General features: G+C 42.8%; 1 long non-coding RNA gene across 1 annotated transcript; it reads left to right on the forward strand.

The window, feature by feature from the left end:
• The first annotated feature begins 17,802 nt into the window (after positions 1-17,802).
• LOC107000639 (uncharacterized) lies at positions 17,803-46,460 on the forward strand. Its single transcript, XR_003719886.2, has 5 exons — positions 17,803-17,945; positions 19,477-19,613; positions 34,438-34,532; positions 35,382-35,464; positions 45,903-46,460. It is a non-coding gene; the product is annotated as an uncharacterized LOC107000639 (long non-coding RNA).
• The last annotated feature ends 25,629 nt before the right edge of the window (positions 46,461-72,089 follow it).

Here is a 72,089-nt window from a genome sequence, read left to right on the forward strand (position 1 = left end):
AAGTAGTAAGTGATATGTCTTCCAAGGCACAGTGTGGTCCAGCCATTGATGTTTCCCCAGTTGCACCTCCTGGCACTAACCATCTCATTGTCAGTATTCCAGGCATACTGGCCTTTTGGTTTCCTGACTGCTCTGTGTCACCCAGACCTCAGCCTTTGCATAGCTGTTTCCATTTCCTGAAATGCTCTAGACATCCCAATGCTTACACTCACCTTGAGCATGAGGCACGTGACATTCCAGTTTCTTCAGATATTCTCTTCCCGGGACTCTGTGACTGATGGAGTGGGCTTGGGTTCTAGTAGTAGGAAATGCTGCTTGTGGGTTAGGATTTTATCTTTTTATATGGTAGATAAAGCACTGTTTATACCTACAGCCCACCTAATGGGTACAATTTATCATAATTTTGATATAGACATTAAAGACCAAAAGTTAGCCAGCTTTGTGTTTTTATTAACCAAAATTTCTAGGAATTATTGCTTTTTCTTCATTTCATGCCATTTCCTTTCAGTGAGAAATCTGCTTAGTACATTTATTTGCTTTGGATAATAATAGGGTTTGTTTATGTGGGGTGTGCGTGTGTGTGTGTGTGTGTGTGTGTGTGTATGTCATTTGAAAAATTGTGCCTGGGCCAGCTTGGTGCTTATAGAAGTCTAAGATAAATAACACTATTTTTTTCCTTTGGCTAAATTCCTCCTATCTACTGGCAAGTTATCATTCTCAGACCACACTCACTGCTGCTGCTATTTTTCTCTGAAGTTGCCCAGTGGTGTTTTTGGCCAGAGCTCTTTTTAGTGGAGGGAGAACAAATTAAACATTTAAGAATATCAAACAAATATTTACTGAACACCCACATTTTCTTATTTAGCTCCCCTTTAAACGCTGTGAGAGAGTATTTCTTCCCCTCCCAGTTTTTCATCTCTGTGCTTTCTTTGCCATCCTCAATCCTTTCTCTTTCTTCTCTGAAACCCAGGTTCCTAGGGTAAAGAAGTGTGACAATCATTTGAACTATGCGTTGTATTTTTTTCTGCATTTTTACCCAGGTCACCGACAATGAAGATGCCGGTTTCCCCGAGACAAGCCTCAAGGGAGACCCTGTGGAGTGTCAGATAAAAGTCACCAGGAAACCCAGCATGGCAGGTGCTGTCTCATTTCCTCAGAGCGCAAGTGAAGCAATCTTGCAGGCAGAGAGGGGATGCTGTTTGAGGGAGGCCATGCTACCCCCTCCTGCTTTGACAGGAAAGGGGTTGGGGGTCTTGTGCTTCCCCATGAACAGTGGACATTCCAAAGCTGGCTGGAGTGTCTGCTTCCTGCCAGGATCCTAAATGCAAGCTGGTGGCTCACACAGACATCCTGAAGGAGCGGGATGCAACAGCCGTGGAGAGGGTGGTGGGGAGAGAGGTCAGTGCTCAGGGATGCCTGAGTTCCCACCAGGTGGACTGGCAGGGTTGCTGCAGTCGGTTGCACAATTGTGTCCAATATTTCATCTCTTCTGTATCCACGCCCTTTGCCGGGGGACTTTGAGGTTATTCCTGCTAGAGGTGAGGTCTCTTCCCATATCCCATTGATGTGGGCAAGGCCATGTGATTTGCTTTAGCCAATGGGATGTGGGTGAGAGTAACGGGCTGAGTCCTGAGCCTGGAGAAGCGTTGTGTGCGTGCATGTGTCCGTGTGCACATGTGCGTGTGCACGTGTGCATTTTCACTCACTCCTTCTGCCTTTGCCTAGAGAAGGGCTGGGTTGGCTGGAGAGCCTGCCTTTCCAGGAAAGTGAAAGACACATGAGCCACAACCACACCAGCCACCCAGCAGACCTGCAACCTGAGGCAAGGCCACCTAGTTGGCCTGCAGAATTGAATAGTAAATGCTTGTTATTGTAAGCCACAGAGTTTGGGGGTAGTTTGTTATGTAGCACCGTTGTGGCAAGAGATAACTGATACGATAATCTGTAAGGGCCTGGATGAGCCATAGAATTTAGTAGGGACAGGGCTGGCTCATCACCCCACCATACTTCCTGGAGGAGTCAAGACTAGCATCTCCAGGAAAGGAAGGGCATTCCCGTGGTTTGATTACCCAGGCCAGCAAGCTGCACAGAAGTCCCTCCTGAGGGCCCAGAGGCCATGGAATATGCCGCCACAGATGCAGCAGCTGATGTGCCCAGGTCAAGTCATACACTCCTTGCTGTGGTGCAGTGGGCAGCATGAAGGCCCCCATTGCTTGAGAACAGAGTGTGTATCCAACGACGGGCCTTGAACCAGACAGTCATCCATTTAAAAAATATTTATTGAGCACCTACTATGAGCCAGGAACCCTTCTAGGTGCTGTGAATACAGTGGTAAATCAAATCAGTTTATCCTTGCCCTCTTGCACCTTATGTTCTAATAACCGATAATAATAATAATAATAATAATAATAATAATACTTGCATTAGATTGAATGCTTATCTGAGATATGACTAAGTCTTAAAACAGAAGTGACTGGAGAAATTACTAGACAGGACTGTGTGAACTGCATTGGGCTAAATATAATTTTCTTACTGTCAGCTGGGAATAGAGGCTTGTTAAAATAAATTATAGGCAGTATAAAACTGAAGTGAGCTTATGTGCTCACAAATATAACTTGTGACTGTCCTGTACTGTTACACCGGAAGCACATCCTGCTTCCCTGACTACTCTCTCTGCTTTTCTGCTCTTTGCTGAGGGCTGCCTTCCTCTAAAGATACCACTTCACCTGCCCTCGCTGTGGGGACCTGCACATTTCACCACGTGCTAGACAACATTCTCCTGGCTGCACGTGCTCCATCTTTACTCCTACATCCTTGTGTAACAGCCTTTCTGAGGCTCATGCCTCTCAGCGGCTCCACCACCCTCTGTCTCTTCTCCTGGCTGAGTTTTCTCAACCTCCTGGGTCCTCCTCCACATTCTTGAAGCTCCTGACTCATGGGCTTCCTTGCCAGATTCAGTCCTACCATTATCTTGAAGGACTTTGATGCCTGTGAGGCAGGCCTGTTCAGTCTGTGAACCCCCCAAATCTGAGACAGGTCTCAGTTAATTTAAAAAGTTTATTTTGCCAAGGTTGAGGACGTGCGCCCATGACATAGCCGCAGGAGGTCCTGACGACATGTACCCAATGTGGTCAGAGCACATTTAGCTTTATACATTTTAGGGAGACAGGAGACATCAATCAACATATTATGTAAGATGAACATTGGTTTGGTCCAGAAAAGGCAGGACAACTGGAAGTGGGGAGGGGGCTTCCAAGTCATAGGTGGATAAGAGACAAGTGGTTGCATTTTCTTGAGTTTCTGATTAGCTTTTCCAAAGGAGGCAATCGGTTATGCATTAATCTCAGTGAGCAGAAGGGTGACTTTGAATAGAATGGGAGGAAGGTTTGCCCCAGCAGGTTCCAGCTTAACTTTTCCCTTTAGCTTAGTGATTTTGGGCCCCAAGATTTATTTTCCTTTCACAAGTACTTTCTTCTCCTATTTCACTGGCTTTCTCAAATCCAGTGACCTGCCTTCTTTGACTGCCCACTCCCATCACCAAACCATGAATGATGACTCCCTCCCTCCCTCCTTCCTTCCTCCTCTCCCTCCCTCCCTCTCCCTCCCTTTCCTCCCTCCTTTCCTCTTTGTTACTTTCTCTTCTTCTTTCCCTTCCTTCCTTCCTTCCTTCCATATCTATTAACTATATGCCAGGTCCTACACTGGGCTTTGTGGATTGAATGGAGGTAAAAATAGACTGTCTTAGTCTATTCAAGCTGTTACAATAGAATGCCCTAGACCAGTTGACTTATAAACAACAATTTTTTTTTCTCACAGTTTCAGAGACTGGCAAGTCCAAGATCATGGCACCAACAGATTCAATGTCTGGTGAAGGCCTGCTTTCTGGTTTGTAGATGGTGCCTTCTAGCTGTGTCCTCACAGGGTAGAAGGGGCAAGGTCTCTTATGAGGACGCTAATCCTGTTCATGAGGGCTCTACTCTCATGACCTAATCACCTCCCCCAAACCCCATCTCCTAATATCATCACCTTGGGGGTTAAGATTTCAACATATGAATTTGGGGAAGGGGGCACAAACCTTAGACCATAGCATAGACACAGTCCTGCCCTCAAGAAGTGTAGAGTCAGTTCCATCTCTGACCTCTGCTGATCCATCTCTGACTACAATTTTTTTTCTTTCAGTCGTCTTGCTCCTTTCCTCCTAGGACATCCATACACTGAACTGAGGTTCTGAGATCTCTCTTGAAGTAAGTACTGCCCTTGGAGTACAAAGAGCATTGTCCCATCTGTTCCCATGTTTGGTTAGCACATTCATCCTTCAGTGCGTGTAATAATAATACCATTATTATGAATAGCAAACCCTTGTATAGTGCTTAAAGCATAAGCACTTGCCCAAGAGCTTTATATATTTACGTATCATTAAGTCCTCATAAAACTCTCTGAAGTAGATATTATTTCTATCCTCATTTTACTGATGAGGAAATTAAGGTAGGAAGAGTTTTAGTAATCTTCCTGAGATCTCACAGCTAGGGAGTGGCAGAGCTGGGATTCAAACTTGGGAAGCTAGACTTTTAGCCACTGGACTATATTACCTCATGGTATGGTTGTTAATATCTCTGTTTTACTGATGAGTAACCTGCAGCTACTAAGGCCAGGAGACTTGCTTAAGTTCACACATAATAAGTGGCAAAGCTGAGACCTCAGCTCAGGCAACACTCCTTTCCAAAAAGAAAACAGCCTTGGGGTATGTCAATAGCTCAAATTAGTTTCCTGGGATTGATTGCTTTCCTGGCCTCTACCAGGAGTAGGTCTCATTGAGAAAACTGGAATTCATGAGTAGGGGAATGGAGAAGAGATGCTTCTGCTGGAGGGTTGAGGAAAGGGAGTTGTCTGCAGTGTGGGGTTTGAGGCATGAGGAGCCGGTCTTGGGAAGATAAGATGTGGAGAGGCCAAGAAAGAAAGTGGGGCGTGCTCAGGGTAGTATTAGCCACAAACAAGTCTTCAGGGTGGGTAGGAGGAGCTACAGGAGTCCTGCAGGCTCTCCCCATTCCCTTGCTAAGCAGTTACCCCACAGTTGAATAATTCTGATGAAGAAGGCGGGCTTTATCTTTCTCAGGAAGCTTGGAAACACTCAAAACCCATCTTGCATTAAGGGCCTCTGAGGCTTATCCTATTCAAATTAGAAAAATGCATGGGGTCTCCAGCCTGTGAAATCCCAAAGATGCCTGACTTCTGCTTCCGGGCTCCTTTCCTTGCCTCTGTAATGTGAACTACAATAATCAAACAATGCTTGGCATTTATCTATCCAGAGAGTTTTCTTCTGTTCCCCCCTCCCTCTTTTCAAGGAGCTCGAAGCTATTATTAGAGCTGATGGCAGTAATCAGAAGGTTGTAGTTTGCTTTTTTATTTTTATTTGAATCATAAAATTATGCCTGTACCAAAGTTAAGGACGATTGGAAATAACGCCGAAGAATTTGTGAATTAGGGAGAATTTCAGTTTAAATCTCCTTGTGATGTCAGTTGAGGATAATGGAGGGCTAGTCAGCAATGGATCCTTCTGTGTTTTACGATCCAGGGTTATGCAGTTTTGGCTAGCATCCACCACAAATGTAATCGCTGTGTATTTCCTTGTGTGACTCCGTTTAAAGTCTGTTCTACCTACTAGATTCCAAGCATGATGAAGACAGAACCTCTCCCTCTTGTTTACTGCTGTTTTCTAGTGTCTGACATGGGGAGCTTGGCCAATAAATATTTTTAAAATATGAATAAATGAATGAAGCCAAATAACATCCACAGCTGGCGATGCTGGTGGAGTTCCTGCTCCCATTAATTCTCTCTCTTCTGGATTTCTGTGGTTGGTGTTGGACATGATTAATAAAGTATTCCAGGAAGAAAGGTGCTTAGATGGGCTTGGAAATTGGCATGCTGGGGTCTTGGCAGCACAGGCTCTACAAGCAGGGGGAGCAAGCTGGGGCCAGGTATGGTAGTAGCTGGGGAAATTGGCCCAGCCACAGAGGCTGGCTCCAGAAAAGACAGCTGGGAAGTCCAGGCATAGGGTCTGTATCTATCTCAGACCCAATTTTGGCAGTAGGGCTTGTTGAAGTAGCCAAACAGATGGGCGGCAATGAGCGGTGGGGATAACAGGCGGAGGCTGACCTTATGAGAACCACGCAGGCTTTGGTGGAAATTAGTGGTGAGTATTCTATTACAGTGGGACAGGCAGGTCTGGTACCAGAAAGGAGGAGACCCACAAACACTGGAAATGACATGAGGCCCCTATAAAAGGTCTGAGGTGAGCCCCAGATTTTAAGAGGCATTGGCATATGATGCAGGAAACCCAGACAAACTTGAGTGTGTGCCCAGGTAGAGCACACCGACTACTAGAAGGGCTGTGGATTGGGAACCACAAGGCTCTCACCTGCCTCATGATTCCAGGGTCCAGTTTGTCACAGCAACCTGGTGGTCTTGACTGGGCCTCAGGATTCCAAGTTTGCATATAACCTAAATCTAAATTATAGAATTATAGAGACGGAGGGGATTAGAACTATGTGACTGTCTTCTTTTGGGAATGGCTAAGGCCTGACCCTGAATATGAGGGCCCTACTTTTATTGAACTACAGAGAGCTAGTTCCCATTCATGAGACTAGGGCGAGCTTCAGAGGAGCTGTGATGTGGAGAAGGGGTATTAGGACCTCGTCCAAGAATGATGGGGGTGAATTAAAGATATCACAGCTTGGGGTGGGCCCAGAAGACCCTAACACATGCTGGAGGGATCTTCAGAATCTTATTAGGATGATAGTGTTGAATATCACATCTGAGGGGCTGATCCAAGTTTGGAAATAGGAGAATGAATAATGAGAACCAACCCTTCAAAGATAAAAAGTTGCCTGGCTATGAAAAATCAAAGAACAAGTGGTCCATGGCTGAGTCCTTGTACAATCACTTTATAAAGTTGCTGCTGCCTGCTACCAAGTGGGTGGAGGCGGAGGAGGGGTGGGAGGGCAAGAGAGCCTTGCCCAGCTGGATAATGGAGAAAGAGTACTCCAGTAGGAAACGATACTCTTACTTTAGAGGTATTCCAGTCCCAGCTGTAAATGAGAGCCATCCCCCTTGTCTATTGCACACAGGCAACGCTTTTACTTGTTAACTTCTATGGACACAGAGGTGTCTGCTACCAGCCAGGGGCACCAGATTTTACCTGGTACTTGGGAAGAACTAATGGGAATGACCCCTGCTTTCTTTCTCCCACTTCTTCTGTCTCCAAGTAGCATCTAATGGCCTCCCTGAGGCCTTTCCTAGCTAATCTAGTTCTCGTTTGGTAATCTCTACTCTTACTACCTGGACTGCTAACCTTTTACATAACACATGCAACCTAGAGGCTGCTCTCACAGGTGCTAACTTCTGTAGGTGATCTGTGTCCATGAAGGAAACCAATTTCTCCAAGTCCCAGCACATTCTAGCCCCACCCTATCCCCTAAGTTTGTCTCCTCTCACCCTTTCATCAAGCCTTGCCTTGAGTCCATCTCAGAAGCCACTTCAAGTGCTCTCAGCCTCCCCTGTCCACCTGTCTTCAGGGCTTTTTGTTCTGGCCCTAGTTGCCCCTGTGGTGATCAACTGTGTGTGGCAGAGCCTGCTTCATGGCTACGTGGCCAGTGCAGTTGGGCAGGGCCCTGGCTTTGAAGGGCTCCACACTTGGTTGAATGCTCTGCCAGAGCCATTTTGAAATTTGTTATCATTTTTGAACAAGGAGCCCTCCTTTTTCACTTTGCAGTTGGCTGTGGCTATTTACACTATATGGATTTTGCCCAGCTGCATGCTGGCTCAACCTGACCATGTCTCTCTACTATGTCCAGTAGTGCGAGCGTCTTGCATCAAGCCCTAGAGTTTCCCTGTTGAAGCTGAAGCGTCAGGCACCTTGAGACTTGGAGGTGGTGTTTTTCTCTACCCACTTCACCCCAGGATGAACTCTTAACCCACTGGGATGTAGGAGTCAAGGCGTAAATTCTTCTTCCCAACTCCTCTCCCGCCTCCTGGTAAAACATTCTGAGATGCGTTTGTAAAGGATGGGCCTGCAAGATGGAGGAATTGGTTGTTCCCGATGGTGGCTAGTTCAGTAGCTAGCATATCTCATGTGGCTCTTCCTTCCCCAACTCATTCCCTTTCATGGTCTCTCCTGCTTTGGGGATGCACTCTCTGGTAGAGAAGGCGTGCTCATCAGTGATAACTACACTATTTTTACTGATGTTTGTTAGAGCGAGTCACTGTTGACAAGTCTCAGGGAGACAGGTCCTGTCCATCTTCTCCATAAACAGCCTTTCCCAGCACCATGTAGGTACATTATGACCATAGGCGGCAGCGTGTGCTGGTTAGGAGCCTGGGTCCCCATCCATGATACTCTGCTGTGGCTCAAGTCCTGTCTCTGCTTAGTAGTCACAATTGTATGACTTGGCAGGTTAATTTCAGATTCCTCTATAGACTAGAGATGATAACAGTTCCCACGTCAAAGAGTTGTCAACATTAAATAATGCTCATTAAAAATTAGCATAGCATTTGGGAGGTTTTCATTTGCAGGTTAGCCATTATTATTATTCCTGCGTGCTAGGTAAGACCTATTTTTCAAGGCTGAGACACAAGTCCTAGGCCCTGAGGCTACTGAATGCACAGGTTGTCTGTGTAAAGAAAAGAAATGAGTGAGGTGTAATAAAACATGAGCTTTGGGGATGGACAGATGTGACCTCAAAAGCCAGCCCTACCACAAACTGGCACATCGTCTGCATCCTCTGTGCCCCATCTCCTTTTGTGGAGAATGAGGAGAATTATGTGTCAGGAGTGTTTTTGGCCAAAAATTCTCCCTGCCAGTCACAAAATTTATTATTTTCAAAGGATACTCAGTAAAAGGTTTGGAATGTCAAGAGACAGACATTTATTATAAAGTGTTTAAAATAAACTCTTTGTTTTTCATTCAATATTCTATTAAGTAAAAATCTAATATTATCAGCCCTCTGCTGGTGAAGTCTTCTTCATCTCAACAGATCTGGGGGCCTCTCCCCACCTTAGCTGGGTGGTGAGAGCGGGGACTAGGATAGGCGGGACTGAGAAAGTCAGGGGAGGACCAAAACTTCTCTGATTTTTAGCAGCTCCACCTCCTCCTTTATACCCAAAATGATTGACAGTCCAGATGACCAGTTCCACCTTGGCTTTATCATTTGAGTGCCCTGAGAGGCAGGGCTTCCTTTATTCTGATTTTTTTCCCCTCCAAATTGCTTGTTATAACTTATATAAATTATCTTCCTGGAACAAAATGGCTTAAGTGCTCATAGAATTCACTTGCCTATTCTATATGGTCAGAAGTAAAGGATGGATCATCCTATGCAAATAGCCAAGACGTTTTCTAGCAGAATGTCAGGAGTATTCAGAATTTTGGCACAAAAATCCACTTACTAGTTGAGATGGTAGCAGTAGTAATAGGAAAAAGAACAAATAATAATAAAAGCAGGAACTACTCTTTATTAAGCATGTACCTTCATTTTTAAAATGTATGATGTGTGTTGGTCATTACCATTCTTAACAAATAAGAAAACCAATTTGGAAAGGTTAAGCAATTTTCCAGGGAGAGCACAGTATTTACTGGTAAATAGCCAAGCTGGAACTCATATTTGGGTTTTATCTGACAGTTCTCATAACTTTCCCTCTTATCTATTATACCATTTTGCCTCTCTCGGTTGTCATGGGGATTCAGGAGATGTGGTATATAGTGTCTGACACGTAGTAGAATGATGCTAAGTATTAGCTCCCTTCCTCCTTTCTTTCCAAGGTCATTATCATTCAGTCCCACCTTTCCTCCTTTGATACAGACCCTAAGTGTCCCAGTTGAAACATCATATTCTGGACCCAGTGTTTTGAAATGAATCATTTATTTTCCATTACTATCTTTCCAGAGAGTCTCAAGTTCTGTCTTCTCTTTCTGGCTCACTTTCCCCATGACCGCCAAACTTGCAGTGATAGCCCCATCGTCTTTTGATTGCTGGAGGCTACTGGTCTCGGCCCCTCCATCATTCTGCTCTGCTGGGCATCAAGGGGAAAGTGATTTCCTTCTCCAGACTTCTGGGCCAGCAAACACACATCTCACGGTGGAGCATTAGGCAGCTTCCAGGGTATCTTGCACACTGTGGTTTTGTGCCCACCAGCATTAGTGTTCACGGCTGACCTACATCCATTGTCTGGATATATGCAGTGACCAGAGTGTAAAGTACAATCTCAGAAATCCCAGAAAAAGGAGAGAGGAAGACTGGCTAATGACAATTACTGTGATGATAATGATAACATTTCTTGAATGCCTGCTATGTGCTATATACCACTAGTATAAGTAGTATTAGTTCTACTAATACTGTAGAACTAAATATTTTATTCACATGAATTGTCTCATCCAATTAATATAACACTATTCAATAGGTGCTTTTATTTCTATTGTGGTTACTGTCAGCACTGAGAACAGTGCCAGACAAGAAACTCAATACTTATTTGTTAAATCATGAATGAGTCTCCCCTTTCATTGAAGCCAGAGGGGTTAGGTAGCTTACTTAAGGTCGTACAGTGAGTGTAGATTTTAACCCAGGGAATCTGAATCCAGAGTGTGTTCTCTGCACCATTATGAACTACTGTCTCCTGTTAATGAGATGCTAAATGAGAGGTAGGAGGTCTTAGTAGAAGGAGCCCTAAACTTCTAGTCAAGAACTGAATTCAAGTCTCAGTTTGCCACTTATTAGTTTGGAGCAAATTTCTTAACCCTTGAAGACAGACACTGTTTATTGGCCAATATATCCTACTGCCTCCCTGCCTCCACTACAGAGGGTTGAATTGTGCTCCCGTCCCCTTCAAATTCATACGTTGATGTTCCTCAGCATGTGAGTTTATTTGGAGAGAGTCTTTACAGAGGTAATCAAGTTAAGATTAGGTTATTAGCATGAAGCCTATTCCAGTATGACTCCCGTCCTTGGAAAAGGGGAAGGGTGGACACAGAGACATGCAGAGAGAGAAGATGAAGTGAAAAGAAACAGAGAGATGGTGATCATCTACAAGCCAAGGAACAAGGCCTGTAACAGAGGTTTCCTTCACAGCTCTCAGATCGAAGCAGCTCTACTGATATCTTGATCTTGGACTTCCCAGGCTCTAGAGTTGTGAGACAACACATGTCTGTTGTGTAGGCAACCGTGTCTGTGATATTTTGCTGTCTATGGCAGCCCTAGCAAACTAACACAGGCAGGTAAAAGAACCATGGCGGATTGCCTTGCAACTAGGGCCAAAGCTGTGATAGTGTGAGCTGATAAAATATGAGCAAAGAGGATGCTGGGAGGTGTTTGAGGAAGTCTTGCTTCCTGGTAAGGGAGGCTGTTGTCACTAGTTCATTCATTCACTGCCTTCTGCCTTGACCATGGTTGTAATGTCTGGGTTGTTTTATGATTAAAAAGAAAGTGCAAGAGAACCAGAGACACCAGCCCTGCCGCCATTGCCTGGCCCATCCCTGCCTAATTCTAGATAAAAATAAACTCTTCTTTTCTTAAACCACATGGATCAGGCCAGCTGTTACTTGCAGCTGAACAAATTTCTGATCTACTCTCAGAATGAGCTTCCTCTTCTACAGAGTGAGGATGATCAGATTCATGGGGCTGTGGAGCAGATGAAATGAGAATCTACAGAAAATGCTGCCGTGAATGGTAAAACACCATGTAACTGTGAGTTACTGTCACAATAAACAAAAACCTCCCCAAAGCTGTCATCTCCATTTAGAGCTTGCTCCCAAGCCCTGACTCATAAAGTCGTGTGTTGGTTCTTCCACCAAGGAGACAGATGGGCTGAAAGACATTTTGTTTCCAGTCGTTTAGCATGATTATTAAGTAAAACTGGAAAGAGGCCTAGAGATCATTTAGTTCAAATGCCTTATTTTATGGATGAGGAAATTGGGGCCCAGAGAGGCTGAGTGACTTGTCCAAGGTCACAGAGCAAGTCTTTGATAGAGTCAGGCCTTGGGTCTAGATGTCTTTGGATTTCAGAGCATGGCTACTCCCTATATAAATTAGGTGGACTCTGAGATTCATGTGAGAGTTTGTATCTAAGGGTTGATTGGTTAAAATGATTGTTTTGGATTTAGGGCCCAGGCAAAACCATCCCATTTCCCCTCTTTCGGAGCAGATGTGATCTCTTCATTTCCAGATCTCTGATCTGACCTCTTCTGAGCACATACATAGTCCCAGCACCAGTGGGGTTTATTTTCTTGTCTTGCTTTCCCTGCCACCATTAATAATACCAGTTACCACTGTTGACCACTTACCGTGTTCCGGGCACTTTATAAACATTGTCTTAAATACAACTGGAGTTAATGCAATGATGTAGGTACTACCGTCCCCATTTATATATACTGAGGAGTTGAGATCAAGCTACTTTCTTTGGATCACCCTATTAATAAGTGGACAATGGCACCTTTCTCCTGGCCATGTGATAAAAGTCTTCTCAGTTCAGTTTGATTTAGGTCAATAAGTTTTCAATTCTGGCTGCCTTGCTGTGTGCTGGGGATAAAGTAGTGAACAAAACAGTGCCTGTGCTCTCAAGGAGCTAACAGTGAGAGGAGAAGCATTAATCAAGAGGCTATGGTGCAAGGATTGTGGGCACATGCTCTGCACCCAGACGGGCTGAGCTTGAGTCCTGGCTCTGCCACTTTTTGGCTGTGTGACTTTGGGTACTTTATCTCCGTGTGCTTTGGTTTTTTCACCTGTAAAATAGGGATAATAATAATACCTCTATATTAGTTCATTCTCATGCTGCTAATAAAGCCATACCCAAGGCTGGGTAATTTATAAAGGAAAGAGGTTTAATGGACTCACAATTCCACATGACTGGGGAGGCCTCACAATCATAACAGAAGTCAAAGAAGAAGCAAAAGCATGTCTTACATGATGGCAGGCAAAGAGAATGAGAGCCAAATGAAAGGGGGAAACCCGTTATAAAACCATCAGATCTCGTGAGATTTATTCACTACTATGAGAACAGTATGTGGGAAATAGCCCCCGTGATTCAATTATTTCCCACCGGGTCCCTCCCACAACACGTGGGAATTATGGGAGCTACAGTTCAAGATGAGATTTGGGTGGGGACACAGCCAAATTATATCAACCTCCTTCATAGGTTATTGTGAGGATTAAAGCAGTTGATACATGCCAACTGCTGAGGACTCAATACATTTTAGCTATTATTATTTTTAGTGTATTCACTCTGCACCTATTACTCTTCTATACAGTCTCTCTTGCCTCTAAGCATTAATTGCTGGGCTTGTTGGTTTCAGAGCTGGTTTGGTCACCTTGAATGTGTATGATCTCTCCACTCTATTCAGCTGCTCTTTATTGGACAACTCTAGGAAGTAAAGCCAATGGAAGTTGCCACCTACTTTTGGAAGAGTACAAGGGGGCTGGTCTTAAAATTCAGGGGTCTGTGCTCCTCCAGTGCTGGAGGTGGTGGGATTTGGGTGGGTCCTGGTCCTTCTTTCTACTCAACTCTTCAGCAGAAAAATGAAGGTGCTCTGCCCAGTGAATTTTTAAGGGCTCCTCTGGCTTGAAGGTCTGATTGTTGGATATTGTCATTGTGAGAAAGATACACAAAAGATCATCAGAGAAAATATAAGACAAATATATAGTGCTCATATGTGTGGTATCAACAACAACAACAATAAAATCCACACAGAGAGAGTGTGGAGGGTTAGAGGTCAGTGTGGGCTGATGTTTTCAGGAAGCCTCATAATTTCTCTGATAAACTAAGAGGGTAGACTAGATCATCTCTAAGTTTCATTGTGCTACCAAAGTTTCTACAAGCCCATGATTTTATGAGATGGACCTTATTGCAGTATTAAAAGGCAAGTTGGATGTGAGTTGTTGAAGAGAAGTTGAGGATGGCAAGAGAACAAGAGGGCAGAGAGCAGTCATAGCCTTCTCCCAGCACGAGACGGATCAGGCACCACACTTGGTGAGATAAAAAGGCCATGACCTTTTATCATGGTTATGGCAGGACCATGACTTTCAGGATTTCTGGCTTAGGCTCAGAGGAGGCTGTGATGAGTCTGGAACTTTGATGGCAGTGAAGGCCTAGGACGGAAGGTAAGTAAGAATTTGTGAACTTCTGTGAGTGAAAAAACCCATAAACTCAAAGTGTGTTTGTCTATTCTCTTACTCAACACAACAATCAATACAGACAAAAGACTTCTGCGACCAAATGTGAAGGGTTTCTCCCCACCAACAAATAAGCAATCAATTCTGCAGCAGACACCAGGTAGGTGTCCTCTAAGGACACCCTGTATCTAAGGGTTGATTGGTTAAAATACTTTTAGGATTTAGAGCCCAGGCAAAACCATCCCATATCCCCTCTTGTCAGAGCAGATGCGATCTCTTCATTTTCAGATCTCTTATCTGACCTCTTCTGTCTACTTGGAGACAGCGTCAGATCTCACAGGGTGAAGACTCAGTCCCACCAGACTGCTCCCCTACCCTCCGCCTGCTTCAGACACCAGTCACAAGTCCAGGTCTCCAAACGTCTGACCAGCAAGCTTCAAGTTGGGGTTCCCACGACTCCCTCTTTGGGTTCAATTAATTTGCTGTAGTTGCTCGCAAAACTCAGGGAAACACTTATTTACTTGTTTATTATAAAGGACATTACAAAGGATACAGATAAGAGATGCATAGGGTGAGGTATGGGGGAAAGGTGCAGAGTTTCTGTGCCCTCTCTGGCGGGCCACCCTCCAGGAACCTCCATGTGTTCAGCTATCTAAAACCTTCCCGAACTTGTCCTCTTGGGCCCTTTATGGAGACTACTTTGCACAGGCATGGTTGAAGCATGGACAACCGTGTCAAAATATGTTGGGCCTCTCTGCAGCATTCTCCCCTCTAGGGTGTGAGGCAGGATCCTCTGTGGAGTGAGGGTCTCAATCAAAAAGGCACGGGAAGATTGGAGTCTTGCTTTGGTCTGGTGAAAGGCGGGTAGGGGAAGATCAGAGAGAGAGAGAGATTGTGTTTTCTGAGGCCTGCTTCTGAGGCCTAAAGCATCCCAACATCATAACAAAAGGCTGTGAGTTATGAGCCAGGAACTGTGGGCAGAAATCAACATATACAGATACCATAATATCGCAGCCTCATTTCTAAATTGGAGGCACTGTTATCCAGTGGAGCCAGACCGATGCGGGTTTCAAAGGCTCTTCTTCCAAATTATATCTAGATAGTGGGGGAAATGATTGCAAATCTCTGAGCCTTAATTTCCTATGGAGAAAATGGGGATTAGGTACACCCCATGGTGCTATTGTGAGAATTCAATAAAATATGTTGACCATAGAGTAGAGATTTAATAAATAACTGTCTTTGTGACTCATAAAGGCAATTTTGGATGTTATCAGATTTTTTTCTGAAGGCTGGGTCACTTGCTTGGTAAGAGTTTTTTATTGGGAAAAATGAATGTCTTTACTTACTGAATAATATTGGTCAGATTATTTCCCCGCTCTGTGTCTCAGTTTCTTATTCTGTAAAATGGAGAACAATATTTATATTATAGGATAATTAAAATCCAGAATCCAGTATCTTAGTACATATAAGGAGCTTATAACAGTGCCTGACATAGAGCAAGGGTTCATTATATGGTGACTCATTATTATTCTATTATTATTATTATCATAATCATCATCTTATTGTTATTATTTTCTTATTTGTCAGCAGAAGAATACAATGAAGTTCCCCAAAACAGTCTCAGATATTAAAAATTCCAGATGTTGGAAAAGCTTTGTTGACTTAACTTAGACAAGAACTATTTAATAACCTGGGAAGATAGACAGGATGAAAATGTGCAGATCGCTCCTTGTGCAAATTGCTGTAGCTTGGAGCCCTGATGAAAGAAAGGCACTTGCCACTAAGAATTAAATTTGTAAGACTTCTCCTTCCCCTACTTCCCTAAAACCAGTCAGCTTTCACATAATCTTAGGACACCTGCTACGTACTGTCAACTCAGGACGTGGCAAGGCTGCCATTTCACCTGTTGTCATGATCTGACTCGTGAATATTTCCGGGGACTCACACTGAGATCCTCAGTCACAGAAAGACCAACGGGAACCTTAGGGAGAGGTAGTGTGGTGAAGAGCAGGGCTTGAGGAAATGTGGCCTGTCAGCTTGTTCTGTTGTCCTGCTCATTGATTTAAGATGGAGGAAGCTTGCTTTATAGGAGATCTGCATGTCAGCATCTCTTGAAAGATACGATCTAGCAACAATCAGCTGGAGTTGAAGGCATGGTCTCACAGTTCCACATGCCCTACCTCTCCTTATTGCCTTTTGTCTTGGCCCACTTCACCATTGCATGTTACCTGCCTGTACTGCAGGCATTTATGTTCTCTCTCTATCTCCCACCACTCCCACGAGAACACCCTGGGTTGAGTCATCCTCCCTGAATGTGGCATACTCCCCGACCCCATTACTGAGGGGCTTGCCCTTGTGATTTGCTTTGGGCAATGGGAAGTTAGTAGATGATGTAAGAAAAGGCTTGAAATGTGCTTTGGCAGTAGAGCTGTCTGGGGGCTGCTCTTGCCCTGAGAAGAGAATCTTGGCCATCATGGCCCAGCTAATTCACAGGTAGGTGCCTGGGAATCCATAATGGAGGTTTTACATTGCTGAGATTGATGGATGTTTGTTATGCAGCAGTAGCTGATTAATACACTGGGTTCTAATACAAGATCCACCTGTAACTCTCTGTGTGACTTTGTTCAAAAAATTTTATTTTTCTGGGCATCAGTTCTACATCCTCCGATCTTCAAAATGGGTAGAATTAGACACTATTTTCTCAAAGTACCCATTGGTTTGTAATAATCTATTTTTAAAATAAGGACTGAAGTTCTAAGGAATGGATACTGTGAATTTTTCCTCTACCCTACATTCCTTTTGAATTCTATTGTTTGGATGTTGCCGTTAATGTAAATATATTTAATTTGATAGTTTATTCTACATGCAAGAACTAAGAAGAAAGAGGGGAAGAAAGAGCTAACATATATTAAGCACCAGCTTTGGATTAGATGTTTTACAAGTGGCATGTACTTTAATCCTCGGCACAATCCTATGGTGGGTTTGATTATTCTTGTTTTATAGATAAGAGGATCAGAGAGGTCACGGGTCCCACCTAAGTCCATCCAGCTAGTAAATTGCATGCTGAGATTTGGACCTAGGTCTATTTGTTTGCGATAATCTTCTGTAATAACCTAAAATTGAACTTCTTGCTTATCCTCCTGTTTGTTTTCTTTTGTCACAGAAAGTGCTCCAGGTGCCTGTGGTCCATAGAGTGGAGTGAGTCTCTAAGCAAATCTGGAGGGACTCTGGGAGCTGAAGATTCAGAATATCTCTACTTATTCTTGCCGCAGCCTTTGCTGCTCAACTGTTGGGTGCCATGATCGTATGAGCTGCTCCCTTCCTCAGCCTTTCCTGGCTCCTTCCATGAGCCCACTGATCTGTGGCAGCATTTTAACAGCCTTGGTCCATCTATTTGTAGAGATGTTAGCATGAGACACACAAGGATCTGGAAACTTTGAAGGAGACTGATACCACAATGCAGGAACCCTGTAAGGATTCCAGGGAGGTAACACACACCAAGGGATTGGCATTTAAATTATCACTCTTCCTCTTCTTTTTCTCAATCAATGAGATTTGTAGACATTTTCTCATTTTAAATATTTATATATATTGATAGGGCACAATGGCCCCATGAGTTTGATATTATAATCCCCTGCCCTCTTTTTTCTAGTAATGCATCGGAGCATCAGACTTTAAGTCAATGATTTGAACCCAGTTCTTCTTGGCTTCAAAGCCTTGGGGCACAATCACTCCATTGGACCACTAGGTACCTGCAACTCTCTGCTTTGGACTTCTCCTGAGCTGCAAACCCAGGTATTATTAGAGCACCATCAGTGATAGATTTTCATGTATATGCATGTGTTTCTACCCAGCAGTGCAATTAATGAGCCCTTAAGGGTATGTGTGTAGATGACATGTTCTTTACTCCCTAGGAACAATGTAGAAAGCCACCAGGACACCAAATTTCAATGTCTTTGCAAAGGACTAGGCCACAACCTCATTGGAGATTTTTTTTCCATCTTTTTTCTTATGGTCACATTCATGCTATGGTTTATTTATTTGTTTGTTTGTTTGTTTGTTTGAAACGGAGTCTTGCTCTGTCACCCAGGCTGGACTGCAGTGACGTGATCTCAGCTTACTGCAACCTCCGCCTCCCAGGTTCAAGTGATTCTTCTGCCTCAGCCTCCCGAGTAGCTGGGACTACAGGCGTGTGCCACCTCACCTGGCTAATTTTTGTATTTTAGTAGAGATGGGATTTCACCATATTGGCCAGGCTGGTCTCAAACTCCTGACCTCATGATCTGCCCGCCTCGGCCTCTCAAAGTGCTGGGATTACAGGCATGAGCCACCGTGCCCGGCCCATGCTATGTTTTAAGTTTGAACAGCTCCTTTGCATCCATCATTTCATCTGATTTTCCTTCTCACTGATAAGACAGACAGAGAGACATCATTTTCAATTTTCAAGGGAGGAAACTGACACCCGAAGAGGCAGAATGACTTGCCTGGGTTTGCACAGCTACTTTTGAGAAATACTGCAAAGGAGATCCAAATCTCCCAGCCCATCTAGAGCAAAGAGCAACTTTTCTCCTCCAGAGCAAAGAGCAACTCCAAGTCAGGGTTGAGAAGGAAACTCTGGTAAAAGGATGTTATTTTCTTTTTCTTTACTCATTTCTCTCAAATTTCCCAAGGATTTCTCTTCATCTTCTCTTCCAAACCCCTCATTTTATTTAAAGGAGCAGCATGGCTCACTGGCTGGGTAAGAGCCTGGAGACCGAGAACCTGAAGACCAGGGTTATGATGGTGATAATGATGATGATGATGATGGTTATGATGATGCTTACTTTGTTACCTTGTATAAAGCCCAGATATCCTCCAGAGTTCAGCTTTCCGTGAGGAAAATGAAGTCAGTAACCAAGAATACTCATTGGTGTGCTTTGAGATTATACACCCATGTTGAGTGCTAGAGGCTGAAACTGGCCTAAAGAGGTTTAGATTGAGACAAATGAAAGGAAGAACAGAAGAGGAAGCACCCTGCTCTCTGAGCCTATAACCTCTTTATGTAATAATAGCTCACATTTACTAAGTGCTATGTGTGTTTCAGTTTTAGATTCTAATTGTTCATTGCTACTTTATAGGAAAGCAGTTGACTTTTATATATTAACTTTGTATTCTGCAATTATTCTATAATTACCTACTAGTTCCAGGAATGTTCCTGTTGATTCTTTGGAATTTTCTACGTAAGAAATCATGTTACCTGTACATATAACATATATAAACAAAGTGCTTTATATTTAATCTTCATAAACAATGCTAAGAGGTTGACTTAATTATTCTTATTTTATAGATGAGGTCACCGAAATACAGAGAAGTTCATAATTCAACTAAGTCTATGCAGCTAAAAGGTGGCAGAACTACAAGTTGAACTTGGAACCTGACACAGGACATTGCTTTGCAGGATTCACATTTGCCACCACCTCACAGGTATAAGGGGACATGATATCTAAGTTTAATTACTAGGCCCAATTCTTCACCCTTCCCTGCATCCGTGCCTCTGCAATGTAACTTAGCAGGGCTCTCCCGCTATAGGTAGGTGTGGTTCTCAACCCTTTGATTTGGGGCTCTGTCATGTGACTCACTTTGGCTAATAGAAAAAGACAAAGTGATGGTGTGCCAGCCCTGAGTTCAAGCCTCAAGAGCCTTTGTGTGTCTTTCTTCTCCTTTGTGCTGCTGCCATTGGTAGGAGAAAAGCATGCCTGGGCTAGCCTGCTGGCCCCCAAAGGTAGAAGGATGAGTGAGATCCTCCTCTGTGGATGTACAGCTGAGCTATATCCCAGCTAGGTTGCTTCTACCAGGACATTCTAGAGTCAGGTCTAGAGGTGATCCACTGCTCCTCCTACCTCCACTGGCCACAGGTGGATGAGGGACCCCAGCTGAGATCAGCCAAACTCCAGCTGATCCCCCAGACCAGTGACAAATAGATGTTGAGGTTTTGTGGTGGACTTTTTCTCAGCAATAGCTAACTGATACTCGTGGCAACTGTGAAAAGAGCAGTTTTTGAATCAAACATGCTTTTAAATCACACTTGTACCAGTTATTAACTGTGCAATCCTGAACAAGTTACTCAAACTCTTTGAACTTCAACATTCTCATCACAACGGGGATAATAACATCTACTACTAGAGACATTGTACTAATGAGATAAGCAGAAGCATTGACTATGGTGTCTGGCACAGAATGTGTGCTTAATAACCATGGGTGTCCTCATTGTCCCAATTGCTCTTATCACTCTGCATGTAGTGCTTATCACTAAGCATTTCATGTATATCCATGTTCATAGACTGTGGGATGGGCTCTATGCACAGTGAATGAGGTTAATGGTCACTATCAAGGTCACATGGAGCTTGGTGGCAGTGGCCCAAAGAGGAACTATGTCTGGAAAGTCTTGATAAGAGGGGCTAGGAAAGGATCTGGCCAGGCAGACCCTGGGGCCAAAGCAGAAAGCACTCTAGGGCCATGGCAAGACTGAAGTTTCTCTGGATACTGGGGCATGGACCTGCATTTTGGGCAGAGATTTAGATGATTTGGGAGAAAAGACAATCATTGGAACTGGAGTATCAACTCTGTATCACAATCTATTGACACAATAATGCCATGTGACAAATCACCTTACAACTGTGGTTGAAAACAAGAAACATTGATTATGGACCATGAATCTGCTGGTCACCTGGGAGGTTCTTCTGCTTTCAGATGGGCTCATGTAGTTTCTGCAGTCATCTATGTGCTTGGTAGGAAATCTGTGGATTGTGGAAGGGCTCTCTCTTTCAGCTTAGTGGGCTGTAGGCTGTCTTCTCATCTGCAGCAGGCTAGTTTGGGTGTGGTCCCACGCTACTTGGGCATGTTCTCATGGTGTGACAGAGGTGTGAGAGGGAGGGAAGTGGGGGACAGAGAAAGAGAGAGGAGACAGAGAGAGAGAGAGAGTGAGAGCGCACAGAAGTGGATAAATCCTCTTTAGGCCTAGGCTTCTATCACATTCTGTTTGCCAAAGCAATTCACACAGCCAGCCCAGATTCAAGGAGGTAAGAAAAATGGACACCATCTTTAGATCTGTGTGTGTGTGTGTGTGTGTGTGTGTGTGTGTGTGTGTGTGGTCGGGTGGTGGGGATTTCAGTATCCCGTTGCAAAGGGCATAGATACAGGAAGGCCTTTATTTGGGGGCATCACTACAATCAACCTACCATAGCTCATACCTGGAATGGCCCAGTTACTAGGTGTAGGGATTGAGGTCACAATAGGAACAGCGGCCAGAATCATTGATTTTGGGTTACCAACTGCTGGCCTAGGCTCATAAATTTCCCGTGATCAGGTCTAGGATTGGTAAAGAGCTGGGAGAAGATAGACATTCTGAGTTGAAGGCATTGGGCAATGTGGGGGGTAGAGTGAGGCGTATTGATATTCAAGTAGAGCAGGAACCACAAGGAAATAAAGTGTTAGCAATGGCGTGTAGGCAGCTGGGGGACAGTTTTTGTGTGATGAGAATTGTCTGCCAGCAAAACTGTGTGGTGGGATATGGAATAGCATTATAAACCCCCTTGCCCCACTCTACCAATTAACTTGCAACAGAATCTATGTGAGAAGTAGGTTTCCTTTTGAGAATATGAAAGGAATACATGAGAATCAAGAAAAATTGGTCTAAATCAGAAACACTGAAAAACAAAATAAAACAAATCATTCAGTTTAATCAGCCAAAGACAATCACTGTTAACACCCAAATACTTTTCTCTAACCACCTTTTTTCTCCTGCATACATATATGTTTATACATGTTACACCCATTATAAATAAGCATTTAAAAAGCTACAGTCTTCAAGGGGATTTGCTTTTATGTTCTGTTTGTTTTTGCAGCTTTAGAGAACATAATCTTGACTAAAATAATTTCAAGTATCCACATATATCTATTTAGAATAAGAAAGGTTTTGCTTTCTTTCTTTCTTTTTTTTTTTTTTTTTTTTTGACACAGAGTCTCGCCCTGTCACCAGCTGGAGTGCAGTGGTGCAATCTCGGCTCACTGCAAACTCCGCCTCCCGGGTTCAAGTGATTCTCCTGCCTCAGCCTTCCGAATAGCTGGGATTACAGGTGCAAACCACCATACCCAGCTAATTTTTGTATTTTTAGTAGAGACGGGGTTTCACCGTGTTGGCCTTAATCTCCTGACCTTGTGATCCACCCACCTTGGCCTCCCAAAGTGCAGGGATTACAGGCATGAGCCACTGCACCTGGCCTTGCTTTCTATTTTTAAAGGTAAAAATAACAGAATGACTTAAACCAAAAATCTTCCAGAATAGGAGATATACAAAATTCAGTCATAACATCCACAGCATAAACAAACACCAAACAGTGGATTCCATTATTGATCTCCAGCTCCCCACACTAAGGAACTGGTGTGAGCTCTTGGCCAGTGAGGTTGGCAGACCTATCCAAGTTCAGGTCTGGTTGGCATCTGTGTCTTTGAGGATATGCTATGCGGACTCTCCTGAGAGTTCCACATTGCTCAGTGTGGAAGACTGGAGTGTTGGAAGATCTGGCTCTTGTTTTCAGACCTTTTAACTGGCACGAGTTCCCTGACAGTCATCATGTAGGCACTTGCTCCAAGTTTGTTTTGGGAGTTAAATCTTTATCAGCCGGTTTCCATGGACAATATTGCTTCTTCAGTGTGTCTCTAATGTGCCGTCCCTCTGAGTTCCCTGTTGTTGAGAGTGTTTGTGTGTCTGCGTTGCTAGGTTTATGTTTCTCTCTCCTTCTCAGTCTCTGTCTCTTTTCATGCCCTGGGCAAGCTTGTATTCTCTGTGTGGGGTCCTGGTGGCAGAAGGGGAAGACAAGCTGTATCAGTAGCATGGGCACTTAAAATCCAAGTGCAAGAGCCGCTTTCAGTTTGGATTTCAACAGCACATTAACCCAATCCTTTGAAACAGTTCCAGTGCTTCCAATAAACACATCACCAATAAACACCTCCCAAGATGCAGTAATGGAGCATGTAACATTCCTCCTATTCATTTCCCAGCCTTTGTCATAGGCATACTTTTCTTGTATAGTTGTGCCCATATTGCCCATAAGTCTTGAAATCCTACTTCACATAACATTATTTTAGCAGTATTTCTCTGAGCTCTTACATATTCTAAGAAAGTGCCCTTTATGATGGTCAAATAATATTCTACTACATGAACCATTTAAACATGTTAATTCCCTTGTAATTGAACATTTAGCTTGCTCCTAATATAACTAGTACATATAGTGAACACTTATACATACAGCTTTTATCTTCCTTTCTGAATTTAGGATCATTTCCTTGGGATAGATTTCCAGAAACAGGATTATTCAGAACAATAAATGTATGGTCATTTAAAAAAGACTTCGGAAACAGTCTCCTAAATTACTCTTCCAAAGGTGTACCAATTGAACCTCCCACTGGCGATGGATCAGAGTGACCGTTCACTGCCAAGAGGTAGCGTTTCCAGTAGTTCCTTTGAACAATGGAAGAGAGCAAGCCCAGGGAGCTTCAAAGCTGTTTCAGATAAAAGGCATGATTTGAAAAGGCAGATAGTTGGCAGACCTTGTAGCCGGGGGTGTTTAGCTGGGGAATCGTAATGCCAACAAGCCAGGGAACGAATTTTGTGGATTTCACAGGATTTCAGGTGTTCTACTCTCCCAGGTTCAACGTGGTTCCCGGGAACTCCTTGGCCATCGATGCCCAGCTCAATTGCCCCCTCCTCTGCAAAGCCGTCCTTGGCCCCAGAGTGAACTTGAGGAAGGAATTCTTCTTTTGTGTTCCCTTAGACTCTGAATGTTGTAGTACTTACCACACAGTACTACATTTGTACTTGAGTTCTCAGTAGCCCAGGGGCCTACTTTAGGCAGGGACCGAAGTGCACTAATTTCTTTGTCTTTTACAAATTTCACTTTACTGCCTTGCTCATGGTAGAAGTTCCTAGAGATTTGTTGGTAGGATGGATGGACCACATGGGCTCTCTGTCAGCTTGACATGCTCCATCCAAGTAGCTTCCCTGATCTTCCCTCACACACGGATTTTCCATCTCCAAGGCAGTGGCTTGAATGACAAAAAGGAACCATCTGGGGGGAAAAGACTGGAAATCAGAAAGTTCTAAGCAGATGGATCAGCCAGTACAAAGGACTACAGAATGCTACCAGCCTAGAATGTTTGGGAAATGCAAAAAAGAATGATGCAGTTAAATTATGGTACAAGAGAGGAAATGTGTTGAAGGATGAGGTCAGCAGAGCCCAGATGATTGAGGCCCTCATGAGTTAAAGGAAGAAGCATCAATTTTATCCCGACGGTGACAGAAAGCCAGTGTAGAGTTTTAAGTAGAAGAGGGGTGTGATTAGATTTACCCTAAAAAAAATACATCCGTCTGCTTGCTGTTCAGAAAGTGGGTTATGGAGAGAAGGGGGAAGCTATGGGGAGACCAGTAAGCAGGGTCTGACCAGTTACCCAGGCAAGAGGTGATGGTGGCCTGGCCAAGGTAGCAGTAGCAGAGATGGAGAGAAGTAGCTGGGTGTAGGTCAGGCTTTGGCAGTGGAAATTCTGGGGATGAGGGCAAGAGATGACTCTAGGGAGGTTCTAAGTTATTTGCCTACATGACTAGTTGAATGGTGGTTCCTTGGAAAACGCCAGGGAAGGATCAAGGATTTTTTTTCCCCAGCAGAATATTGGGAAGGAGCCAAGAACCAATAATTCTTCCTTGTGTGCCAGACCCTCCAGGTCTGGTCGTCTGACTTGGTATTTCCAGTCTGGTCTGCAGACTTGGGTCTCACGTTTGAATCCCAGCCAATGAAGACTCAGGGGTGTACTTTCCCAGATGCATGTTCTGCTGGTGCACTCTGTCCTTCCTGACCCCATCCTCACTGATACCCTCTTCTGTTGACCTCTTTCCTTTCTCTATAGCTCTGTTCCCATGCCCTGTACTACCCTGGCTCCCAGTGTCTGCTCCACTATAAAGAATAAAGTCTATAGTATCACCATGCAGGTATGAGCCATAGCTGACCAGGTCTTTAGCTAGAAATAGTGGCTAACACCTATATAGTATTTATTATATACCAGGCACATATCTTGGCTCAATCAGTCAGTGCAACCGTACTATTCGGTTGCTACTGTTATTATCCCCATTGTACAGATGGGGAAATTGAGGCACAGAGTGTTCATATAACTTGCCTGTGGTCCTACAGATGCCAGGTATCAGACTTGGGAGGTGAACCCAAGATATCTGGATCTAGAGCCTATGTGCTAAACTGTTAAGCTCTGCAGAATCATAAGTAATGTGGCATCAGTCTTTCCCCTGGTACATCAGCTAGCCCAACATGCTGAGGGCTCACTAATATTGCAACTGTTGATTCTAGGTCACTGTATTTATTTTGCCTTCTCTAACATTGTTGCATCAGAGAATGAAAAGAAGGCTGAATTCAAGGTATAGAGGTGTCAAGAGAGAATTAGATCATGAATGAACCATCCCTACTGAGGCATTTGTTCATTGAAAATATATTAGTTGAATGCAATCCCATGCCTGGCATGTGTGACAGTAATGGGCAAGATAATGTGTCTCCTGCTTTCATGGAATATATGTTCTCCTTCCCAGTGTTGCATCTTCCACAGCATATGTAAGTACTCCCATCATTTTCTGTCCCTCTACCTCAACCCAGGTTCTGGGAAGTCCTTGTTCATGACTTCTGCTCAATTCTGTAATGCGTATTACCCTTCCTGGCTGCACACACTCTGTTCTACTCTCAGCCTTTGTTCTAGGGATTTTTCCTAGTCTCTTCTCTTCTACCCAAAATCAAGAACATTCCTTATCTCACCTATCCCTTACCTGTTTCCAGGCATGACCTGCTTCCAAGTTTCTATAATGACAAACATCTTCTGAAATTGAGCAGAGAAGCAGAGAAAGGGAGCTGGGGCCACTTTCTAAAATTATGAACCTGTGAAAGCCAGGGACTCTGTAACCCAGTGAGCAGGCCACCATAAATGGATGAACAAATTGGGATGAAGGTACCATTAGGATTGGAGAACCGAGGAAAACTAAGATTAGTATGTAAAATGCCTGCTACAAGTTCCTATACAATTGTTAAACGTGGGTCAAATATTGGTTTTGAGCTCCCTGGCAGCCAAAATAAAGAAGAAAAACATAATTAACTTGTATGATATTCATGGCTCATGGTTTGCAAACAAAATAGTAAAAGACTAGATTTACCAGGTTTTTCTTGTACAGAGAACAAAAATAAATGCCTCCCTTGTGTACTCATCAAGAGACCCCTGTCTGATATAGTTGGAAATATCCCAAACAAAACTTGCTGTTTTAAAATGTGCTTGCTTTACTAAGTCATTTTGTATTCATGGAAGTAGCACTGGGAATGGCTATTGCTTCAAGGTCAGACACTACTTTTCTGTTCCCCACTGGCCTCCCATGGCAGGTAGAGCAATCTTCTGTGCACAGTAGGTTCCCCGTCTGTGCTTTTACCTGATTTACTCTTAATTAGGTGTCTGTTGGATCCCAGAGCCCTGTATCTCATACTCCATTGTATCTAAGAAACATCCTATGACTTTAAAAATTGCTGATATATAACTGAGAGGCAAAATAATTAGTGAGGAAAATCGAAACAATTCCTCCTAAATTTATGGGCATTCTTACAGAGATATCTTTTAGGGAGTAAGAATTACCATAAATCCCCAGGGTGAACAATAGCACTAAAAGCAAAGAAGCCAAGAGTCAGCAAAAATCTTTGGCAGTGCACACACTTTGTTTTTTTGGAAGACAAAAGGAACTGCCATCAAGTCGATTTTAATGGGTCAGCTACTTGCCCCCTCCCCTTCAGCCTCTTCCCATGCCCCATCCTGCTACTTGTGGAATTGGAGGTGGGATCTTCCTGGGGGTGTCCAAAGAGTGATAACATCCCTATCGATTACTTCCAACTGCTTGCAAAGAGAACATGATTGGAAAGGAAGTGCTTTCTTTGTCAGGATTACAGCACCAGTGATGCACAAACAAGCCAAACCCAGGTTGATTGTTGGGGGGACTCTTATCTCCCACTGCATGCAGAAGAGCATGCATTCGTGCAATAAACGGGCGTCTCTCCCTCACACCTCCATCACTTCTTCTCTAGGGGAGCAGAGACTTACTTGATTGGTTAGTTTGGGAGAAGGAACCAGGCATCCCTGGCATGGCCGCTTTCTGTTTTTCTCTTTCTTCGTTCCTGCCTGCAAAAAGCACAACTCTACAACTCAGTGCTGTAGGAGTAGAGTTGTTTTCATGTTTTCAATTTTTTTTTCTGGGGCAGGCTCCATGGGGAAGCCGGCAGGCTTTCAGCACTCTGTGTGACCAGGTAGAGAAGTCTGCCCAGTTCTAATGTGCAATACTAGGAAACTCATTGCTGCTCTTCATTTAAGTCTTGTTCTCCAACACCTGTTATCTGTAGGGAAGGGAACCTTTAAAATCTCACCTCCTGAATCCTTTGCTTATTTCTAAGTTGGTCTTGCACCAGGGCGGGAAAGAGGTATCTAGTATTGAGACCTCTAAAACCCCAACACTGAGTATGATCAGGAAGCTGCACAGATATGACTTAAGAAAGCAGGCCGTGGGCCGTGGCTCACAACAGAATAGCCCACAGGAGGACTGAGGGTGGCTAGTGGGTCTTCTCAAAGTGTCACAGGTTATACGAGAGAGGCCACTACAAACTGAGAAGAAGAAAGCAGGTGGTTAGTGTTGGTGGAAGCCCAAGTCTCTAGGTGAAAATTAAGGAGCAAGCAGGACTAGAGACAGGGAGGGAACCTGTAATAGACAAGTATATTTTTGCCTGTTGAGCCTATGTTTTTTCTTCTTCTGGTAACCACACCCAATTTCCTTTGGGAAGCAACTAGTCTTTTAGAGAATATGGAGTTCCTCCTACCTTTCTCCAGGGGAGGGTATCTAGTCAGTGAATTTCAATCTGGAACGTTTATGGAATTATTGGGAAAGATAAGTTATTTGCCTTGGCACAAGTAGTCTGGGAAGATGCAAGTCTGAGGTCACCAATGACCATCTGGCCACCAAGAGGGAGCACGACTGAGGATGCATCAATATGAAACCAACATGGAGGAAAACAGAGTTAGAAGTGGGTACATCCAGATATGCCAGGAGCTTTCTACTGGACTTCTTAATTGAGAGATACATTCCCTTTTGCTTAAACCATTTGCTATGGTCTGAATGTTTGCCTTCCCCCAAAATTCATTTGTTGAAATTCAAATCCCCAAGAGAATTGTATTAGTCCCTTTCCATACTGCTATAAAGAACTGCCTGAGACTGGGTAATTTAAGGGAAAGAGGTTTAATTGACTCACAGTTCAGCAGGCTGGGGAGACCTCAGGAAACTTACAATCATGGCAGAAGGTGAAAGGGAAACAAGGCACCTTTTTTACAAGGTGGCAGGAAGGAGAAGTGCTGAGTGAAGGGGGAAGAGCTCCTTATAAAACCATCAGACCTTGTGAGATAATTCACTCACTATCATGAGAACAGCGTGTGGAAAACCACCCCATGATTCAGTTATCTCCATCTGGTTTCTCCCTTGACACGTGGGGATTATGGGGATTATGATGATTACAATTGAAGATGAAATTTGGGTGGGGACACGAAGCCTAACCATATCATTCCACCCCTGACCCCTCTAAAATCTCATGGCCCTTTCACATTTCAAAACCAATCATGCCTTCCCAACAATTCCTCAAATCTTAATTCATTTCAGCATTAAGCCAAAATTCCAAGTCCAAAATCTCGTCTGAGAAAAGGCAAGTACCTTCTGCCCATGAGCCTGTTAAATCAAAAGCAAGTTAATCACTTCCTAGATACAATGCAGGTACAGGCTTTGGGTAAATACATCCGTTCCAAATAGGAGAAATTGACCAAAACAATGGGACTACAAGCCCCATGCAAATCTGAAATCCAGTGGGGCAGTCAAATCTTAAAGCTCTGAAATGATCTCCTTTGACATCATGTCTCACATCCAGGTCACACTGATGCAAGAGGGGGGTTCCCATGGTCTTGGGAAACTCTGCTCCTGTGACTTTGCAGAGTACAGCCCCACTCCTGGCTGCTTTCATGGGCTGGCATTGAGTGCCTGTGGCTTTTCCAGGTGCATGCTGCAAGCTGTCAGTGGATCTACTATTCTGGGGTCTGGAGAACAGTGGCCCTCATCTCACAGCTCTACAAGGCAGGGTCCCAGTGGGGATGCTGTGTGGGGGTTCTGAGCCCACATTTCCCTTCCACACTACCTTGGCAGCAGTTCTCCATGAGGGCTCCACCCCTGCAGCAAACATCTGCCTGGACAACTAGGTGTTTTCATACATCCTCTGAAATCTAGGTGGAAGTTCCCAAACTTCAATTATTGACTTCTTTGCACCCGCAGGACCAACACTATTTGGAAGCTGTCAAGGCTTGGGGCTTGCACCCTCTGAAGCAATGATTTGAGCTGTATGTTTGCCCCTTTCAGCCATGGCTGGGACACAGGACACCAAGTCCTGAGACTGCACAAAGCAGCAAGGTCTTGAGCCACGGCCAGAAAACAACGTTTATCCCCTAGGGTTTCAGGCCTGTGATGAGACGGGCTGCCATAAAGACCTCTGACATGCCCTGGAAACATACTTCCCATTGTTTTGGTGATTAAAATTTGGTTCCTCATTACTTATGCAAATTTATGAAGCTGGCTTGAATTTCTCCTCAGAAAAGTTTTTTTTTTTTTTTTCTATTGTATTGTCAGTCTGCAAATTTTCCAAACTTTTGTGCTCTGCTTCCCTTTTAAACATAAATTCCAATTCCAAACCATCTCTTTTGGAATGCATAAAACTGAATGCTTTTAAGAGCACCCAATTCACCTCTTGAACACTTTGCTGCTTATAAATTTCTTCTGCCAGATACCCTAAATTATCTGTCTCAAGTTTAAATTTCCAGAGATCTCTAAGGCAGGGTCAAAATGCTGCTAGTCTCTTTGCTAAAGCATAGCAATAATCACATTTATTCCAGTTCCCAAGAAGTTCCTAATCTTTATCTGACACCCCTCAGCCTGGATTTCATTGTCCATTTCACTATCAGCATTTGATCCAAGGAATTCTATAGGTTGCTAGGAAGTTACACACTTTCTCACTGTTCCAACCTCTGCCTGTTACCCAGTTTCCAAGTTGCTTCAACATTTTTGGGTATCTTTATAGCAGCACCTGACTCTCTATGGTACTAATTTACTGTATTAGTCTGTTTCCATACTGCTATAAAGAACTGCCTGAGACTGGGTAATTTATAAAGGAAAGAGGTTTAATTGACTCACAGTTCAGCATGGCTGGGGAGGTCTCAGGAAACTTACAATCATGGTGGAAGGTGAAAGGGAAGCAAGGCCCCTTCTTTACAAGGTGGCAGGAAAAAGAAGTGCCAAGTGAAGGGAAAAGAGTCTCATAAAACTATCAGATATTGTGAGAACTCACTTTCATGAGAGCAGCATGGGGGAAATTTTCTCCATGATTCAATTACCTCCACAGGGTCTCTCCCTTGACATGTGGAGATTGTGGGGCTTACAATTCAAGATGAGATTTGGGTGGGGACAAAAAGCCTAACCATATCAGTGATGGTATCAAAATGTGAAGCCTTTGGTAAGTGATTAGGTCATGAGATTAGAGCCCTCATAAATGGAATTAGTGCTCTTAAAAGAGACACCAGAGAGCTGGCTAGTCTCTTCTACCATGTGGGGACACAGTGAGGAGGCACCATCTATGAGCCAGGAAGAAAGTCCTCACCAGACACCAACTATTCTTCTGCTTTTATCTTGGACTTCCCAGAACTGTAAAAAATAAATTTCTGTGGTCTATAAACCACTCAGTCTATGGTATTTTGGTATAACAGCCTGAATGGATGGATTAAGACACCAGTTTAAATCATTTTTTTCCACTAAAAACTAAAACAGTTAAAATAAATGAAGAAATTAAATGAGAACTATGCTTGTTTGGAAGGAGATAGAATCCATACATTTATTCTTAATTGCACCATTATTCACTGAGGAGTTGCCATAAGCCAGGTTCTGTGCTGGGCCCTGGCAGTACAGAGATGAATAAAGCACAATTCTTGCCCTTAAAAGCTCACAGACTAGCTAGAGAGACGACAGATGAGCAGGGGACCATAGAGTGATATGGTATGTGAGATAGGAGAGGCACGTGGGTCAGGGGGCATGGTGACTCAGGAGAGGCAACCCATTCCTGGGAGGGATCAATGAATTGAGACTTACAAATGAGCAGGATTTAGGAAAGCTGAGAAAAATAAAGTGTCGTCTGTGATGATACAGAGAAAGGAGACGTCAGGGTGAGGTATGTAATAATGATGAAGATGAGGATAATAAGTGTTATATCTAGTTAACATTTATCGAGTGCTTATCATACACTCTGCCCTGGTCCAAGTTCTTTGTATATACAATGTCATTTGATCCTCATGGTGATTCCATGAGGTAGGTACCTATTTTACTGGTAAGAAGGGGTTAGGGAAGTTGACAGAAACCACATAGCAGGCCAAGGCTGCTGGGATATAAGACAAAAACATATGGAGTGTTGATAGATGAAACTCTTGAGAATTTGTTTTGGGTTTGGATTGTGAGAGGTTTTAAATATAACACAAAGAGCTCAATTAGAGGACAGAAAGTACACTGTTATTGCTGAGTGCCTACTATATTCCAGTTACATATCTGATCTGATCAAATTTTTACAACTCCCCTATTTGATAAGCATTATTAGCCACATTCTTACTAAAAAAACTCAGACATATTTTATTTTCCTAAATCACTCTACTAGTAGGTGGCAAAAAGTAAAAAAGGCTGGCCCCTGAACACATTTTTTAACTGCTATATTATTGTCCATTTCCTCTTTCTGGTAAATATTTTTAATCCTTTCTCCCCCTTCTGATCAACTGATGAAAGCTATCATTTCTCTCTGCAGAAACATACATGGAACTATATACAAACAAACTTTTGCTTGTAATTTATTTTATTGCATGGGAATTTCATTTTTTTTCATATGGACAGACCATACAAACAAGTCTTACAAAAAATTATTTGTCTCATTTCCTGCCCCCCTCCACAAAATATTACTGCTTTTTTCCTTGAAAAAGCAATAAATCCAAATTTTGCAAATGAATGAAAAATGTAAATTGAAATTCTGCTGAAATGTAACATTTCAGTGAGGAGCCTGCTGTTGTTTGACTTAAAAAAAGAAATAAAAATGTTGGAGCTGTCTTTGCATGACAGCATCATTTTAGCAATCTAATCATTTCAACATTGTTTTTTTGGCAACAAGTCCCTAAAATGTGACTCAGAAAGGTAAGTAACAAATACCGTTATTGTTCCCAGAACTCACTTTGCCACACAAGGTCAGATGTGTGTCAAGGAGGCCCAGAATCCTCTAAGACTCTTTGAGTTTAATTTATTTTGTATAATCCCCTTTGTCCTAGAGTTAATGAGGTTGGCTCTGCATTCTTGATGCCATCTGTGTCAGCAAGTCGAGGATTATGAATCCAGTTCAATCGTAAGGCTGTCTACACACTAGTAAACCTCAGAAGAACTCTGCTACATTTCCTGGTATCTACAGATTTCTGCTTATGGAGAAACAGACAAGGTTTTGTCACTATGTACAACAGTCTACAAAAACATTTTTTCTTGACTGGGAAATAGGATAATTTTCCACCTCCTAGTTCTTCCAGAAGAGTGAAAATGGCTGAAATGCTAGGAACTTTTTGGCAGTGTCCGTAACGGTGAATGCTGGGCATAAATTCAAACCGCTACTTTATCCAACTTGCCAAAAATGTCCACCAAGAATTTCTCCCTGTCAGATTATTCTGAGAAAGAGCATTTTTAATCTGCAAAGTGATAATAACAATAATGATAATAATGACTGTCTGTCAGAAGTTCCATTAAGTGCTTTGAGACTTATCCTCTAGAATCTGGTAAGACTCCCCAGATAAGGGCTTCTGAGTTCTCTTCCTGTTTCTTGGTAAGTACTAAAAATGTGGTTCAAGGAGAGGATAACAGGAAGTTCTCTGAGTTTGATCGGCTGGATCTGACACTCGAGCACACCAATATAGAAAGCAACCAAGGGGCAATGTCATCTGATGCTTTTTTCTTCACTGCATCCTTTATCTTACAATTTAGTGCTTCAGCAACAGCCATTAATTTGGCTCATGATTTTATGCATTGGCGGTTTGGGCTGGGCTCAGCTGGTGGTTCTTCTGGTCTGAGCTGGGCTCAGTTGATCTCCACTGGGCTCATGCATGCATTTGCATTCCTGCTGGTGGATTGGCAAGGGCATGCAGATTTGTGGTAGCTAGCCTGGTCTTGATTGTTGACATGTCTGAGCTCACTCTCCATGTTGGTTTCTTATCCTCCACGTGGTTAGCCTGGGCTTGTTCACATGGTGACTGGCTTCCGTGAATTGCCAGAGAGCAAGCCTGTGAGAAGAAGACCAAGCACTTTTCAAGTATTTGTTTTTGTTCCTTTGCTCCTGTCCTACTAGTCAAAGCAAGGTACTAGTCAGCCCATATTCAAGGCATGGACCCAAGCTCTAGTCAGCCCACATTCAAGGCATGGACCCAAGCTCCAATTATTGGTGAGAAACGCTATCTTGTGAGGCTGTGGGTATGGGACGGAGATGAATCTGTGGCTATTTTTCTAATCTACCATATTTGCAAAAGACAAAAACCTTTTAAGAGTTAAGGGGCCAATATATTATACCTTTCTCCCACTTTTGAGTTTAGAACCAGTTGAGAGAAGTACATAGGGGTCAAATGGGGCAGATCAAATACCAGCTTAATTATTGGTGAAGTTAGAATGGGAACCCATTTTGTATCTGTAGTCTGAACAGACTTTCTATAATCCTCTCTCTCCTAGAATGAAAGTAGCCATCTGGAATTTAAGCTGTCCCCCTGCAGGAGCTTAAAAATGTGTGTGTGTTTTGAGTAGGTGGATGCCAGAGAGAGAGAGAAAAAAAAAAACACAAGGAAGAGGGCCAGGTAGAGATTCTTTTCCTCTGCTCTGTAGGGAAAAATTATATCACTGAATGCTAGATACTTCCTTTTCCATCATGGGAATAAAGAAAAAAGTGGAAAGAGAGGGAAAATGTTACTATTTATAAGCCTAGGTGGGAATGCTATGAGAGGGAGAAAAATGGTCCCCTTTATCCCAGATGTGTTCCCAAGCAATGAAGGTATTTATGTTTGTGTGTGTGCCCTGAGTGTCGTTTTTTCCCTCTAGGTCATGGCAATGAAACCATTTATCACTGTGAACATGTGGATGGTAACAGAAGATTCCAAATGGGATTTGCAAAATAGGACTTCTTCATTGACAGTGTAAGTGAAAATAGATTTAAAAAAACACAGGAATTAGCTTCATTGAAATACATCAGTAGTTACATACTGTTGCAAGATGAAGGGAAATGGCTGCCAATTCCATGACCTATTTCAAAATACTGGAAAAAATTTGATGTTTTGGGAGTGAATGCTGTGTAACAGAGGTGATGCTTCTATTTTTTTTTTTTTTCTAGTGTTCCAAGACCCAAAGTGGCTTGACCATGCACTAAAATGAAGTTGTTTATGTGGTTTTTATTTTTCCTTGGCAATTCCATGAGCACTTGTTGGGGGCTGAATTTTCATGATCACAACAGTCCTCAAAACTAAGGTTTGGGCAGGGTGCAGTGGCTCACATCTGTAATCCCAGCACTTTGGGAGGCTGAAGCAGGCAGATCACCTCAGGTCAAGAGCTTGAGAGCAGCCTGGCCAACATGGTGAAACCCTAAAAATACAAAAATTGGTTGGGCGTGGTGGCAGGTGCCTGTAATTCCAGCTACTTGGGGAGCTGAGGTGAGAGAATCACTTGAGCTTGGGAGGTAGAGGTTGCAGTGAGCCGAGATAATGCCATTTGCACTCCAGCCTGGGCAACAGAGTGGGATCCTGCCTCAACAAACAAACAACAAAACAAAACAAAAACAACTCAGGTTTGTAAAGATGTTAATTTGCTTTATTTCTATATAAAAGAGTGTCTTAGCTCTCATGCCTCCAATTCCATAAGGGCAAAAAACTTAATCTTGTAAAACCAAGTAGGGGCTCAGCCAAGTCTAGTTTAATACTTAGTCTCTTTGAGACAAAAACACAATTCACTCAAGATGCTTAGTTTCTCCTTTTTTCTTTTTTCTCCTCCAGGGATGGGAATCAGATGGGCATAGGGCATCTGGTCCATGATCATCCTTTGTTCGTGCTGATCTCCGGTGAAATATCTGAAGAAGGTAGGTCCCTGTCACCATGTGTTGACAATTGCCTCTGGGGTGTCTGTGGTCCTATGTGGTCTCCCACTGACAGGCCATGCTCTCTGTTTCTTCCTCATCCTGACTCAGGCCCCTTTGGGCCAGTTACAATCTCTCATCCCTTCTGCTCTCCCCTCAATGGCTTTGCAACTCCTAGTGTCTTTTCTTCCCATTTCCCCACTGGGGTGCATGGGACACCACTCTATGAGGCCTCTCTCAGGCCCATCTACCAAGATTCCTTCCTCTGCCATTGTTAACTCTACCACTCTTGTGCCTTGCTGGGAACAACCTCTCTGCAAGGCTTGCAGACTCCCCAAGGGATCCTGGAGGGGAAGATACAGATATTTTATGCTCTGAGATCTACCCAAGCCATTTAGTGTTTCTGTGAATCCTCTCTCCTTTCCAGATTTAACTGGAAAGGGCAAGAGTGTGAATGTGGTGCTTTCCTCTGGAACTTACTTCAATAACCAACTCTCTTACTTCCCTCTTCCAAATGTATGGTAACCTATATCCTTTTCTTAGCCCATGTAATACATGTTATCTCTCCTCTTAGGCTTCTTTATCATTTATTTAATGCCTATGCCTTCTTTTGTTCAAAGATCAGCTCTCTTGATTATTCTCTCAAGGCTTTTAAGACTGCTGTCACTGTTATGCCTGTAAAACTGGCATTCTAAAACCCAGTTGAGTTTTGTTTTAGGCTGTATCATCATTTTCCACTGAGGGTAGGACAAAGACAAAGTTTTTACTGCTGGTTGACATGGTGCAGGGGGTGAAGGGCAGGATTGGGAAGTACAGGGGAAGAGCATTTTAGTTAATGTCACAGAGTTTAATTCTCCCATAGAACCTCCTACATCTTCCAGATAAGCCTTCTGTGGTGGGTCAAATACAAGTTTTAGTATTATTGCAGATTTTTCAAGTTAAGAATCATTCCCACCAAACATCCAGCTAGAGGCAGTAGTAGGTTGATGTAGTTACTTCTGGGGCAGGAGAGGGGGCTGGTTGTGCTGTGGTCTGGGAAGTAGATCACCATAGGAGATAGAGGAGCTGATGCCAGCACCAGAAAATGGGATTGGTGCCTCCAGCATCGAGTTGAAGAGAACAGACAACTGTTCGTAGCTCCGCAGCAGCCTAGGGCAACCACATTAGCTTCATCAGCCATTCCATGTCACCTATAGCACCAAGATATCATCCATTTGTTCAACAGTAAATTTCTCTCCCAATAATGGAACACAGGAATCCACTCCTCCAAGATTCAGGAGAGTAGTGGGCAAGATGCTATAGCTTTGAGGTGCAGTGCTGTGCTCTCAGGTAGGTGAAAAAAGACTTGCATGTTGGTTTCCCCTTTCCCAGCTGTGTGGCCTTGGGAAAGTTACTTAATCTTTCTAGGCCTCAGTCTTTTAAAAATCTGAAACATGTGAAGAATGACAGAATATCTAGTGTGTGTGTTTGTGTGTGTGTGTGAAAAGAATTAAGTGAACTGTGATATGTATAGTCCTTGGCAGAAGGCCTGGTACTTAATAAGCACTCAATGAAGGAAAACCATTATTCTTGCTGTGTTGTTTTTTAATTGTTATTGTTGTTGCCATTGTTATTCAGGAGAGCACTGTAGACTTTGCTTTGAGCATTCTTTTTCCAATGACGCATACTGTCCAATGTTAGATTAAGAATGGACAAAGGTCAGGTGACAATTCAGTTAAGTTGGCTCTAAGCTTTCTGTGGCAAGATCACAGTCTTTCAAAAGGACAGCCACGTTGGAGCTCTGCCATGTTTGGTGATGAAAGTATGGGAAAGGTGAGCTTTGCTGACATTTTCAAGGTCAAACTAGGACTGATGTAGACTGGCCATGTTGGAGTCATAATTGCAGGTAGGTTTTTTTCTTTCCTATCACTTTGAGATTATATTCTAAATACCATAAAATGATGACCATGATTATAGCACTTAAGAGGAAAACAGTACCTTAACAATATAATTTGACATAAAAATGTTTTCCCAGATAGGCAATTTACAATGTAGCATGAGGGAAATTTATGAAATAAAAATTTATGTCTTGTTTTTAGAGAACTTGGAACCATCCATGTAATAACCCCAGGGCTCCATAGGTTACATATTAAGAATTTCTTTTGCTGGTTTCTCTGAGCACCAACATTCTGTGCCATCATCTGTCCCATAGGGTATCCAGCCCAGTGCTATAGACATACATAGTAGATGTATAATAAATGTATAATAGGTGTATAGTATATGCCCACTAAACTGAATTGAAAAGTCTTCAGGACTCAAAATTATCCAATTGTAATGGGTAATGAGAAGCAATGAAACAGATGCATCCAGGGTTTCCCTCTCCAATTAGATTACATGGTAACTGTCTTGGACATGCCAGACTGAAGGTTTATTACTGAATTACCAGTCTGTGCTGAGCTCTGCCAGAGGTAAGATGCGAGAGCTCAGGAAATAAAGCCAAAGATGGGAAACTGGGAAGATGGCCAGTTGGTGCATCAAGGTAGAGGGGTGAGGCTGGAGCCAGGGCCTTAGAGAAAGCGCGAGAAAGGCAGGGGCAAGTGGGGCAGCACTGAGGGACATAGAGCTGATCGGGCTGGATCTGAGAAATGTATTACTTGCCCTCCGAATGAGGGCAACTGGGAGAAACAGTTGTGATGGGGAGGAAAGTAGAGTCCCTTCTTCTTATTTCTCGATGAGCAGAGCATTTTGACAATCTAGTGATAATAAAATACCTCCATGGGGGAGATGCTGGCTTCCCCAACTAGAAAGACATTCTCTACTGACCAAGAGCAGCTACTCAGGATATCCCTGGGCTGAGTTTTGTGCAAAGGCTCATAAGAAGGGCTGGGGCTGGCCCACAGTTGGCTGCTGACGTTGGTTGAATGGAGGCAGAGGGTGCAGCTGTATGATCTGCTGTCCTGTGCACTTAGGGCCCAGGAACTGGCAGGCAAGGTCAGAAGAACATGTGTTGCTAAGAAAATCCACCCAGCATGCACTTTTTATTACACCCAAATATAGGTCATGTTGGGAGGATGCTTGGGGAAGCAAAAGGTCATTGTGCGGCTGAAATCCATAGGCAGGAGCTGTCAGCCTTGGGTGCCTCCTCACCCTGTCTGGCAGCAGCCCCTACAAAGCAAGACATGAGTCCTTCCCATTAGCCTCTCCTTGTCCCACCAGTCTCATTACCCTCTGCTCATCCCCTGGATTCTGAATCAAGTTCAGGCTCCCTGCACAGCAGGGTTGCCAGCTGGTTTGACTTTATTCTGTGATTCACTGTCTAGCAGAGGGAGTTTCTCTGATAAGCCTGTTGAGGCTGGAAACTTAACCCTCCAAAATCTCCTTTATAAAAAGCAAACGCACGAGGGAGTTCCCCCTGGTCTTGCCTGGCAGATGCAAAATGTTCCCAGCAGCCAGATCAGATGTCCTTGTGTGCAACAGTGCCATAAGTGACCCCAGCTCCTCAAACACAGCTCCAGGGCTGTGGGTATTAGGAGACAGTCTACAAATTCAACCTCAAAGAGTTTCCACTGGTGTTGGCTAACATGGGCCCATCTCTGTGGCTGCTTAGGAGCCAGATGGGGCTATTTGGAAAGGTCTGGCCAGCTGTGTGATATCAGCCAACTTACCTGCCCTCTCTGACCCTGGATTTGTCATCTGTGAAATGGAGACTCTACGGCACACGTTCAGTAGTGCTGGGATTCCAAATGGGATGCAGGTTAAGCATTCGAAGGCATCCTTGCTCATGGCAGTACCTAGTGCATGCTTTGCTATCGTTTTCCTTTATTTTTAAATTGTCACCCACCTGCCTGTCTCCTGTCATGAACTCCTTAGCTATGTTTAATGGAGAGAGAGAGTTGGCCAAGATCCCCAGCCCCTGAAAAGTTCCTTAAGATCCATGATCACCCCAATAGGAAAGAGAATAGTTGAGGCAGTGGCTGCCCTTGATTTCTCACTGGGTGTTTGTTGGCCTCAGGTTTCTGTGAGATTTCCTACTGGGGTGAGCTGGACTGGGCCAGTAGTGAATGTTGAGACTGCAAGAGCTACTTTTGTCTGGGCTACAGGGGAAGGCAACTATTCTGGGGGCTTGACTTTGCCCCTTTCCTCTGGACTCCTAAGTCTTTCTAGTTTTTCCTTCAAGGATGGGAGTTTGTGGGATGGTGATGGTGGTGATTCTACTTTTTGGCACCTTCAGCTGCTTTGGGAGAGCACTTCCAAGATGCAAAATAATCCCCAAAGCAGGAATTCCAAGGAGCACCTTCCAGCAAGAAAAGAGCTCCAACCTCTTTTGAGTTTCCTCTTAGGAGCTCCACTCCCCGGTCCCTGAGGCCAATCCTGTCACCTCCATGTCTCCTATGAGTAATGCCCTGCACAGGTCTCCAGGCATATGCCCCCCACCCTGGCTGCACTTTGGAACCACTTAGGGAGCCTTAAGAAGACACTACATGAGACTCACCCGAGACCATCCAGTTGGAGTCTCTGGGAGTGGGCTAGGAGAACCGTGTTTTAAAAATCTTTGCCTGGGTGCGGTGGCTCACACCTGTAATCCCAGCACTTTGTGAGGCCAAGGTGGGTGGATCACGAGGTCAAGAGTTTGAGACCAGCTTGACCAACATGGTGAAATCCCATCTCTATTAAAAATGTAAAATTTAGCTGGGTGTGATGGTGCATGCTTGTAGTCCCAGCTTCTCAGGAGGCTGAGGTAGGAGAATTGCTTGAATCCGGGAGGCGGAGGTTGCAGTGAGCCGAGATTGTGCCGCTGCACTCCAGCCTGGGTGACAGAGCAAGACTCCGTCTCGGGGCAGGGTGGTGTGTGGGGGGTGTGGTGGGGAAATCTTTCCAGATGATTCCAATCTGCAGCCATGGTCAAGCACTTCAGGGCTGGAGGATGTAAAGACTTTCTCTGAGTCAGTTCTGCCTGACTACAACTCATTCCCGCTTGGGTCTGAAGGAGGTCTGGCTTTGCCTGCCTGTCTGGCACATGCTTTGCACCTGGCCTGTCTGAATTGCACGTGTTTTCAGGAGACCCCTCAGGGGCCTGGAGGTGGTTGAGTCCCTGGGTATAGACAAAGAGGCACTAACGCTAGCCTTCACTGATTACAGTTTCAAGCATCTTCGCATCATTTGCACGCTTGCCTATTGTCAAAGGGTTCTAGATAAAATGGCCACATCCCTCAATATTTCCACTTCCACTGCTTGATTCTTGTTTCATTTGTTTTCCTCCTGGGCACTTACTGCCGCCTGAACATTCTGTCTTCTCCCCCTGTCTCTGAAATAAACATTAAAACATGTTTTTATTGTCTTCCTTCATTAGACTGTAAGCTCCATGAGGTCAAAAATTTTATTTTTTGTTCATGCTGTATCTTGAGGATCTAGATACATCACACAGTAGATCCTTCATAAATATCAGAAAATCCCACAATTTTTTGAGCGAACAAATGAAGATTTGCTCTTCATAGTCTGGCCTGGTTGCCGTAAAGGAAAGATATAGGAAGTTGATAGCCAAATATGGTTCGAAACATTAACATAATTAAAAGGCTAGATGAGCATCTTATAATCTCTGAACACCCCAATCATGAAGGTGGTGGGGGGTCTTCATGCCCCAGCCCTTTTCTCAGTGCATCCAGAGACAAGCACGAGGGTCTTTTTAAATTTTAAAGTTGACGATTATAGGCAAATAGATCCTGTAAGGGAAGAACCCTCATGGTTCCTTTCCTCTGTGTAAAGCTAGCAGAGTCATTTGCCCAAGGTCACGTGGTTAGTTAGCTGTAAAACTAGGATTCAAAGTGTGTGCCCAGGATGAGGCTCAGCTCATAACCTGCACTGCACCAAGTACCATAAAGCTTGGTCACCCACCTGGGTATTACCAAAAGGCTCTCTCTCTACATGTTTTTTTTTGCTCCCCTAAATTTCTCTTTTTGTCTCTCTCCTGAAATCCGTACCTCAATGCACAAGATGTTGGGAATTTCAACCAATGGCAGACCTCTTATAGGGGCAGTGTGACTTGCAGGATTAGGCCCCCTATAAAAACTGAAGCACCAGGGAGCGGGGGAAGCATGAATTTCCTTTAGGTAGCTCACATGTTAGAAAGAAGAGTAGAAGAGTCTATCTACCTTTACCATCTCTCTCTCTCTCTCTCATCTCTATATAATCTATTTATCTTTTTTTTTTTTTGAGACGGAGTCTCACTCTGTCGCCCAGGCTGGAGTGCAGTGGCCAGATCTCAGCTCACTGCAAGCTCCGCCTCCCGGGTTCACGCCATTCTCCTGCCTCAGCCTCCCGAGTGGCTGGGACTACAGGCGCCCACCACCTCGCCCTGCTAGTTTTTTTTTGTAATTTGTAGTAGAGAGGGGGTTTCACCATGTTAGCCAGGATGGTCTCGATCTCCTGACCTCGTGATCCGCCCGTCTCGGCCTCCCAAAGTGCTGGGATTACAGGCTTGAGCCACCACGCCCGGCATCTATTTATCTTTCTATCCATCTCTATCATCTACACACACACACACACACACACACACACACACACACACACACTTATATTTTAATGCACCTTCAGATAAAACACTTTCTTCTTCCCTAGGAAAGACAAACAAGGGGAGGAGAGAGGTCAGGAAGTTTTTTCTACTTGAAGGAAACATCGGGCATGGGAAAGAAGCACCTTATGTACCCCCAACCACATGCACTATTTCTAAAACCCAAAATGCCTCTGAAAGTCAAATGCAAGCCTGAGAGGTGAAACATTTGATTAAGGACCCACAGCTAGCAAGGGATTTTCACCAGGGATGTCTTGCCGAAAGTCTGCATTTTCTCTGACTGCCAAGCTGCCTCTCGGATGATCTATTTGATGCATACATACTAAGATGTCAGTCAAGGTCTGGGTTAAGAAAGAAGGTGATCTTCATGGATGGGCTTCCACTGGATGGATCTCAGCCTTCTTAAGCTTCTTGGTCAAGATCTGCATAGAAATGCAGAAACCACTTTGATGGGGGTTGGTGGGCGTGGCTAGTAAAACTGTGGAATCCCTATTAACCTCAATAGGGAAGCCAGCAGGTTCAAGAAGAGACCCAGAGTCATCATATGAGACATGGGGTTTCTTTTCTTTTCTTTTCTTTTTCTTTTTTTTTTTTTTTTTTTGAGATGGAGTCTCACTCTGTTACCCAGGCTGGAGTGCAGGGGCGCATCTTGGCTCATTGCAAGCTCACCTCCTGGGTTCACACCATTCTCCTGCCTCAGCCTCCCGAGTAGCTGAGATTACAGGCATGTGCCACCATGCCTGGCTATTTTTTTTTTCTTTTTTGTATTTTTAGCAGAGACGGGGTTTCACCATATTGGTCAGGCTGGCCTCGAACTCCTGACCTAGTGATCCGCTTGCCTTGACCTCCCAAAGTGCTGGGATTACAGACATGAGCCACCCTGCCTGGCCGAGACTTGGGGTTTCATCAGGGGATTACACACAAGGGATAGTCCAACGGCAGCAGGCTGGACAGGACAGGCTGGACAGGAGAATCGCCTTACATATAGAAACGGTCCAGTGGAGGTGGGCTGGACAAGATAACTGCATTGCCCGGTGGTGGTGGGCTGGGCAGGAAAACTGCAGCCACTTGCAAACAGCATGCAGTTGATATAGCATTTTCACTTAATATCCTCCCTTTAACGACCTCCACCTGGCAACCTTCATTTAACCCAAAACTCAGGATGTCAATTCCCTGTACGGCCTGTGATCCAAAGGACAGGCTGGGAGCCAGATGCTCCTCATAGACCAGGAATGAATCTCTGGGTTGGCTATGCCTGGATTCCCTAGCTTGGAACATACATTCAGGTGTGTCCTGCCGTACAGGGTCATCCTAAGGGTGTGCTTGTTATTACCCTCAGGCATGTTCAGCAAACAGGGTGTTACTAGCAAAAATTATCTCCAGTGCAGGACACTGTTTTTTGTACCTATTTGTGGAAATCAATCAAGCCCCTCCTATTTCTTCTTCAGTAGGGGAGATGGATTTGGTTCAGTAAATAAAAGCTCGGGGTTGGTGGCTTGTCCAACCCTTTGGTGATATTGATCAATGATACCTACCATTTATTCAACACTATACAACGGGCACTGTGTCAAGAACTTTGATTTCATTGACTAATGTATTTCTTCTAATAACCCTGTGTGGTAGGGTCAATTGTTATTTTTATTTTAGAGCTAAAGAAACAGAGGTTACCAGCTGGTACATGGCAGAGCCAGGAGCCCCATCTAGTTCTGTGGACTCTGAACCAGTGTTCTCATGACTTTTGTGAGATTTCTGAGTGGAAGGCAGACACTTCCTGTTCTTGAAAATGTAGTTTCCCTGACCTGGATGTCCATGAGGGTTTTTCTTGTGGCCCAAGGCTGTGCACATTGATTGAAGCAGTCCTCAAGTCTCCTTGCCCATCTGCTGAAGTGGGGTAACATCCCAAGATGAATGGAGAAAAAGAGACTAAGCCCCTCTGCCCTCCATCCTCATCAGACAAGGGGAGTACCCTCACTCTGGCTGGGACCCTGCCCCAGCAAACTGCCAGGATAGAGTCCTTTTATTTCCACATAGACACCTGTCTCTTCCGCTGTCAGAATTTTCCTAAGGAGGTGTCATCATTTGAGCAATTTCGATATTTCCCTGAGAAGCAGGAGAATCCACTTCGGGTGGCTCCATTTTTCCAGGCATTACTGGGACCCAGCGCCTCTGCCTGTAAGGAGCTGTTTTATCTGAGATCAGCTCACATCCAGAACCTGCTGACAGTATTGAAGTTCAAACTTATTCAGCGCCAGGGCATGTTATTTTTTTCCCAGTCTTCCCCAGGCCTCTAATATGAATTACTTCTTGGGGAAGAAAGACCATTCACACACCTGCCTTTTAAATGCCAATGTGTTTGCTTATCAGATTGTCTGCCTGGAAGGAGGTATGTCAGCACCTTGGCATAAGCCTTCATGGAGAAAAATGGACTGTATGACTACTGGACATCTAAACATTTTTAAATAAATAGGCAAAAAGTCATGGCATTAATTAATAAGCCCAGAAACTTCCACAGAGCTTCATGGGCTCTTTTACCTAGACCAGAGACCTAGTCTGGTGAAATACATGTGCTGATAATTGTGGAGGACAACTGTGGCTTTTGCCAGCCTGATAAACACCATTCTTTGTTTTGGCCATCCAGAAGAAGCATCCAGATTTTGCTGTGGGACACGTTCTCTTGCCCATTCGATACAGTCTTGGTATATAAGCAGGGTGCCCCGCCGACAGCCAGGCGGCAGGTATGAGACTCAAGCTTGGCCATTCAAATACTTTCTCCCTGTAATTTAAATTTTACTACAAGGAAAACATGGTGGCATCTATTCATTCCAACAACAATTGCCCAAATAGACTGTTCACTTGTTCCTGCCTCCCAGATCCCCAGTTGTATTGGTTCCCATTCTTTTTAAGAGCTGTTTCCCCAGCTTTCCATTTGATTCCTTGAACTATCCCATACCACGCCAATAAATTCATTTTTGCTGAACTCAGAATTGCTGTCTGTTGCTCACAAGCACAGCCTCCAATGACTGTAATGATTCTCACAGGGGACACATTTCTTTTTGTGCTGTCTGTGCGTTGTACAGTGGGCCAAATTCCTGAATGTGCCCTTGTCTGTCTTGCCTCACTCCCTGGCCTGAAGGCACTGGACTAGTACAGAGAAGGCCATTGGGTGGACCAGGTGTAGCCCTTCCTAGAACCCCCCTGGACCCCCAGAGGTGGCCTGGCAGGTTCAGCCAAGTAGATACAGTTCTAATCAGCTAAGCCAATCTGACCAGCTCCCTGTAAATTTGGAAGAGAGACTATGGAAAAGAGTGACCATTTGGTAACAAGAGGAAACTGCAATGGATGAACTGGGGGGAGCAACCTTCTGACACTGGTCTTCTCTCTGCCCCTATAGTATCCCACAGCCACTCCCGAAAGTAGAGACTCACCCTCTGCCTGACTCCTGCTGCTCATTCAGAGCTCGCCTTAAATGTCACTCCCCAGGGTAGTCTTCCCTGACTGCCCAATCTAAAGTAGCCACTCCTTATCACCTCACTCAGTGTTCGTCCTTTGCACTATCTCACGTTTTCTTGTTAATTTTCAGTCCCCCTGCAGCTAGAACATAAGCTCCATGAAGGCAGTTCCTTGTCTGTTTTCTTCATGCTCCCTGAATCTAGAACAGTGCTCATCTCGTAACAGGCACTAAGTATATATCAAGTGACTATATCTTCTCTTTTATTCAATATATTATTGTGGTTGAACTGTGTCAGTCCTGATGCCTGGTAGCCGTGAATGTGCCTTATTTGAAAATAGGGCCTTTACAGATGTAATCAGATTAAGATGGTGCCATACTGGAGTATTAGGCCTAATTTAGTGACTGGTGTCCTTATAAGAAGAAGGAAATTTGTACACACACAGAAGGAGAACACCATGTGAAGCTGCAGGCAGATTGGAGTGACACGCCTACAAGCTGAGGGACCCCAAAGACTGCTAGCAACCACCAGAAGCTGGGAGAGGCATGGAACAGATGACCACAAGAGCCTCCAGAAGGAACCAACCATGCCGACGCCTTGATTTTGGACTTCCAGCCTCTCATATTGTGAGCAAGTAATTTTTTGTTGTTTTAAGCTACCCAGTTGTGGTACACAGTTATGGTAGCCTGATATGGTTTGGCTCTGTCCCCATGCAAATCTCATCTTGAATTGTAGCTCCCATAATTTCCACATGTTATGGGAGGGACCCGGTGGGAGGTAATTGAATCAAGGAGGAGGGTCTTTCCCATGCTGTTCTCATGATAGCGAATACATCTCATGAGATCTGATAGTTTTATAAAGGGGAGTTTCCCTGTACATGCTGTCTTTGCCTGCCACCATGTAAGATGTGACTTTGCTCCTCCTTCACCTTCCGCTATGATTGTGAGCCCTCCTCAGCCATGTAGAACCGTGATTCCATTAAACCTCTTTCCTTTATAAATTACCCAGTCTCGGGTATGTTTTTATTAGCAGCATGAGAACAGACTAATACACAGCTCTAGCACTTAATGTATGTCCTAAATGAATTCCTTTCCTAGCATCACAAAGAATGTGCAAGCTATTCCTCTCTTCTCTAAGTTGAGAACAATTCCTTATAATCCAAAGCTTGGTAAAGTATCATTTCATTTATTCATTCAAACATTTGTTGAGGGGTCTACTACAGGACAAGCATTGGAGATATAAGAATAAATAAGACATTTTTGATGAAATTACTCTCAACCAATTAGCAACATTCTCCTCTGCGCTCATATAGTACTTTGCAGGGATCCTTAGCGTAACCCTTATTACACTGCATTTTAGTTAGAGGTTTCCAGCTTCTTGATCTCAAGGGCCTTATGTTCTTTAATGCTTGGTGCTCCATGCCTGGTACAAAGAAAATATTCAATAAATCCAATGAATAAATGAATGAATGAATGGTGGATTAAATATTATATTCATAATAAAAATAGGGAAATACTAATGTGCCGCTGAAGATATTGTTGGAAATCCTTTACCTTTCCTTGTCATGTGTGTGTTGTAGGGTGAGGGAAGTTATACAGTTTGGTGGGATGAATAGGAAATGCAAGTCAGGAGATCTGGTTTTAATTCTAGCGCTACTATTGGAGATGACCAGTCCTGTATGACCTCAACATGGAGGACCAGAGTAAATAAGTAAAACTGGGGGAGAGGGAGGGATGGGATGAAAGGAGAGACAAAAGGAGGGAAAGAGAGAGAGAGGGAGGAAGAGAAAAAGATGGAGAGAGAGAGAGACAGAGAGAGATTGCAGCTCTCACAGCTTAATATAATAACTTCCCAGGAGTCAGAGATAAATAAACATAAAATGGGTTGCTTTGGGAGGTGCTAAGTTCTTCATTTCTTCGCTGCTGGAGGTGTTCAAGGAGAGGGTGGATGGATGAGTGATGTTTGTCAGGAATCCTGTAGACTCAGGACATTCATGGAGAGGGTGCTGATGGGATTAGATGGTCTTTCACCTCACACAGGTGGTGTGATTCTATGCGTGTGACTTTGGCCAAGCCACCCTGTCTCTGGAAACCAGCTTCCTAGTCACCTGAAGGAGCTGCCTCTTCAAGTTCCTGAGAGTCAGAGTTCTCTGAGTCTAGCTGAACTGAATATGTCTGCAGTCTAGCGAGCTGGGCAATGGGGATGGCCAGCACTGGGCTTTCTGGAGAAGAAAGGTCATTGGTGCTTCTACAGGGCAATGTGAGGCATTGGAGGAAAATCTTGATGTCTTCAGAAAACATAAATTAAATTTCTCTGCTATCTCTAAACAAATAGCTGTGCAAGGTCTTTTGCCCCTGAAGTAAGCATTTCTGGGAGGCAGGAGGATTCAGTGGCATAGGCTAGAAGTGGATGTCTTATCCTAAACCCAAGAACAGGTCTAGTCTTCGAACAGAGTCCAGTGACCAGGCCATGGTGTGGTCTGAGGTATGCAGTTATCAGGTCTTTTGTAATTATCTGTTTGTAGTACACACGAGTTGCTTTCTCATTCATGTAGCTTATTTTGTAATATTTGCTTTTTCTAATTAATTTTCAGTAAAAATTAAGTTTGAAGTAATACTAAGAAAGTTGCAAGGAACACATTCGGTTGCAAGTAAAGCAAAATAGTGGATAAAAGGGTGTCAGAAAAAAATCACCCCAAACCAGATACACAAATACATTCAAAAGTCCCCTGTCTTATGAAAGGGGGTGGGGTTGAGAAGTAGGAATATAAAAAGAGGAAAAGAGGTTGTCTTTTGCTTCTATAGAGATCCATTAAAATTTATTTTTAATGAGATTAAAGGTAAGTAACTAAGCTAAGTTATGGGCTGCCCAGGGTTTGATTGCCTCCTAACTCTGTATTTATTAGCATCTGCATGCTCTTTACAGGTTTGCAAAGTCCTATTATAGCTGATATTTATTTAGATCTTCATAACAACCTTGCACATTAACGTCTTATTATCTTCAGTTTGCAAATTAGGAAAACAGAGTTAAGTGAAGGCTTAAGTTCAAGATTGCATGATCGGCCCAGGTCTTTCAGCTCCAAGCTCAGCATTGCCCGCCTCTCCTCACCCAATGTCCTATTCCATTCCAATCCTGCCGTACTCAGCTAACTCTCACTTGGCTTCAGATACTTTTGTCCAAAGGAAAGATGGTAGCTGATAGGGCTGGGTGCTTCCATAGTTTTGCAACCAGATGTTCAAACTGCAGATTTACCACTTACTTGTTTGTGACTCTGGGAAATTCATTTTCCTTTTTGACTTTTTGTTTCAATGGAGACAAGAATTCTCATTTTACAAATGTCATAGTGTCAGTTCATTCATTCATTTCAATTATTCACTCAGGAGATGTTTCCTGAACACTGAGTCTTTGTCATTTGCTGGTCCTGGGTATGCTGAGCTCAAGACTACGTTCAACTTCAAAGACATAATGAAAGTGAAAACACTTTGTAAACTGCAAGTTTCTAACTAAATGTAAACTGCAGTATTATTTCCACTTCTGGAAAATTTGCATCTTATATGGTGATAACTGGAAGAAAAACAAGCCTGGCATAAAAGGCTGAATTCCTAATGATGAAATTTTAGGCATTCTGGAGTGTATGTGCGTGTACTTATGGTAGGGAGTGGTTAATAGTGAATGGGGGGAGGACACCGGAAGGAGGAAGAGTATTTCTCTATTATTATTATTTTATTGTGGGCCTGTAACAAGAAGTAGGGCTTTTACTTAGGAAACATTTTACTTAGGAAAAATCCCCCCATGGAAGGACAATAATGCCAGGCTTTCTCTAGAAATGGGAATAGAGAAGTGGAGTTCAACTTTCTTTGTGGAGCCCTAAAGATAAGCTCATACCATTGTTTGCTACTCAATCATTAGGAAAAGCAGGGTTTCTAGTCTCTGATAAACTTCCCTTGCTTATAAATACTATCTTTGCTGACTCTGTCTGAACTTCAAAGCTGATAATGAATATATTTTAACTTCCCACAAAAGGAAAGAGCTTGCCCCTTTATTAAAAACATCCATTCTGCCTGGAAGCCACCACATCACTGATTCTACTTCCTAGGGCCGGAGGGCTTGATGAAAACCTGGGCTGGATTTTCAGTGACTTCACTCTGAGAACGACCTTTTTGGAAGTCCTGGCGAAAAGGTCCTTTTTGTTTTTGGCCATTCACTTTCCAAAGAAGAATGAAAGACGACATATCTATCTAAACTTATACCTATGTCTATATCTATGTGTCTATAAATGTATATTGATAGGAATCTGGTGTCTGAGTTTGTCTTCCAAACGCCAATAGATTCATTCCCATGTGTTAGATATTATCTGTTTCTGGCTGTATAGTAGGTCCTTGGATCTTCAATGTATTATATTTAGCCTCATTCTGGGCCCTCTTACTTCTGCACGCAGGGGCTGAGTGCTTGGAACTGATACCAAATCTTTTAAGCCCTGTCTCCATCTTGGGTCCTGTCTGGGTCTCACTGCTGTGTCTGCAACTTGCCATTCCCTTTACTAGGTTTGTGCTGTGGAGGATGCTCCATCCTGGTGATTCCATCAACCTGACATGCGGTCTCCACCATCACCTCCTCGTTGAGTTCCTCTTAATCATGGCTGCCATGATACTGGGCACTGTGCTTCGTGCTCAGAAAGCATCATCTCCAGGTTGGGCGTGGTGGCTCGCACCTGTAATCCGAGCACTTTGGGAGGCCAAAGTGGGCAGATCACTTGAGGTCAGGAGTTCCAGACCAGTCTGACCAACATGGCAAAACCCATATCTACTAAAAATACAAAAATTAGCTGGGTGTGGTGGTGGGCGCCTGTAATGCCAGCTACTCCAGAGGCTGAGGCATGACAATCGCTTGAACACAGGAGGCAGAGGTTGCAGTGAGCTGAGCTTTCACCACTGCACTCCAGTCTGAATGACAAAGCAAGGTTTTGTCTCAAAAAACAAAACAAAAAACAAAAAAGAAAGCGTCATCTCCAATCTTCATAACAACTCCAAAATGTGCACATATTATACCTGCTTTATGGATGAGGAAACTGCGACTCAGTGGCTCACTTGAGGCAACAGAACTGGCAAGTACAAGAGTTGGAATTTAAACTGCCACCCAGTTCCAGCCTCTGAGACCCTTTGACTCTGCCTTTGATTTTCTGAGCTTCTTTGGTATTTTTATGCAAGCCGTGATGAATGAAGGCCAGTGAAAGAACACCTCAATAAATGGCAGGTGTTATTATGAGGCTGGTACATGCTGGGTTACTTGAATACCTATAACCCAGCTCTGGTGTCTGTGAGTCCCTAGAGGCAGAAAGAAATATCCTGTCATCGCAAAACAATTCATTCATTTATTTAACATGTATTTGTAAAATGCTCTCATATGCTAGCACTATTTTAGGCACCAGGAATATAGCTGTGAAAAACAGACAGATATCTGCTCTCCAAGAGCATCAATTTACCAATCAATACTTTGCAGGTAGAGATAAATACTGTGGAGAAAAACACAATCGGTCAGAGGATAGAGTGAACCCCCAAGAAACTGGGCAGATGAATTCCCAGTTTATATAGAATGGCCAGGGGAGGTCACAGTAATAAGGTAATGTTTGGACAAAAACCTGAAAGAAATGAAGTTGCAAATCATGTGGATATCCAGGAGAAAAGAATTCCAGGCACAGGGGCATCAAGTGCAAATGTCCTGAGGCAGAATCCTTGCCTAATCTACTTGATACTCAGCAAGAAGTCCAGCACAGCTGAAGCAGAGGGAGTGAGGGGGAGAGAGGTTGTGGAAGGGAGCTAGGGATCAGATTGGGCCTCGACAGGCATTATGATAAGGTTCTCTCTCTTTGAGTGAGAAAGGGAGCCATTGGGGGGTTGTGGGAAGAGATGCAACATGATCTGACTTATGCTTTAAAAGGATAATTCTGGGTGATATTTGTAGAAAACTCTGAAAGCTGGGAAGATAGAAGCAGGGTGAGCATTTAGAAAGCTCCTGTGATAATCCAGGAGAGAAAGATGGTGGCTTAGACCAGGGCCATTGCAGTGAAGCTGGTGAGCAGTGATTAAATTCCAGATATATTTTGAAGGTTAAATTGACAAGGCATACTGATGGGGTCTGAGAGAAAGAGACCCATCAGGTATGAGTCCAGTGTTTGCCATTTCCTGAGAATGTATGTTTCCTCTATTAGAATGTAAACTCACAGGGGCTGAGTTCTTCATCTGTTTTATTCAATCCCAAGTGCCTAGAACAATGCGTAATACATAGAAGAACATATATATTTAATGAATGTGAGAGAAACTGACTTGACAGTGGGACTCAAGAGTTTATCTGTCCTTTTTTTTGGAAAAAAAAAAAATAGAACCTTGTAAGGTAAGGAGATTAGATTTTGTTTGAGTGCTACAGGTAACCACTGATAAGTTTAAACAGCTTAAAAATTGAGATATAATTCATATAACATAAACTTTACTATTTAAAAATGTACTGTTCATCAGTTTTAGCATTTCACAATTTGTGCAATCATCACCACAAATTCCAGAACATTTTCATCATCCCCCACCAAAAAACTCCATGTTTGCTAAAAGTTACTCCCCATTCTCCCTTCCCCTCAACCTCTGGCAGCCACTAATTCACTTTTGTTCTCCGTGGATTTGCCCATCATGGTGATATGTCATTTTAAAATATATTCCCCCAGTCTGTAGTTTGTCTTTTCATTCTCCTAAGAGTGTCTTTTGAAAATAAATATTATTAATTTTGATAAACTTTAATTGATCAATTTTTAAAATGGATCATGCTTTCGGTGTCGTAGCTAAGAAACCTTTCCTTAACCCAAGGTCACAAAGATGTTTTGTCTATATTTTCTTCTAGAATTTATGTATTTCACATTTAGGTTTGTGATTCATTCTGATTTCATCTTTTCATATGGTATGAGGTATGAATCAAAGTTCTCCTTTTGCATATGGATGATCAGTTGTTCCAGAACCATTTGTTGATCTGAGTTGTTTTTGAAGAATAACTAGAATGTCATCAGCTGGACAAATGAGGGCAGTAGCAGCAGCAGGGACACAATCATGGTGGTGGGAAGGAGCAGAGATTATGATCAAGGCACCGTATAAGTTTTGTGGGCAGCTGGCGAGTTACATGTGAAATGGGAATGGTGGGATTTAAGACTTCTGAGGGATACAAAGTCCAGACCATGGAGAACCTAGTACACCCTGGAACTTTTCTGAAGTGTTAGACTTGGAAATGTTCTTGGAGATTACCAATTTACTTTCCTTCCCATTTAAGCCACGGTCTTAAAGGGAAGGTGACACATGTTCTATTTGTGTACAGGACTAAGCCCTACCGAGAGGGTGCTGATTAATAGATCAATGCCATCTTGGAGAGAGGACTCTAATGGCATGGTGCCCTGTCTGACCCAATATTTTAATCAGTGCCTGGGATGAGGTTAAGGGAGGCACTTTCATCAAACGTGTGAAAGACCTGGATCTGGGAGTGAAGAAAATGTGTTGAATGAGAGAGTCAGGATCCCAGAAGATGTCAGCAGCTTAGAAATTTCATCAAATTTAACAAGAAGGCATTTTAAAATGCTAATTGTTAAGTTTTATACTTGGATTTACAAAGCAGCTGAATAAACAAAGGATTGGAGAGTCAAAGCTGAGCAACCCATCACAGTGAAAACATCCCAGAGGGAGGAGCATCTAAATGGATGAAAGCCCACACGAGGAAAACTAGGATTATATTGCTCACCACTGGGAGAAGGCCAGGATCCTGATTGCTATTGAGTTTATGTATTAGTTCGTTCTCCCCCGCTAATAAAAGCATACCTGAGACTGGGTAATTTATAAAGGAAAGAGGTTTAATTGACTCAGAGTTCCGCAGGGCTGGGGAGGCCTCAGAAAACTTACAATCATGGTGGAAGAGGGAGAAAACACATCCTTCTTCACATAGTGGTAGCAAGGAGAAATCCTGAGCAAAAGCGGGGGCAGGGGTGGGAAAGCCCCTTATAAAGCTATCAGATCTTGTGAGAACTCACTATCACGAGAACAGCAGCGTGTAAGTAACCGCCCCCATGATTCAATTGCCTCCACTGGGTCCCTCTTACAACACATGAGGATTATGGAAACTACAATTCGAGATGAGATTTGTGTGGGGACACAGCCAAACCATATCGGCTTAGATCAGACAACACCTGAAAAGCATTCTATTTTAGGGACCACAGTTTAAGATACATGGCTGCCAAATATAGACTCTGGAGCTAGACTGTCTAGGTTCAAGTCCTAGTTCTGTTTCCTAGTGACTGTAACCTTGGGCAAGTTCCTTAATTTCTCTGTACATCAGTTGCCTCATCTATAAAATAGGAATAACAACAATGTCATGGTTTCTTGTGAAGTGGCAATGAATTGATGTATAAAGTGCTTAATATGAGCTATGTAGAAATTAGCTAAAATTATTATTTGGTTACCGTTTACCGAAAACTCAATTGTGCTGGACTCTATAATAAATGTTCTTTATCTATTAGGTCCATCAATCATCACAATAATCTTACAAAGTGGAGATTTTATCCATATTCTATAGATGAGGATGTTGAAGTTCAAAGGCATAAGCATGTAGCCCATTCACAGACAGCCTTGAAATTATACTCCCAGAACTCAACTCCAGGTTTGCCTGTCTATCAAACTGATACTTCCTACTACTACACTGCATTGTCCCTTGAAGTTGATTACAAGGAGAATGATCAGAATATTGAAGGATTCAGAGCCATATCGTAAGGAGAAGTTGATGTGAAGAAGGTGGCTAAACATGGAGAGTAGATGCCATGTGTAGGATGAATCAGACTTGTTTGGGGTTTAAAAAGTCATTATCTACTGAAGATAAATTCCAGATCAATTTAACAATCACATTCTCTAGAGATGGAATGGGTAGCTTCATACGTTAATGAGTTCCCCATTGCTGGAAGTATTCAAGAAAAGGCAAGTAGAATTCAAGCACAGGATAGATGGTTGGAGTTAATGTCTTTTGAAACTCTTAGAATGCTGTGATTGTCCATCTCTGTCTTGGAACCCTAGTATCTTTGTTTTGAAAGTAATTTTAACGATATTTATATCTTCCCAATTCTAAAGGGCATTGTGAGGGTTAAGAAAAAAGTACTCATTAAGCACACCAAGATCTGAAGAAGAAGTGCACTATTTTAAGATAAACTGTTATTATAACACTGTATGTAATTGCCAAGTAGATAATGGAACCAAGAATCTGCTACACTCATGTACATAGCAATCTGTGATAATTTCTTAGGCCAAAGTGTTTATTGCAAGTGCCCAAGTATTGCAGTTGATAATTGCTATTAGATTCTATGCCTTAATGCATAGCAAATTCTCATAAATTGTTTGGAAGTTTCAGAAACAGAACAAAAACAAAAGCAATCTTGCTATGCATTTGGAACCTCCCTCAAGAATTTCCCAACATATAAACACTGAAATTCCTAGTGATGAAGCAGAAATTTAATTATGAGATCTGGAAAAGGGACCAAGTTGTGGCCTCATGGGGATTGGTGATGCTCCTATTGGAAGTTCTGGTTTGGGAGAATGGACTGTGGTTCTTGTCCATTTCTAGTTTGCTTCTGTAGCCAGTGACGTATTGGCATATTTTTGTCCAGTTGGGCCAATGAGGCTTAATTGCTTGCTAATTTTGTACTGAATTGAATTAATTTCAAGACCAAATTAATTAAAACAGATGAAGCTCCCTTCATCTATTATTCATGAACTTGTTAGAATAGGAGGAAGCACATTAGTTGCATTAAGGATATTACATTGTTTTAATGAACTTCTTTTTGGTGCACATTAATGGGAATTTTGAGGAGCCCACTATAATTTCTTTAATTTGTGGCTGTGAAGTGCTCTGGTTTGTTTTGGTAAATACCAGATGCATGTGGAAATGGGTACTTTGAAAGCCTTGTGAACTTTAGAAGGTAAGAGGTAGGTGTGTATGGAGGGCAGGCAGCAGAACTAAATACCAAAGGAAAGCATCTCTGCTGCAAATGAAACTTTTTAGCTGGTCAGTTTCTATGTGCTGTTGGCAAATTACTAAACAGTGTACGGAGGCTGGCAAGATAGTGGCAGAGGCAGGGAGCAAGGAATGGATTATGTTAGTGAGAAGGAGAAGGTCTGGTTTATTAAATTCACCATTTTAATGTTTGCTGGAAGTGTGATTCTTGGTTAAGTCTAACATGTAGTAAATGCTGAACTTGATTAAGGTAGTTCTGATGACTGATGTGGCCCATTCTTGCTACCAAAATCTTACCTCTAGGTGGTTTGTTCCACACTGTTAAGACACCTATTTAGAAATTCACCCAGAGGTGGCCTTTTAAAAGTCAGATTTTAATACAACAAAATAAAAGGGCATATTGGGAATTACTGAATGCCTATTCCTGTAATGAGGAGGCTATGGTGTGGGTTATGTAGTTAATATTAGTAGGCTTCTATACCACAGACTGTAAATGTTCTGTCAGACGCTCCTTGTTATTCCTCACCAAGGATGTAGCAAAGACCCAAGGAATTCGTCTCTGTCCTGGGAGACAGCCACACAGCCTAGTTGCAAAGTCTGAAATGAGGGTCATGATCCATTCTAGCAAACTGTGGAGGTACCAGTCAACCTTGGGCTGGTCTTGCAAAAATATTCTTTGGAGTGCTGGGTACCTGTCAGGCACTGGGCCAGGTACAAAGTTGAGCATGACAAGGTTCCTGTCCTTGGGAAGACTGTAATCTCATCACAGGATTTTCCTAAAGCTGGGTGAAAGGGGAGGAGGTAGGGAGCGTGGCTCAGCACTGTGTCATGGGATGGATGCCACTCTACATCCTCTTTCCTGCTAGAACCATAGGTGGTTGACATCTGGACAGATTCTGCAGATGAGCCCTGACTTCAAATATTCTGTTCCTTTGTCAGGCTTAATTAGTAAATTACGATTTAGAAAATATGCACAAAGTAAAAGCAATGGGAGTCAACGTTTTCTGAACATCTACTATGTGCCAAACACTATCTTATTTCTTTCTCATGAATACGGTGTGAAGAGCCAGATCAGTTTTTCTATCAGCCTGTGTTGCAGATAAGCAAACTGAGGTCCCTTGAGAAGTCACTTGTTACCCACATGCCTTTTCCACATTGATGTAGAATTCTGAAGTTCAAAGCAGCAGAAGGGAATGAATGATGTCAAGGTGAAATGGTGCAGGCTGGTGGAAAGGAAGGAGGGAAAATGAAGAGGAGTGTAGCTGTGTGTCTTTGGTGGAGGTGGAAATGCTGCTCCAGATTTTGAAGCAAGGGGGCTATTTCTGTCCTACTCCTGGGGAGTTGAGAGCCTTCAGGAAAGGATGTGCCTAATTGGTAGTGGCGTGGGCAGTGAGGAAGAAGGAGAATGGGGAAGATGAGACTCTGTGGAATGATTCTGAAGGCTCGTCTCCAACCCCCATTAGCTAGACAGATTCAGTTGCTAAGCAAGTACCTGAGAGGTGGGGAACCTGGCTAGAAGAGGGGGAATGTGGCCAGGAGAGGGGCAGAGACAAGGGCGAGAAGAGTCAGACCACAAGGAAGGTGGAATCCTGAATAAGCATGGAGTCAGGATTCCAAGGTGACATAAGTGCATGATTGTCATTTACTCTGAACTTTAGGAGGATTTTACCAGTATTTAGAGAAAAGGTTTCCATAGGGCTCTCTGCTTATTAAGAAAAATGATTCTTTGCTACAGCTATCTTGATACATTCTCATAGTAACCACAATGGCTAGCACTTTGGAGCACTTGCTATTTGCCAGGCACACAATCATGTAGTTCTCCTAAGGTCTTACTGAATGAATATTATTATGACTATTATTAATATGGTTGCTATTATTATCCCTCTTTCACAGATATTGAAACTGAAGCTCAGTAATAACACAGAGAGTAAGCAACCCTGGACCCTTGATGTGACCACTGAGAGTTACTGTTTTTCTCCTGGGACCTGACCTATCCATTTTTCTCACTCTGATTGGCCTATGAATCTGTCATTCATGCCGAACAACAGATTACAGTGATTGGAAAACCCCAAACAAGAGTGCCATTTATTTATTCATTCAGTAAATACTGATTAAACTTCTCATGTGCACCAGGTAGAGTGTCAGGCTCTAGAAGAAGAGTGAGAAGCAAACAGTCCATGGCCACTTCCTTCACACTGCTTACAACCTGAAGGAGGAGACAGACGAAATGCCAGTAATCATCATCACATAAATACATCACCACAGGAGAGGCTGTGTGTATCACATAATGTACAGGTGTACTAGGGAGACTGACCCAGTCAGAGATTCAGGGGAGATGTCCTTGAGTCGGTGATACATGCTGGGAGCAGCAGGTGGATAGGAGATTTTTAGGTGATGGGAGCCAGGGGAAGGTTCGGTGGTCAAGATGGTGATTCCACATAGAAGCTACAGCAAGGGTAGAGGCCTGTGTTGGGGGGAGGCAGCAGATGTGAAGATTGAAGACAGGTTCCAGTGGTCTGAGAGCAGAGAGTGAAGGGGAAGGTGGTGAGAAGTGTGGCTGCAATGTAGAGAGAGGAACCAGCCCACCGAGGGTTTCAGGGCTACACCGAGACATTTTACTTTTATTCTCAGAGTAGAAAGCCACTGAAAGGCTGCGAACAGAGGCAAGATAGAAATGCTCTGCCTGCTTGTGGGGAGTGGGAGCCACAAGGGGAGCCAAGTGGGTGAGGAGTGACCATTGAGTCCAGATTTAAGACTGGTGGCATCATGATAAGGATGGTGATAGTGGGGTAGAGAGAAAGGGATGGATCCAAGAGATGTGGGCACCATGGATACCTGGCAAGGAATCACAGGGCCACACTGTGATTTAGGGTCCATAAGAGATGGTTGTGTTGAATGCATTTAACATGCAATGGTGGTATTCTCTTTTGGATGGAAAGTTAACTTGGACCCATTAGCTTTAAAATACTTTGGTGACATAGAGTTGTCTGCTATTAGTCATCAGAAGGAATTTCAAGGAAACGGATAATTTCTGCTGGGTGGAGGGAGAGGATTAAAGCAGACTGCTTAGGGTACCTCAGTATTGGCCATTGGTCCTCTGGTTGCCTCTGCTTGCTTGGAAAGTAAAATGAAAGAATGGCAAGACTCACCATCCACAAAAGATCTGGCTTTTGGTGTAATCTGCTGGTAAGTGGCAGAAGTCACTGGCTAGCTTTGGGTACATTATTGCCCATTTCTTGCCTTCTTCTTCTCCATTTGTAGTGTGAAGGAGACTGATGATATGATCTCCAGTGAGTCTTACCTCTCTAAGAGTCAGAGGTTTTCTAAGATCCACCTCATCCCACCAGTACATGTCATATGACAAAGTGTCACAGACAGCCTCAACCTAGAGACTGGAGGTGGTGGAAGATATTGAGTCAATAGTATATAGACAATATTGCTACTTACATGAGACTAACTTCTTATAGTAATAGGCATGTGAACACCCCAAAGAAATAGTATAGTGCACCAAATGTTAGGTTTAACTCAATTTTGTGTACTAAGGTACAAAATGGAACAGAACAAATAAATGACACAGAAAAAGACACCACAAGAAGTGTAAAGCAACAGAGAAGAATGAACAGTCACTGCTAATAATGACTTATGGTTTAAAAAGAACATCAACTTCTCTGAGTTTTGATTTCTCCAACGGTAAATTGGGATGAAAATGTTTACCTTTCATGGTTCCTGCATAGATTACATGAGATAATAAGAATAAAGTGCTTAACTCAGAGCCTGACATACGGTATGACTCAGTAAATTCACCCTTTATACAAATCTTTATTGAGAACTTACTATGAATTGGGAAGCATTTTAGACCCTGAGACAATGAACAAGACAGAGGAGGTCCTTATTCTCATGGCACTTCCATTTTAAGTGGGGAAAGAGAAACAATGAACAGATATACAAGAACATATAAGATAATATAATAATGCTATAAAGAAAATGATGTAAGGTGATGGGGCTCCTTTTAGTTGGGTGGTCATCTCTGACTTGAGTTTAAGTCAAAACCCAAAGGACAAGAAGGAGGCAGTCAGGCAGGTGTGAAGGAAGTCACCACCATCTCCCCAACCAAGGCCTTAGACCCAAAGCCTGAGCAAAGTGGACCTATTGGAGGAGCAGAGGAAGCTGCGGGGAGGATGAACAGAGTGAACAAGCAAAATGAATGGAGAGAAGACAGAGCATGCACCTTGTAATGTCACAATAGGGAATCTGTGTCTTATTCTGAAAGCAATGGGAAGCCATGGAGGGTTTTAGGCAGAGGGGTAATCTAATCTATTTACATTTTTAAAAGGTCACTCTGGTTTTTGTGCAGACCCTGGAGTGAAGCAACAGTAAAGGTACAACTGGGAGACCAGTGAGGAGGCTGTGGTCAATAATTTGCACAAAAGGGCATGATTATTCTTCTTCCAGTCTCTGTGTGGCTTACAGAGTGACTTTTCAGTCATTCTTGGCAAAAGATAGAGTCTGTTTCTCCATGGCTTGAATTTTTACTTGCCTTGTTACTTTCTTTCTTCAATGGAATGGGGCAGAAGTCACAGTATACTCAAGTGTAGAACTCAAGAGACCTTGCATGCCTTCTTGGAACTGACTCAATCACCATGTGTACAAGCCTGGGCTGACCTGCTACAGCAAGGGAAACCAGGTGGAGCAGAGAGGAGATATCTCAGCAGAGGCCATCTGAGACCACCCAGCCCCAGCCTTACCCAGAAGCCACATGAGTGAGCCCAGCAGAGACCAGAAGAACCATCCAGCTGAGCCCAGCCCTAATTACTGACCCACAAAATTGTGAGCTACATAATTGGTTTTGTTCTAAAACAGTAAGTTTTGTTACACAGCAAAAGCTTGCTGACATAGGCTGCTAAGATTGTCCAGGCCTAAGATGATGATAACTTGGATTACAGAAATAGTGACTATGGAGGGATGTAACATGATGTGGCATATGTTTTGGAGGTAGTGTTGAAAGGATTTGATAATTGATTGCCTTTGAAAGTGAGAGAAAAAGATAAAAAGAATAGTTTAGATGAAGAGAGTGGCAATCGATGATAACATGGTCTTCAGGTTGAGAGTTGGAGTGTGACCCTAGATGGTTTTCTAATTTGCTGATTTTACAGAGGCATAAATCAAGATAGAATTGTTCAATATCAAACATATCCATTAAGTACCTACTATCTGCTAGGGCCTAGTGATATTAATATTAATGGTTAATAGTTATATAGTACATTCTGAGTATTAGGCACGGTAATAAGAAATTTACATCTAACTAACACTCATAATCAGCATATAAAGTGGGTATCACTGCTATTTGCATTTAATTGATTAAGAAACAGGAAAGGAAAGGTTGAGTAACTTGCTCAGCATCACATAACGAGTAATTAACAAAGCCAGAATACCAACTCTAACAGTCTGACTTCAGACTCAGACTGTTAACCACCATGTTTTGCTAAGAACTGAATAGGCTGAGATTTTCAACTCAAGAAGGTATAATCTAGTGTAGGGGTGGATGTGTAAAGAAAGTGATTCCATATAATGTAGTGTGTGCTATGATATGGTGCTTTAGAATGGGAGTGGGCACATTTTGTCTGCAAAGCGTCAGAGAGGAAATACTTTAGGGACTGCCAGACATATGGTCTCAGTTACAACTAAACTTTGCTGTTATAGCATGAAGCAGCTAGACAGAAGGCAAACAAATGAGTGTGTCTGTGTTTAATAAAACATTCTTTATAGAGGCAGATGGTAGCCCAATTTGGTCTACAGGCCACAGTTCATTGACCTCTGCTTTAGTGAAAGGAAAAAAAAAAAAAAAAGAAGTCCCAATCCAGATTAAGGGGAAAGAATGAGTTCAGAGAAGTCTCACTTGAGTTTCAACTTAAAAGGCAAGTAATAGTAATCCAGGCAAAAGAGTACCTTGAGTAACTTGTTCAGTATTTCGCAGTAAGTAACAAAGCCTTTTGAGGCAGATGGCAGTACCAGGCTGAGGGCACAGCACACGGCAGTGCACAGAGGGGTACTGGGAAGTCCATGGCAGGAAAGGTAGTGTTATTGAAGTATGGAGTGTCAAGTGGAGCACTGGGGAGTTGAGTCTGTAGGAGGAAGTGGGATCCAATTGTTGGATCCTATGGTGAGGCTTAGGAGAAAGCTGTTGAGGTCCACCATGTACCAGGAGAGTAATACACTCAGGTTTTCATTTCTTAGAGAGTATTTTATGTATGAAGCTGGAAACCATCATTCTCAGCAAACTATCAAAAGATGAGAAAACCAAACACTGCATGTTCTCACTCATAAGTGGAAGTTGGAAGTTGAACAACGAGAACACATGGACACAGGGAGCAGAACATCACACACTGGGGCCTGCCACAGGTTGGGGGCTAGGGGAGGGATAACATTATGAGAAATACTTAATGTAGGTAACAGGTTGATGGGTGCAGCAAACCACTATGGCACGTGTATACCTATGTAACAAAACTGCACATTCTGCATATGTAACTCAGAACTTAAAGTATAATTAAAAAAAAAAAGAAAAAAAAGAAAGGAGTCCATGTAACACTATGGGCTGTGGATGGGGACAAAGCTGCAGAGGAAGCAGAAAGACCAGCACCCACATACATGAGTGGAGGAGGGAGAATTAGGAGGGTGACATCACATAAGAAAAGGGAGAAAGGGCCGGGCGCGGTGGCTCAAGCCTGTAATCCCAGCACTTTGGGAGGCCGAGACGGGCAGATCACGAGGTCAGGAGATCGAGACCATCCTGGCTAACACGGTGAAACCCCATCTCTACTAAAAAATACAAAAAACTAGCCGGGCGAGGTGGCGGGCGCCAGTAGTCCCAGCTACTCGGGAGGCTGAGGCAGGAGAGTGGCCTAAACCTAGGAGGTGGAGCTTGCAGTGAGCTGAGAGATCCGGCCACTGCACTCCAGCCCAGGCGGCAGAGCAAGACTCCGTCTCAAAAAAAAAAAAAAAAAAAAAGGGAGAAAGGAGAGAGAGAACATTAAAGGAGAGAGAGAACATGAAGGGGAGAAAGCAAGAGAATATTAAAAAATGCAAAAAGGGCAGGGGGAGGGGAGAACGAAAAATCATTCAAATCAAACCCATTTTCCCTCACCCTCCTACTTCTCTCTGTGTAAACAGCAGGCACTGCTGGGAGAAAGTATTTGGCGGAAGAGAAATGCCCAGTTGTAAAGGGGTCCTGATTCACCTGTAACTTAAACGTTTGGTTTTATTTCTCCTTCTGTGGGTGGAAAAGCAAACACCCAGGCCCTACTGTGGCCTGAGGAAGCAGACAGGGTTTAGGGAAGAAAATGCTCTCCAAAGGGGCTGTGAGCTGGAAGAATATGCAAGAGCCCATCTGTAGGCCCAGCCTTCTCAAGCTGGGAAGCTGGAGGGACCTCTAGGATCTGCCGCCAAAGGGCAACATTATCACCTATATTTTAATTTGTCTGCATGGGAAATAACGTTGTCAGTAGCCATGTCTTCAGCTGTGAAGGACAACGGTAACTATACATATCTACATATCTAAGTACAGCCAATGGGGTCATAAAAAGTAACCAAGCATCCTGGTTTTAACAGTTCCTGAAGAGCTCCCTGTGGAAAGTACCTCGGTGGCTGCCGGCTGTCTCTTTCGGGAAGTACATGCGGACATGTGCACACCCACCATCATTTTTCAACCACTTGCATTATTTGACCTCTGATTGCCTCCTGTTTGCCAGAAAACCCACACAACGTGGGTCAGGAAAAGAAAACATTTTATTAATTTTTTTTTTCTTAAAGGTCTTAGATTGGGTGAAAGTTGTATGTGTTGGGAAGAAAAATCAGCTACTTCTGTTCCCTGTAGACTGAGCATTTTGTTTGTTTTGGGGCACGTGATTTCTTGTTTGTGAGTTCTGGGATTGACAAACCCCATAGCAGAAATGAAGGCTTGGCATTTAAGGGAATTGGCATCTGATCCACCACACGTTGCAGGAAAAGATGATAATGACACGCCCTTTGATTTACAAATGTCTCTCTCCTGCACCAGATACTGAGGCTACACAGGTTTGCAGTTATAGGCCACCCAACTTCTCTTTGACTCGTAAGAAAGAAATCTGTAGGTGCTCAGCAGAAAAGAAAAGGTTAAGCAGTGCAGCATGTTTAAATTACCCAAAGCACTAGAGTTATACTTGCAGAAGGCCCCAGAGCCCCAGTGATAAAATTCAGAAAGGGAAATCTCTGATTCTGATGAGCTGTACAACTTTCCTGTAACAAGCGAGGGCTGGGGAAGAGAATGGGTGGGCAGAAAGCATGCATCTCTCTGAGCACAGGAGCATCCTTCAGGAGCTGAGTGCTTAGCACAGGTCTGAGCCAGGAACTTGTGGGGCAAGTTCCAGACCAGTCCTCTGAGCTGGACCAGGGTAGGCCATGGCTTCTGCCTTGGCAGGCAGGTCTCAAGGCTTCCCTGATGATCTCAGGAGCTCTAAGGAGGGGGCTGAAGTGAGCAAGCACAGGGTCCACCAAGATTTATTGGAGGCTTCCCGGATGTCCGGTACTTTGTCTCTTTAATTTTGTTGAGTCTTAATTTACCCCATTGTACAGGTGAAGAAACTAAGACTTGGAGAAAGCAAACGGCTTGCTCAATAGTACTGAAGAAAAGGAACTCTTTTACAATTTGTTTATGGGGAGGGAGGAAATATGCTTTCTATTTTAGACCCATCTTTGACTAAACCCTGCCCTCAGGCTGAGAGATAGGGACTGGGAAGACCAGTTAGCCAATGGCTCTTTGAACTAGTTCCAGCACCTGGCGTCCAGGGGAGGTCAAAAACAGTCATTACCAACTTGTTGGGTACTAGCTCTGTGACTATCCCTCTATAAACACTGTGGGAATTAGCTCATTTAATGAATCCCCATTGTATAGATGAGGAAACCTGGTTCACAAGTGTTAGATGTGTCTTTCAACAGTGCTCAGTAAAAATACAATAGAACTTCTAAAAACAAAAAACGTCATTCTTTCATGATCATTGGCTAGATCCATTAATGACATGCATATTTTAATTTTATTTTAAAAATTATCATACAGTACAATTGACCTTTTTTCTCATAGAATTCTATGTATGACATACATACATGTAAAGTTATATACTTCTATGACTTCTAACAAATATACAGATTTGTGTAACCACCACCACAATCAGGTTATAGAACAATTCCACCAACCTCAAAACCTGTCTTCTGCTATTCCTTGCTAGTCACACCCTTTCCTATCTATAACATTTGTCAAACACAAATCTGTTCTCCATCAGTATAGTTTTGTCTTTTCAAGTGTCATATAAAAGAAATCATAGTTATATTTGAGGCTGACTTCTATCATTCAGCATAATACTTCTGAGATTCATCTAAATTATTGTATGCAGTAGCAGTTCACTTATTTTTATCTGAGTAATGCTTTATTGTGTGGATAAACCACAGTATGTTTGTTCATTCATCCACTGAATGGCATTGGGATTGCCTCTAGTTTGGAGGTGATTATGAATAGAGAAGCTATACACACTTTCTCTATGAACTTTTGAATCAGCTTATTTATGCTCAGAATTGTCTGAGCATAAATTTTCATTTCTCTAGGGTGTGTATAGAGGAGTTAGATTACTGGGCCGTATGGTAATATATGTTTAAGTTTATAAGAAAGTGCCATTTTGCAGAATGGATGTGCCATTTTGCATTCTGACCAGTAATGTTTCACATGTCTAGCTTCTCTGCATCATCACCAGTACTTGGTGTTGTCAGTATTTTTAAAATATTAGCTGTTATAATAGATATATAGTGATATCTTCTTGTGGTATTGTATTTCCCTTATGGCTAATGATATTGAACATCTTTGATGAAGTGTCATTCTAGTCTTTTGCCCATTTTAAAATTGGGTTTGTTGTTGAGTTTCACAAGTTCTTCATGTATGCTTCATGCTACTTCTTTGCCAGATATGTCACTTGCAAAGATTTTCTTCCAGTCTATAGAGTGCCTTTTCAATCTTTTAGCAATGCCTTTTGCAGAGTAAATGTTTTACATTTTGATAAAGTTCAATTTATATATATATTTTTTTAATGGATCATGCTTTTGGTGTCATATCTAGGAACTCTTTGCTCAACCCAGCACACAAATATTTTCTGCTATGTTTTATTCTAAAGGTTTTATGGTCTTATGTTTTGTATTTAGATCTGTGATCCATTCTGAGCTAAGTTTTGCATATTATGGGAGGTATGAATTAAAGCTCTTTTTTGCATATGGATATTTAGAGTACCATTGAATTGTCTTTATACATTTGTTGAAAATCCATTTGCTATATTTGTATGGGTCTACTTCACAATTCTGTATTCTATTCCATTGATCTATATGTCTATTCCTCCACAAATACCATACTGTCTTAATTACTGTAGCTTTATTAGAAGTCTTAAAATCAGGTAAGGTTACTACTCAACTTCTTCCTTCTTTTTAAAAATTGTTTTAACTATTCTAGTTTTATTGTCTTTCTCTATGAATTTTTGAATCAGCTTATCTGTCTACAAAAAGTCCTGCTGGGATTTTGGTTGAATTTGTGTTAGGTTTATAGATCGATTTGAAGATAAATGACATCTTTACTATGCTGAATCTTCCAGTCCATGAACACAATATGTCTCTCCATTTATTTAGGACTTTGATTTATTTCACCAACACTTTGTAGTTTTCAGCATACAGATCATATATGCACTTTGGTAGATTTATAATTATATACATTTTTAGTTTTCTTCAATAGTGCCCCCAAAGACTGTACTAACTTAACTATCTACTAGTGGTTGAGAGTATCTATTTCTCTGTTTGTACATTTCTTATGTCACTAATGGTAGGGACAAAGATGACTTGCTCATCTCTGACTCCCCAGCACACAGGACAGCACCTTCCACTGAATCAGGCCTCAATTAATAATTGTGGATTGCAAGTGTCTTTACCTTTCTGAACCTCCAGTCCTTGTATTGAAAAATTACTATCTTTTTCCTCTATTTTCTATTTACCACCTGTTGCCTGCAGGAAACTATAGGGCACTATTCGTACCCATAGTGGGTATTGTTAACAGTTTTAAAGATTGTTTTGTTTATTATATGTTTATTTTATTTTATTTTTTATTTTTTATTTATTTATTTTTTTGAGACAGAGTCTCGCTCTGTGGCCCAGGCTGGAGTGCAGTGGCCAGATCTCGGCTCACTGCAAGCTCCGCCTCTCAGGTTTACGCCATTCTCCTGCCTCAGCCTCCCGAGTAGCTGGGACTACAGGCGCCTGCCACCTCACCCGGCTAGTTTTTTTTTTTTTGTATTTTTTAGTAGAGATGGGGTTTCACCATGTTAGCCAGGATGGTCTCGATCTCCTGACCTCATGATCCACCTGTCTCAGCCTCCCAAAGTGCTGGGATTACAGGCTTGAGCCACCGCGCCCAGCTATATGTTTATTTTAAAGTGATTTATTTTGTTGGGTGGACAGAGTTGCCTTCCTCTAACTTTCTTTAGATCTATCCTGCTGAACTTAGAGTGAGTGTCCTGAACACAGAGCAAGTGGGAGTACCATATTACACAGATAACTCCTACCTCTTCCCACCTCAAAAGAAAGGCTGCTCTGAGCCTAGCTTAACATCTTTTTAACTTTATAAGGAATGAAACTGACTAGTTTTGAGATAAGCACTTTGGCTCTGAGATTCCCTGAGATAGTTCAGAATACATGAACTAAGGATTGATTGCTGAAATCAATCAAGTTGAATTTCTAGCTCTGCCATTGACTTAAGACATGAACTTGAGGAAAAAGCCTTGCTATCCAGGCCTCAGATTCTTGTTAATTTAATAAGACTGAAGATTCAAAGATTGTTCTAGTCTGTGGTTCTAATTTATATAAATGACCAATTACACTTCTCATGTGAAAAATAAAGAAATAGAGGAATGAAGAAAAATAAAAATAAAGAGAGTAAAGGAAATTCCTTAAAGGAGAAGAAACATACAAGGTCTAATTTCTGTGTTCTTAGGAAGTGACTGGTTGTCCAAATCAGCAGTCACCCCTAGAGAGCCTTCCTGGGAAGGAGTGGATGACGTCAGTCAGCTCAGAACAAGTCCGAGTGTCTGATGACCTCCTGATCGTGGATCAGAAACCCTATTTGCACACTCAAAGATAGCTGTGGTTAAAAAACTTTCTTAGCCATCTTTTCAGTATTATAATTATACTTCCTTTGCACAAGAGACCAATAAATGTGTTAATCTTGTTGATTTCATGTGTAAACGTGGCTTTTGAAAATGCCAGTTTCCTGCAGGCAATAGCTGGTAAATAGAAAATAGAGGAAACAGGCAGTAATTTTTCAATAGAAGGACTGGAAGTTCAGAAAGATAAAAACACTTGCAATCCCACAATTATTAATTGAGGCCTGATTCAGTGGAAGGTGCTGTCCTGGGTGCTGAGGAGTCAGAGATGAGCAAGTCATCTTTGTCCCTATCATTAGTGACATAAGAAATGTACAATGAGATAAAGTGGGGGAACTTTTATGCACATTCTTGTCTGTCAGCCTCTAGCATCACTTTAGAGCCTGCTTGGCCATGTTGCTTTCAGTATCTGTGACATGTGTGGCAGAGAACAGGAATTTACCATTCTGCTTCTAGTGAACCCCAATATTTCCTAACCTAATAGAAAAGTAGCTTTGTCCTTTTCACTGATGACTAGGCATTTTATTATAAAACTGTTGCTGTTATAATAACACTACACTTATCGAAGGCATTTCACATAGTAAAAAATCATGATTGTTTGACAGTCTCTTGTTTAACTTTTCATTTTGAAATAATTATAAATCCACAGGAAGTTGCGAAGAGAGTAGATCAATTCCTGTGCTCTTCACCATTTCATAAGCATATACATATATATATATACACACACACACACACACACACACATATATAGCTATGCATTACTACAGTATATCAAAGTCAGGAAACTGACAGTGGTACAGCAGCTGTGTATAGTTCTGTGACATTTAATCACCTGTGTATTTGTGTAACTACCACTGAAATCAAGAGATGGCATAATTCCATTACTGTAACTAAGTAGTTTAACTTCAAAACACATTTTTTTTTTTTTTTTGAGATGGAACCTCGCTCTGTCACCAGGCTGGAGTGCAGTGGTGCGATCTCAGCTCACTGTAACCTCCGCCTCCCAGGTTCAAGCGATTCTCCTGCCCCAGCCTCCCGAGTAGCTGGGACTACAGGCGCATACCACCACGCCCAGCTGATTTTTGTATTTTTAGTAGAGATGGGGTTTCACCATGTTGACCTCGTGATCTGCCCGCCTTGGCCTCCCAAAATCCTGGGATTACAGGTGTGAGCCACCACACCCAGCCCCAAACACATTTTAAAACTTTTTTTTTTCTTTTATCCTTCCTTTTCACTCTCAAGATGTAACCTTGAAACAAATTCCTTTTCTCTTAGTCTTAAAATATAGCCTTGAAACTTCACTCCCTTCCCTTTCCCACTGTGTATTCCTTCCCAGGCATATGTATCTAATTGTATCTTTGTATCTAATTCTGTGCTTACTTAGAAGTTCCAGGGGCTAATCTTGAGACAGACCAAGCACCGAGACCCAGCTGGAAGACTCCAGAGATTATCCCAAGGTGGTTAGTCAACAACCCGGCCATTGTTACTGATGCCAGCCTGTGCTCCAGGGGGACTAGGGCTCAAGGTGGCCACTGGAAATAGACACACATTTTACAGGAAAGGGGTCCATAGCCAGACCCCAAGAGAGTGTTCTTGGATCTCGCACAAGAAAGAATTCAGGGCAAGTCCATAAAGTGAAAGCAAATTTATTAGGAAAGTAAAGGAATAAAAGAATGGCTACTCCATAGACAGAGCAGCCCCGAGGGCTGCTGGTTGCCCATTTTTTAATGGTTATTTCTTGATTATATGCTAAAGAAGGGGTGGATTATTTATGCCTCCCCTTTATAGACCATATAGGGTAACATTTAGACCATAAAGGGCAGTTGATGTTGTCATGACATTTGTAAACTGTCATGGCACTGGTGGGAATGTAGCAGTGAGGACAACCAGAGGTCACCCTCGTGACCTTCTTGGTTTTGGTGGGTTTTAGCTGTTTTTTTTTTTTTTTTTTTTTTTTTTTTTTGTCTGCAAGCTGTTTCATTAGCGAGGTCTTTATGACCCATGTCTTGTGCTGACCTTGTATCTCATCTTGTGACTTAGAATGCCTAACTGTCTGGGAATGCAGCCCAGTAGGTCTCAGCCTCATTTTACCCAGTCCCTATTCAAGATGGAGTTGCTGTGGTTCAAATGCTTCTGACACATAGACCTTGTACTCAGTACCGCTACCGCATACCCCCCATTCCTATTTTTAAGCCCCTCTCCCCAGCCTAAAGTTCAAAGTGGTTTCTGGAGGCATAAGCCAGCCATTCCCTACTACCAGCTTTGGAAATAAAGTCACTTTCCTTTCACTGGACTTCATCCTTGTTACTGGCTTTACAAGCGGCAAGCAGCCAAACCTACTCTTGGTTACATTACCACGAAGATCTCCCTCATGCTGCCCTTTGATAGCCAACCCCACCTTCTTCCCCACACCATGCCTACCCCCTGGAAACCCTTAATTTGTGTTCTATCTCTATAATTTTGTCATTTTGAGATTGCCATGTAAATACAATCACATAGCATATGCTCTTTTAATACCCTGAGATCCAGCCAAGTTGTATGAATAGTTCTCTTATTTTTATTTCTGAGTAATATTCTGTGACTTTGATGTACTACGTTGGCTTAACTGTTTTCTTATGGAGGGACATTTTGGTTGTTTCTGGGTTTTGGCTATTATAAACAAAGCTGCTATGAACACTGTGTACCTGTTTTTGTATAAAGGTATATTTTCATTTATTCTGAGATAAACATCCAATGAGTGTAACTGTTGGGTCACATGGGAAATGTATGTTTAGATTTTAAAAGAAACTGCCAAAGTATTTTCTAAAGTGGCTGCACCATTTTGCACTCCCACCAGCAATGCGTGAGGGATCCAGTTTGTTCATATCCTTGTCAACATTTGAGACTATCACTATTTTTAATTTTAGCTGTAGCTAGTGATAGCGAACATCTGTGTTTGTTCATGTCTTTTGCTCGCTTTCTTTCTCTCTTTCTTCCTTTTTTTTTTTTTTTTTTTTTTTTTTTGACAGAGTCTCACTCTGTCACCCAGACTGGAGTGCAGTGGCAGGGGTATCTTGACTCACCTCAACCTCCTCCTCCTAGGCTCAAGCAATTCTCGCGCCTCAGCCTCCCGAGTAGCTGGGATTACAGGCACGCACCACTACCACCTGGCTAATTTTTGTATTTTTAGTAGAAACGGCATTTCACCATGTTGGCCAGGCTGGTCTTGAACTCCTGACCTCAGGTGATCCACCTGCCTCAGCCTCCCAAAGTACTGCGGTTACTGGCGTGACCCACGGCGTGCAGCCTCTCCCTTCCTCCCTCCCTGCCTCCCTCCCTCCCTTCCTTCCTTCCTCTTTTTTTCTTTTTTTTGAGACAAGTTCTTGCTCTGTCACCCAGGCTGGAGGGCAGTGACATGATCATGGCTCACTGCAGCCTTGACTTGGGATTTTTAAATTATTGTGGAAAGGTTTTAAAAATATGTTCCTGATAATAGTCTTTTGTCAGGTGTGTAGTTTGCAAATATTTTCTTCCACTCCATAGCTTATTTTTTTATCCTCTTAATAGGTCTATCTCAGATAAAATGTTTTTTATTTTGATGAGATCAAATTTATCACTATTTCCTTTTATGGGTGTGCCTTTGATGCTATGTTTAAGAACTCTTAACCAAGCCCTAGATCCTGAAGATTTTCTTCCATGTCTTCCTCTCAGAATTTTATAGTTTTATGTCTTACATGTAAATCTAGGATCCATTTTGAGTTAATTTTTTAAATAAGATGTGAACTTTAGGTTCAGGCTCATTTTGTTTTGCTGTCATTGAATTACTTTTGAACCTTTGTCAAAAAGTAGTTGGCCTTCCTTATGTAAGGTTATATCTGGGTCTTCTAATATATTCCATTGATCTGTGTGTCTTTCCCTCTGTCAGGACCACACAGCTTTGATTACTGTAGCTATATAATGCATCTTAAAATTGGGTAAAATGAATCCTCCCACTTTATTCATTTTTTTTTCAAAATTGTCTTAGCTTTCTTGGTTCCTTTGTATTTCAATTTCAATGGAGGAATAAGTTTTTTTTTTTTTTTTTTTTTTTTTTTAACAAATGGTGCTAGAGAAACTGGATGTTGATAAGCAAAAAACAAAACAAAAAGCAAAACAAAACAAAACAAAAAGCAAAACCTTGACTTAAACCTCATAGTTTACACAAAAGTTCACTCAAAATGTCAAAATGTATCACAGACTTAAATGGAAAATATAAAACTTTAAGAGGAAAACATAGGAAAAAAAATCTTCAGAACCAAGAGTTGGTGGAGAATTTCTAAAATTTGACACCATAAACATGATCCATAAAAATAAAATTTGAAAAATTGAACCTTATCAAAATTAAAAACTGCTCTGCAACAGATTTGTTAAAGGGATGA

This window comes from Macaca mulatta, chromosome 10 (assembly GCF_049350105.2).
Source record: "Macaca mulatta isolate MMU2019108-1 chromosome 10, T2T-MMU8v2.0, whole genome shotgun sequence".
In the NCBI taxonomy this organism is placed as follows: Eukaryota; Metazoa; Chordata; class Mammalia; order Primates; family Cercopithecidae; genus Macaca; species Macaca mulatta.